Source organism: Hippichthys cyanospilos, chromosome 15 (assembly GCF_059441005.1).
Source record: "Hippichthys cyanospilos isolate Australia breed blue-spotted pipefish chromosome 15, RoL_Hcya_1.0, whole genome shotgun sequence".
Taxonomy (NCBI): domain Eukaryota; kingdom Metazoa; phylum Chordata; class Actinopteri; order Syngnathiformes; family Syngnathidae; genus Hippichthys; species Hippichthys cyanospilos.
The window spans coordinates 6,848,709-6,920,797 of record NC_142383.1 but is presented as its reverse complement, the minus strand read 5'-3'; the positions used below and the strand labels follow the sequence as shown (position 1 = coordinate 6,920,797).

The 72,089-nt window shown below is 38.2% G+C and overlaps 3 protein-coding genes across 3 annotated transcripts in view; 1 reads left to right on the top strand and 2 right to left on the bottom strand.

The window, feature by feature from the left end:
• The window catches only part of fyb1b (FYN binding protein 1 b), a 10,560-nt gene extending 2,907 nt beyond the window's left edge, over nt 1-7,653 (bottom strand). Inside the window, exons 1-12 of the mRNA XM_088435268.1 lie at nt 7,526-7,653; nt 4,998-5,937; nt 3,812-3,917; nt 3,639-3,721; nt 3,300-3,322; nt 2,492-2,544; nt 2,303-2,414; nt 2,078-2,237; nt 1,696-1,813; nt 316-344; nt 155-230; nt 1-76 (exon numbers count right to left, since the gene is read on the bottom strand). The exon at nt 1-76 is cut by the window's left edge and continues 11 nt beyond it. Of these exons, the coding sequence (XP_088291394.1) occupies nt 1-76; nt 155-230; nt 316-344; nt 1,696-1,813; nt 2,078-2,237; nt 2,303-2,414; nt 2,492-2,544; nt 3,300-3,322; nt 3,639-3,721; nt 3,812-3,917; nt 4,998-5,937; nt 7,526-7,528 (1,779 nt within the window). The 5' untranslated portion in view covers nt 7,529-7,653. The remainder of the gene's footprint in view (nt 77-154; nt 231-315; nt 345-1,695; nt 1,814-2,077; nt 2,238-2,302; nt 2,415-2,491; nt 2,545-3,299; nt 3,323-3,638; nt 3,722-3,811; nt 3,918-4,997; nt 5,938-7,525) is intronic.
• Nucleotides 7,654-9,447: 1,794 nt separating this feature from the next.
• On the bottom strand, nt 9,448-17,512 carry ccdc80l2 (coiled-coil domain containing 80 like 2). Its single transcript, XM_088435425.1, has 12 exons — nt 17,013-17,512; nt 16,516-16,604; nt 16,263-16,433; nt 15,504-15,655; nt 15,082-15,393; nt 13,517-13,730; nt 13,283-13,439; nt 12,435-12,571; nt 12,046-12,197; nt 11,794-11,897; nt 10,093-10,173; nt 9,448-9,918 (listed from the first exon to the last, which is right to left on the bottom strand). Exons 1-12 carry the CDS (start codon nt 17,287-17,289, stop codon nt 9,608-9,610), a joined length of 2,157 nt encoding a protein of 718 aa, XP_088291551.1. The 5' UTR covers nt 17,290-17,512; the 3' UTR covers nt 9,448-9,607.
• A 2,844-nt stretch (nt 17,513-20,356) lies between these two features.
• Nucleotides 20,357-62,305, top strand: nnt (nicotinamide nucleotide transhydrogenase). The gene is made up of 22 exons (XM_088435692.1): nt 20,357-20,409; nt 22,327-22,531; nt 24,458-24,687; nt 26,434-26,651; nt 26,897-26,984; nt 28,913-29,001; nt 29,098-29,285; nt 29,433-29,566; nt 29,657-29,848; nt 32,092-32,245; nt 33,354-33,515; nt 35,167-35,277; nt 40,822-40,967; nt 41,146-41,341; nt 41,788-42,021; nt 44,354-44,514; nt 46,722-46,901; nt 47,915-48,074; nt 54,836-54,917; nt 56,654-56,772; nt 58,116-58,231; nt 60,044-62,305. Exons 2-22 carry the CDS (start codon nt 22,378-22,380, stop codon nt 60,185-60,187), a joined length of 3,258 nt encoding a protein of 1,085 aa, XP_088291818.1. The 5' UTR covers nt 20,357-20,409; nt 22,327-22,377; the 3' UTR covers nt 60,188-62,305.
• The last annotated feature ends 9,784 nt before the right edge of the window (nt 62,306-72,089 follow it).

Genomic DNA, 72,089 nt, shown 5'->3' with positions numbered 1-72,089 from the left:
GACTGGACGTCTGTTGCGCTCAAAAATCTTCAGGAGGCCAAGCGACTTTGTAACAGACAACCTGGGTTGGAGGTGACTAAACAGCCAAATACATATACAGTATATTTTTTTAACAATTTCTTATTTCATACCATAATTGTTTGGCACTACCCACCTCACATCCAAATCTGTATCAATGACATCATTATATAGTTCGTCATCCTCATCTGGGGGAGGCGGTAAAAACACTGCTGGAAAAGAAACACATGGAAACAAATGTCTCACTTCTGCAGTAATGACATGAGACATTACAATCACTGTAAACTGTATACTGACCCATGTTACCTCCTTGTCCACTGGTTCCACTGTGAAGAGAAAACAGGTGGGAGGATTACATCAAGAAGAAATACTAACTATCTTACAAATAAAGAAATATAATCCTAATACAAAAATGGTTGAAAGCTACTTACCTTATCTATCTAAATAAAGAAATATAATCCTAAAAGCTTGGCAGAAAGCTACACACTCTATCTATCTATCTATCTATCTATCTATCTATCTATCTATCTATCTATCTATCTATCTATCTATCTATCTATCTATCTATCTATCTATCTATCTATCTATCTATCTATCTATCTATCTATCTATCTATCTATCTATCTATCTATCTATCTATCTATTAGTGCTTTTAAATAATTATCAAAATATTCCCATATATAACCTGAACATTTTCTAAAATTAATTACACTCAATTACATTTTCAACAACTATTTGAAAGCAAAATTTATAATATTAACTTGCGTAAAATTTGGGAATTAGTATATTAGCATCCACAATAACACACCGATAGAATATCAGCAGGAATGATGCATGTTTTGATTTACTTTTTAGTCTGATATATTAAGAGACTTGATCAGGTCAAACTGTTGAAATGAGGGACAATAGTCACCAACAGTGGGTATAATGACCATGACTTGGTTTTTTTTGCCTTTTAGGGGCCTTCAACGTGACAGGATGCATTTATGCATTGACTTCAACAGTGGTGAAATTATAAAAAGATTCCAAAAACACTATTAGATGCCCCCAAAATGATTGAGCAGTGAAGTTAAAAAAAAAATTAAAAAATCTTCCTGTTTTTGCCATGATCATGCATTTTTTTTTATTAAAGACTCTAACTGACCTTTGAAGAGCTTGAGAAAGACTCTTTACTTTAACAACAATATATTACTATGTAATTTGTTGTTTAAAATGTTATATTTATATGTGAATTATGAATGGTGTGATTTGGCCGTGGCATTTGTGCTATTACAGCAACGTCTCCCTCACACATTTGGAGCTATTAGCTCACTTAGAGCGAGCGAGAGGAGACACATACACACACCGTTCAGGCTGAAGTCACATGTTAAAAATTCTTCTTAGTATCAGATTTAGTACCACATACCCAAGTGGCCTGGGTCACATTTGAATAAATCATATCGGTGTCTTTCACACTACCATCAAAAGATCAGATACAGGTCGGGTAGGAGCAAAAAAAGTTGGAATTTGGTCACTTCAGGCTGCCGGCTGAACCTAACCTTGCTTATCTCATTAGCAGGAAAGTGCCTGTCCTTGGCTGAAATAGTGTGAGAATGATGTGGATGAAAATGACCCAAAAATTGTCCAAATAATGCACAAGGGTTAAGAGACATAAACAGTGTGAAAGTCACTTGGCACCTGCTGTCTGATGCCACGTCCACGTCATCGTAGATGTCACACACTGAGTCCTGCTGAGCTTGATGAGTCTTCAGAGTGTTGAAGTCAATCTCCACTAAGGTCGTCTTTACATAGCCAACTGACAAAAGACAATTTTAAAATACCTATCAGAGTTGGATTTTCTTTTAAAAATATTTCAATTTCAAATGATGAAATATTAAGGGCATAACGTGAAGCTCTTCAAGAAAATTTGAATTCTTACGACAAAAAAACTTTCCTTCCGAAAAGATCCCAATTTCACTTTTTTTATTCAAAAGAAAAACAAGTTTGAATTTATTTGAAAAATTAGTTATGCTTTTAATTTAGGGTAATCTCGTGATTATAAAAAAAAAGATGAACTTACTGGCCCCATCCTGTTTTCGTCCCAGCCATTTCCCCTCTGGGTTGCCTTGGACTCGAATTATTTCCAGACAGTCGCCTCGCTTCAGCGCTAGTTCTGTCTTGCTGCCTTTGCTGTCCATACGAGCTTTGCCTTTATGGATGACTTCCACGGGGCCCACGAGCTGACATGCAAAATAATAACCGAGTTGAGATTTTCTGCAAAAAAATTCAAAGGGTTGTGTTTTACCTTGAATTTCTTTCTGGCTTCTTGTTCTTTCTTCTCTCGCCCCTTTTGCTCTTTCCTCTCGGCCTCAAGTTGCTGTTTCTCTTCTTTTTCTTTTCTCTTCTCCTGTTCGTCCCTTTTGACGAGTGGACATAAGCACATAGGTGCAAAGATCTCTGACTTGTTTATTCTAAATCTAAAATATTCTCTTACCATGCGTCATCAAGAGGCTCATACATATCACCGCTGTCGTCGTCCTCTTCTTCCTGGCCAATGTGGACACAAACAACAACCGAACCTTGAATCAGGTTTTTAGTTTAGTTTAACCTAGACTTTACATGTTCAGGATTTTTATGGGTGATCACTATGGTCAATTGGCGATCCAATCAATAAAATGGGGCAGTATGTGTTGTAAAAACTTATTTACTGTATATATTTATGGTGTTCATAGAGCATCTAAACACATTTATATAATATTTTTAAAATAAAGCCTTTGGGGACAGTCCCAATTACCAATCCGCAAGTTTAAAAATAATGCTAAATATTTATTAAATGTATTTTGGAATTGATCAAATCAATGATTTTTGCCAACGGTTTAACAATCTTTACCATGCCCAAAACTGATAGAGATGCACGTTAAAAACAACAATGAGCTCAAGAAGATATTCAAGAACTGTACTTAAATGAATACTGTAAATAGTTAATTGCAATTGAATTACTTTAAAGCACAAAGTAAATACTACAAATGAGGAACTGATACTATAGCAAACCCTCCTATAACTCTCTAAAATAATCACTAGTGCAAAAAAGGGCATAATGTTGCGGCTCAAAACCTTCATAGTCACAAAATCTAATTTGTGGAACCGATTAATGACATCATCAATTGCTCAGCAAATTATGACATTACAGATCAGCGATTTAGCGTAAAATGACGAATATAGTCTGATCACTTTCAAGTCCATTAGATTTACGTGAAGTCTACCTTAAGCACAATGCACATGTTGAATTAGGAATGAGTTACCTTTGGCTTCAAGCTTGGATGATCTAGAGGGAGGCAAAACCACGATTTTAGGTTTGAAAATCACCTCAGAGTCAAAAATTACATGCATATAAAGTTGTTTAAAACATTCTAGTATGTAATCAAAAGGTTTTCCAGCAGTGTTCACAGTCATGAATCCATTGTAATTATTATGGGAAGAAATTTCACATTTGTTTGCATACGCCAACCCAATTTACTAGTTTGTCTAACCCACATAACATTGAGTTCTAAACCTGTTCTCGTTTGACTTATTTGCACCAAAATAATGCCAGCTTTACTTTGCATCCTAAGACATTTAAAACTATCCAGTGTTGACCACACCTGTCAATGGCGGTAGAGGAGGAGGGATGGGAGAGCTGCTCTTCATGGCATCAACATCATCATAGGATTCTTCCCGGTGCACGCTGCAAAGCAAAAGTGTGATATGATTGCAAGAAGAGTGTGTGTGTTGAGGTGAGTGTGTTAATTTGTAGGTGTTTGTGAGTCAACATTACATGGATCCCAAAGGTCGCGGAGGTAGACTCGGAACTGCAGCTTGTGGTGGCTGAGGTCGAGTTGTCTGGTTGCCGTGGTTACCAGAGGCCGATGGAATTGGGGGCACTGTATTTTGGAAAATGTTACTTTCTGTAACAAAATAATGATGTACTCTTATGTATGTTGATTCATTAACAGACGGGAAACGTTTTCTACAAGAAAAAGAAGAAGCTGAAGAATTCAAAGAACAGACAGTTGTTGACCTCACAGTAGCTACCATGCAACTCCTCTCGTAATTTACTCATGCATTATTGCTGAAGCATAAAGTGTAAGTTTTTTAAGGTCACTATTACATGTGTAATTACCATATAATGATATAGTATGTGTGAGCTAAATGGCAGTTGCGAGACTATTTAATAAACAATAAACAATGAGTAGTTGCATCTACTTACTCAAACCTAAAATGATACTGATCCTTGATGCTGGTAACTTGTTATTGTATGAAAAAAGATTATAAAACATTTCTGTTTAAAGCTGGTGTATGAATTAATCGTCATGAGAAATAAGAACATAGCAGCATTTCATCTTAACCATAAATGATTAAAGTAAATACACTCTTGAAATATGACAGGGAAAAAACATACAGATTAAGGTGTGAGAGCACTAGCCCTTATCTATCTATAAGCAGCACTGTTCTCAATCGAAACTCTCCCTGCTTCCTTTTACATAACTTCCCCACACAGCAACATGAATTGGGGGGGTAGAAACAAGAGAAAAAAATGGAGAGTGAGCTACTGGACAAATAAAGGAAGATAATATGTGACTTTCATTTAAACCTTTGAATGACTGACTATAAAGTCGCTCATTCATATATTTATATTTATTTATACAGTATATATAAAATCCAATAAGCCTTGAGCACTTAGGATGTTGTCTTCAGTGGTAAAATACACTTGTACATAAAAATAATGAGGGTGTCTAATCATTATCAAAAATATTACCGTTTTATGACTGACAATGACTGTGTTGCTTAAGTGTTGCGTAAGATAAGTTAACTCTTTTACAAGTACAATTCATAAATTATGGAGACATTTTGACCCAGAAGGAGATCATTTCTATTTCCTTTCATGTTTTTACAAGAAGAAATATTTTATGGATCCAAACAAAAAAGTTCACCCACTTCTATAAGCAAATGTTCCAACTCACCATTCAAACTCCCAGCAGCTCTTCTGAAGTCATTCAGGTCTACTTTAAGTGGTCTTTTAGGTTTAGTTGGAGGAGGGCCCAAAAGGAACGTGTTTGGGAGAGGGTTGCGTTTTGGCTCTGAAGCGGAATCATTATTTGTGTTGTTGCTCTGAAGTGAGGCGCTGGGGGGAATTCTCAAGCTGGGTTTTTTACTGGCCGGGGGTTTTGGCGGAGGTATGGCAGGATTGGCACTGAGAGGCACTTTGGTGTCTGCCTCCACTTGAAGGTCTGACTCAGGCTTGTTTATTTGCTTGTTGAAAGTCTCTTGGGCTGCCGAGAAGTTTGAAGGAGGTGAAGGTTTGTCCGTGTTGGACTCACTCTGCTTCCGTAACTTGACAACGCTGCTGTTGGGTTTTCGGTGCAAAGGTGGCACTTTCGGTGGCGTGGGGTCGCTAGGCAGGACTCCGCCGCGCTCTTCTTTAGCGCAACTCGGTTTGGATCCTGCCGGAGGCGGTTTAGGGCCGGGGGGTTTGAGGTTTGAATGTGTTGTGCTGAAAGGAGGCTTGGGGGGGGGCTTGAGGACAGGACTTTTGAGCTCAGGAGACTTAGCTTCCGGTGGCCTCAGAGGTGTCTGCCCTCTTTCAAATAAAGGTTTTTTATTTATATTCTCATCCAGGGTGTTGTTAAATCTGCTCGCCAGAGCTTTAGTTTTGTTTGCTCCGGGTACCTCAGTGTCATTTTTAGTTGTGCTTTTAAGGTAGGTAGAGGGTTTGGGAGGTAAATGTACAGTGCCGCCCGAGAGACTCTCCAAGACTGGTTTCTTGGATGGTATGGTGGGACCAGTTGAGAGAGTGGCGTTGAGGGGTGGCTTGGGTCTTGGTGATGGCGAGGAGCTGTCATCGGAGCTTCCAGCATTGCTTTGAAAACGAGCCATGATGGCTTTTACATCGGCCTTGTTTTCCTGGAACCGATGGAAACAGGAATGGAAGTGGAGTTTATTAGCATGCAAAAAATGATAAAACTGCAGGTTAAATCCCCAAAAGTCATACAACTTGGAGTTGCAGTCATCTACAGTCTTCATTTTGTGTAGCGCCTAGTATGTTTTAGGGGTTTCCATAGTTTTGTCGTTGAGGCACATGGGCTGTTGACTCAGAGACAACCTTACACAGTACAAGGAAGTGCAGATAAGAGTAAAAAGCTGCTGCTGTTGCTGTGGCAACAATATCATTGCAAACTGCTGCACTAAGTCACAACTTAATAAATAATTGATTTACCTTTTAGGATGCATGAAAAAAAGGTTGCCTGAAGAAAGTAATAGAATACCAGTAGAAAAATTGGCGTTTTGTTTTGTTTTTGTAGAAGCCCAACAAAATGCAAAAATGCAAATGATTGATTTGAATTGTTAATTATTGTTGTTTTTATCATTCATTTCAAAATATATGAAGCAAAAAAGTATCAGTCAAGCTAAGAATCTGGAACGAAACGCATGATATGATGACAGTAGGATTAGAAAAAAAGAAAATGAATAAACACCTTACTCCTAACAAAGACCTGGCACACTGCAGTCGTGCTAATGGGCTTCTACTGTAATTTGCGCTATACCTAAAAGTAATTTCTAAGTCAGTTTTGCCTTCTTATAACGCAATCAACAGCTCACAGAAACACCTTTCATGGCTGTCAATATCTTTGTCAATTTATTCTTTGCATAGTTTGCATGGATTGACCTTTCACATGGTTTTGTGGTTATTGTAACATTCTACCTTGATTATTGTATAAACTATGAATACTTTTGTTTGTATTTTTAACTAATTTGAAACAAACAAACAAATCTAACGAGCATATGTAAAGCTGAAATTTACTAATGGACAACATGAGAGAACTTGACAAGTCAATGAAAGCTCAAAATTAGGAAATGTGACCATGACAAGCTGAGAGATAAAAATCTCTCGAAAAATACCCTCCATCACGTGTGTTTCACAACCAGAAAAAAAAAACGCTAATATTACCCAATATGTGTTGCTCCACAAAGTTGCAAATGCCTCTTGGACTAATGCAACACACTTTAACACCAATTAGAGCCTTGGAAGGACAATGCATTAATATTCGTTTGTTTGTTTGTTTGTTTGTTTTTTCGTATATCTACACAACGACAGAATGCACATTAAGAAGGAAGATTATGGTCACTATGCTCTTCGGTCAAATCCTCATATTGGTTAGTTTATGATCTAGCTATAAAATGTAGCTCTGCATGCTATAAAGACATCAAAGCCAGGTTCTGTGGTCAAAACAAAGAGGAAATAAACCTTTCCAGTTTGATGAGAGGTAGTGGCCAAAGTTGCACAAGCAAGATACACAAAAGTGAAACAAAGTGGCTGAATTGTCATATCCAGTGGAATCATCTCACTGACCCTAAACATTCATAAATGCTCTGATAAAGTTGACTAATAACGCTTTTGTCAATCGTGAGTAAAGAGTATAAAATGCAACTGATGTGACAATGGAAATAAGTTCCACTATCCTGGTTGTTTCATATTTTTTTGTCTACTTACCATGTTGAGGGCAACAGACCTGCTGGCCTCTGCTGTGTCTGATGAAGCAGCTTCAGCGTGTGTGTGTATTATTGTGAGTCTATCTGTACCTATAGCTAAAAGAGACAGCCTACAAAAGGTTAGTGGACGCCAGAGTGATAAGGCATTGAGTGTGAACTTTCAGTGGGTTATTTGTCGACTACTTCCTCTCTCGCTGTGCGTGTGCATGTGTGTCACACGCTCTGTTATCTCAATGTGCTGATCTCATGGATTTGAATCCCTCCCAATGCTTGTGTGAATTTCCTCCAACTATAGCAGGTTTATCTAAATGTTGTCCACAGGTGTGAGGGTGAAAATGGGAATGGCTGAAGACCAATCCAGGGTGTACACACCTGATGCACAAAATCAATAGGCTCTGGATGGATGAAAAGGTAACATTTCACGAGAGCATTTTGTATTTACATGTGCTATTTTCATCTGTTCCATTACTAAATTTAATAATGAATTATGAGCCTGTATTTCATCTTTGTATTGCCAAATTCCTTCTTGGTGTGAGAGTTCCGCTTGTAAAAACATTCTGACTGGTCAAAGTTTAACATCCTTCACATTCTACTCGACTAATATTGTTATTAGCGAGAACAGATGTAGTTCCAATATCAACATTGAGCAGGGATGTGAACTTACTATCATATCACACATGTAGCTTTGATGGGTTCCTCATTATTTCCAAAAGAAAAGCGATCACTATTTTGGTGTTATCCTTAGTAGAAATACTCTGTTCAGAGCATCAAAACCTTAAAGAATCTCTTTAAAAACATGTTTTTCCTCTATCCAAATGTTCAAATTTTGAAAGCCATATTGATGTATTAAAAGAAGTATTGGTAAATGAAAATGATAGATTCAAAATGTGTCTTCTAATTATGCAGTTTGAGCAAATTGGATAATATATTTGTGGAAGGGCCATTTTGGATTATGTGGAACACTTTTACCGAGGCTGCCACGATGAAAGATTGGTTTGCACGTCCACCTCACACTTCAGAGGCTGCTTCACTCTGTGGCTCGCTTCACTCTGTCTTTACCATAACATGTCCCATGCTCCCCTAATAGTCTTAACATGGTACGGGGATTAATAGTGTGTTAAAATACAACTTTTTCATCACTTTGAGTGCCAGACGTCAACAAGAACCCTTCAGAGGAGCCTCACTGATGTTAGTTGCAGATTCTCCTTTGAAAAAAAGTCTGTCATCAAAAGAGTTGCTCTATCTCAGTAGGCAGCCATTTTTCCACTTGTTGTTGACAAAAAGAATATCAGAGTTCACCTGCTTTCTGAGTTTGGTTGGGTGACACTTGCAAGCTGAGTTTTGAGGTCATTACCTCAGCTCTGAGTAATTACCGTATGACATTTTTAGTCCACAGCAAGTGGAGAAATGGCAACCCACTGAGATAAATGAAAACAGGTGAATCTTTCATGCTTAATTAATATTTCATAACACCGTTTAGGCATATGGGGAGCATACTATATATTGTAAAATATACATTTTGGGTATGACTTCGCTTTTACATAAGGTTACTGGTATACTGCAATCTATATCTCAAGTGAAATTGTAGCTTAAAACAACAAGACAAGGAATAAAAGCAGGTCACCAAGTCAGTCTAGCTGTATCTTGCCAAAACACAGTGGAAGGGTCTTTATTGGAATGTGTGTTAAAAATTTCTCAACAGGGTATAATATTATCTTTAATATTCCGAAGTAAATAAAGAGTAAGACTTTTTTGTTTTTTTAAATCATTTAAGACTGTTAATGTGATCATCAGGTACTGCTGTTTTGGTTAGCAACAGTGTCAAAATTCACTCATTAGTTCACGCTCAAATGTTGCGATATTGCTGAACCTCGTTGATTAAAATGTTGTGTTTTAGCTGATGTAAAATGGGAGGCATTTCTTTGAGCATAGTGTTTATTAGTCTAAGGTTTATGACACACAAAATTCTAATAATTGTGGAAATACAGTAACATGTTCTTACCACAAAGTGGGCATTCATTTGGGAACATTTGGGAAACATCTTTGGTTTTCTTTTGTATCTAATGTGTGCTCCAAAGAATGTTCAGTGTGAGCCGTGATGCTCTGCCGCATAACCATGATAACGTTCCTCCTCGCCTCCTTCTCTCCCGTGCATCTCCGGACAGTGGATACCCAGCTGCCTCTGCAGCTTTTCCTCCTCCATACGCAGTTCCATAGAGTCGACCAGGTCGTAGATGTTTTCCAGAGACCACATAGGCGAGGGGAACCACGCTTTGACGTCGCCATCTTTGCCCACCACCAGCATGCTGAAGTAGTCCTTGCTGATCTTCAGCTGGTCACGCAGGTTGTTGACCGTTAAGCGGGACAATGGCTCCACTTCACTCTGACTGCGACCTGATAGGATGGTGACACAGAGGACAGAAAATGGCAAACTTCTACAGTAGATGAGAACTTGACCAATAATTTTGAGACAAATTTGGTCATTTGTGATCTTTATTCCACACGCATCCACAGCAAGCCAAAAAGAAAGAAATGTGATGACAACTGTAAAACAGGAAATGAAGTCACCATTGAGAGGAAACAGCTCAACAGTCCCTGAGGCTTTGTCGCCAACACCGGTAAGTTTCAACATGGCAAAATGACGAATACCTGAGAGAAGCAAACATAGTTCAGGCATAAACAAAAGAAGATAGTCACCCAAAGACAGTAACTTTATCTATCCATTTTCTGCTGTGCTTGGTTGCAGGTAAAAACACTTGTCTACGGAGCTTCTTCCTAAATTCTAAAAACATGCATGTTAGATACTGTGAGGATATCAACAAAGGAAGTTCCAGAACTATTTGGGAAGATATATTCCACAGCCACAAATAAAGCACCTCTGATCAGAACAGTTTGGTCTGATAAGGCACACTCTTTTTCTTTGATCAAAGACATGTTGACTCGGTTTTGTGTTTTGTCTCTAATCTTTCACATTGATAAATCTGACACAAACAGAGTCAAAATGTCTCTGCTGTCAATAGCCATTGATGGCAGTGTAGTGAATGAGTTAAATTTTGTCGTACGTGACTAGCGGTGCTTACAATTTATTTAAAATTGTAAAATCTTCTCCTACCAAAATAACATAAACATGCTTTTAACTGTTTCACTGCCAGCCCAGTTAAAAAGGATCTTGGACATCTATAGCTGTCAATTGTAGTGAATGAATTTTGGAGGCAAAATGAAACTAAATGTACATATGTAAATACATAAATATATGACACTTAGGACAATTCAACACAGCATAAAATACCAGTCAAAAGTTTGGAAACATATTTGGAAATTTCTGCAAATAGCTGTGCTTATTGAAACCACACCTTATAATCAGGTGTGTATTATAGTAAAAAAAATAGAAATAAAAAAAAATGCATGAAAATAAATGTGATTTGATTATTTTTTTTAAAAATGATTAAATATTGATAGCAATAATTCTTAACGTATCTGACTTACTTCGGCATTAATCTTTAATTCAGGAATTCTTTTCAAACATGAGAAAGCAATTTCATGTTTGAAAAAAATCCTGATTAAGCAATCTCATGTTTAACAAAAATTCCTGAATTAAAGATTAATATGTAAGTCAGTTACATTAAGAAGAAACATTGATACCATTATTTACTAAATAAAAAAAAAAAATCATCAAATCAAATTTATTTTCATACATATTTAAGACACACCTGATTATAAGGTGCGGTTTCAAACAGCAGCTCTATTTTGAGAAATTTCCATATTTAGAGCACACTTGGTTGGTTACTGCACGTTAAGGGAAACAAATCAGTACAGGAAATGAATCAAACTTGATTCAATTTTAAGTTAACATCCATACATAAGGCACACACGATTATAGGGCGCATTGCCGAGTTTGGAGAAAATTAACAAATTTTATGTATGCCTTAAGGTCCCTAAAATACAGTGATTTAGATTATTTAAAAGAGGCATATTTTGCCCACATTACAGGTTTGCATGTCAGTATTTTCTAAGTCATTTTTATGATGTGGATGAAGCTTTATGAACTGGAATGACTTTCATGTCACAGCTGTGTGTGAGATTTTAGGAATTTAAAGTTGTTTTCCCAACTTTTGAATGACCCCTGCGTTTTGATATAGTCTTGCGTTTTGAACATATACCTGAAAGTTTCACATTGTAGTACTATTATCTATGTAAAGGCAGAATTTTGGATGTTACCGTTTGGTACGATTAATGTTGTGGCTTTTGAGTGTGAGGTGTGTCACTGACCAAGGTGGCATCCTTGTCCATTGAGAGCAGACAGCTGCTGTTGAAATGAATAGTCATCCTCAGCTGAAGCAGAGATGATCAGCAGTCTCCTCTTAGACATGAACCTATAACGAAAATGAGATTAATTTCGGGTAATTTGTCGTCACTATAAGCAGGGTACGCATGGATAAAAAATCAGATAACCATGATGTGTCTGAAATTTAAGATGTTAAAATTGGATGGATGTGTGGTTGCATGTGTATTCTGCTTCACCTCAGCAGGGAATTCTCATCTTTGGATTGTTGCTTGTCAGCTCCACATGCTGGAGGACTTTTTCTTTCTTTTTCTTTCTCGGAGCGTCTTGACGCAAAGTTGTCAATGTAGTCGAATATGGCGAAGCTAGAAGGAGGAGCCTCAAACACTCTCTAAAGGATGAAACAGGATGAAACAATTTGAACCCCATAACCTAATGGGTGCATTAATCGGTTTTGTAAAATGCACCATTAAAACTACTGAGGTGGAATAAAAATAATAATATCACAATCCAAAGTTGGGTTAAATTGTCCCAAGTCTGTCATTTTTTAAAATATTTTTTTGCTCAGCAGTTTTAAGAACGTAAAAATTTGCTCTAATTCAAAATTTAATGTTGACTATTGCATTACATTGGGCCCGATGTCGTAGTCGGTGAGGGTCATGGAAAAAAGGTCAGGTGAAGACAAACCAAACTGGGATCGCAACAGTGAGATCAGGCCTGAATCAGACAGCTTCTCTGGTAGCTCACTGAATGGAGGCTCTGACTCTATAATTAAAAAAAAAAAAAAAAAAGACATAATGCAATTAGTGACTGGACTGTTAGGTACACATGTAATATCTATAAATTGTTTTGGTTTTTTTTGCAGGAAAAAAAAAACTGACTGCATTTCCAACCAATAGTAAATAAACATTGACATATGAATTTGGGTCAGCTTAGTTGTCTTAATCTTTGTTAGTCAGTCTCATTAGGTTGGGAGAATCTCGTACTTCATCCACTATATTCATTTAATATTTTGTATGCTTTACAAAACCACCTATAACCAGCAACCAAAACCATCAACGGAAACTGAACCATCGACGTCAATTGATGTTTTAGTTTTTTTTATTTTTTATTTAATTTTTATTTTTTCAGGGGACAGGCAGAGAAAAGGTTTGAACAGCAGAGAAAAGGTTTAACAAGCTTTGATTTAAGCATTAAGATGGGAAAATAAAAAACTCTAACTATGCTCAGTCAGAATGCCCAAATTAGGCTGGTAGGTTCTTGCTCTTGTTTATTTTTTTTAATGGCTGGCATTAATCAAGCTCAGAAAATTGAGCTTGTAATTTTCAAATTGGCCAGTTAGAATGGACACAAGTGCGCGATTGCTCGTAAAATGTCTCACTAACCATGAGTGTAATGCTCATGCAATGGGAAACACATTTTCCTGTAGTTTTATCAGTAATAAATATGAAAAAAAAAGTGTTAAGTGTTTCCTACCGAGTTGGTGGTGCTGCAATAATAGGGTGGCGTCATTGCCTTTGCCCACGGCGGTTGCCACGGTGACCTTCCTGATGGCCAGCTCACAATGCTGCTTCTCATTCTCGGTGCTCTGCTGCATGTAAAGCGTTGCGTCTCGGCTAGGGGTTGATATCAGCTTCAATCATGAAAACACACGTCACTATAATCAAAGATCATAAGCTGCACAATACATGCTGCTTATTGGATTCTTACCATCAACCTTCTTTTTCCCTTTAAATGACCCAGAAAGTCTTTCAAGGCAGTTTTGTCCTTCTCGCTTGCTTCTTTTTTAGACTTCTTGCCTCTTCCTTTCCCTTTCTTTCCCTTTTTCCCCTTTCCCTTATTTTCCGAGTTGTCTTTTTCATCATTTGCGTTTTTACTCTCTTCATCGGATTTTTTGGCCCCTCCATCCAACGTAGTGTCAGACCTGCAAAACAATAGAATGAGACTTAAAGAGCAGATATCATGGAAAAGTGGACTTGCTTATGTACAAATGTAGCTATGATTATGATTAGATTTGACAATGACGGCTTCACGGAGAAGCGAAATGGAGGGAAAAAAGTATGTATTGTAGCATCTAAGATTATAGAAAATGTATTATTATGATACAAGAATACAAACTTATTAATGGGTAAGTTTCCAATCTTAAAGGGGTAATTTGCTTATTTAGCCATTTTCAGCAGTAAAAAGTCAATATTTTGTAAATGTCTGTAATTGATTAGAAGACTAAAGAACTATTCATGTAAAATCTTACATTTAATAACACCTTTGTCACTTGTTGTAGACTATAAATGATGAAGGCTCAGATTATGACCAATTACAGTCGTGAGTGAGTCGTGAGTGGTCGTTATCCAAACGGTTAGTACAGGTGATGTAATTTTCAGTCAACAATAAGTGGAAAAATTGGTGTTTAAAGGGAGTATTTGTATAAAGAAATGAATAAAATAGGTATCAAATTACTGGAATATATAATAATCATAGAGAATATGAATGTTTTACTGCTGAAAACTTCTAAATAATTAGACTATTCTTTTAAACTGCCTACACAAATCAAGACAACTCATACAAAATGAATGTCAAAGTTAAAAATGTACATGGGAAGTGGGTGTTGTGGTATCATTTGCTATTGTCATATTTTTATCTCAACTGTCATTTTCTCAACTGTCATTTTCATTCCCCTTATATGTTATAATTTGTGTAATTATCACATTTGTCATGTAGGTCCCTGTATTTACTGCTGTGACTGGTGATGACTGGTTTATTTCTTTCTTGATGTATCAGTTGCTATGCAGATGTTATAATTCTCTATTTTGCTTTATAATCGCATATAGGATTGCAGTCTGGCAGTATTTAAAGTCTGGGTTCTAAATCAGAACACGTCAGAACACGTCAGAACGTCAAACTCTCAAGCTGTCAAGTTTCTTTCTGGGTCTGGTTTTACGAGTCTAGTTTCCAAATGTAATTTATGAGTCTTGTTTCTGAGTCTAATTTCCAAATGTATGTTTATGAGTCTAGTCCGAGTTTGGGACCAGAGTCTAGCTTTCTGAAACAAATTTTCTTGGTCTAGTTTCCAATGCCCGATGTGGTTAGGTTGGAATTTTTAGACTTTTTACTTTTCCTCTTATTTGTCTTGTCTGATTCTGGGTTAAAATTCTGCTCCTTGTGTGACAGTGGGCATAAACAAATAAACAAATCAAGGCTCATTAAAACAAAGTTTCTTTCTGTTGAACATTCTTGTATTTGAGAGTAACACGAAAGCTAATCTGAAATGAAATCACCTTTCTTTCTTCACTTCCTCTTTTCCTGTTGACACATCAGGAGTATTCTCCTTTTCCTCTTCCTGTTTGCCACCATCACTGCCACTGCTGGACTCTTTTGTCCTCTCAGCTGGTACCTTCCAAATAACAAACCTAGACTTGCCGTTCAGTATGTCCTGGACCTTGCTCTTTAGAGCCGCCTTTTTATCCATTGGGGGCTTTCTTTGTAGTGGCACCACGGACGTCCGGTTGCTTTGTCGCTGAGAACTCAGAATGATCCTCTTCTTTGTCTTTTTCTTTTTCACCAAAACCTTCCTTTTAGTGCTTTTACACCTGGGAAATTGTGAAACAGTGTTATCAAATTAGTTGAGCTAATTATGTGACCTATATTTGGTACGATGCTTTATATGAGTACAAAGCAGGACAAAGTGTTAAAGCAGAACCTCAAATCGGATCCTTTTCTGGTTATTTTCTCCAACTTCCTCATTGGGAACTGATCAATGACCTCCAAGACTGCCTCTATTTGAACTGGATAGGGGAACCGCTCACTGACTCTCAGGTTTTTTCGCATCACCAACATGTTGAATGATTGCTCCTGAATTCAATAAGAATATATAATTTGCATTAGATGTGTTTTTAACTTAAATGAAATCACTGACACATCATGTTCTACCAAAACTACCTCGTCTAACTTATTTCTCTCTCATTATTCAGATTTCAGACTCATCGCTAGAGCTGATGCTCTTTTAACACCAGGGCCTTCATGAATAAGCTATTTTTAAATAACTTCTCCATTTCTTTTGACATCTATGAAACCGACTCTGCCCCTAACATAACATATAATCAATCTAGTTTTGTCCGAATGATCATGTTGACCAACTCCCTAGCTTTTACTTTAGTAGTTCCAAGAAGTCCACTTTAATTTGTGGGCTTTGTGCTTCTCATAAATCACTTAGTAATACATATTCATACCATACAATTTTAATTTAATTTTCAATTTTAAGAATTTACAACTAAAACCTCTGTACAATATGCGTATATAAGTAAAGTCGACTGTATACCACTGGAAATTACAACCATGCTAATATTCTCTCACAATAAAATCGCACAATTTTTCATAGAGCTCTTAAATTTGCTCTCATTGGTCTCCTTGAACTTGTCAGTGTTCCAAAAATAATTGTAGCTCTAGGTAGCGTGTTTACCTGCGTGAGTTCAAGATAATGGAGCAGCTTGGTGACAGTATCAGGGTCAAGTGTCTCTACTGTGGCTTCGCCTTGTATGGTCGTCTTGTGAATCCTCCCTTCCATCATAGCGTTTTGGATGATGGTGACAATGAAAGTGTCTCTTTCAGCCAGGCGGCAGTTTAGTGATTTCTGGAGGAGACCAAAAACGTCTAAGCAGGTGTTGGGGTGGTAAAATGCTCAAAGCCCATTTCTGTCTTCTGACTAGAATTACCTGATCCATGTCTTCCAGCTGTTTCTCCATCATCCGTAGGTAGTGGTCACTGTACGAGGAGGCTGTTATTACCCACAATCGATGTTTGCCTGCAGGCAAATAATTAAACAAACAAACAAACAAAAAAAGAATTGATGGAGACACACATGCACATAAAACATTTTGAAATGTGTGTAGGAGAACAGTGCTTCTTATCACACACCCATCTTCAACACTGAAAATCCTTTTTTTTTCAATGTTTGCATTATTGGAGTCAATTTTGATCAATTGATGCACCAAAGAATATCACAGTAACTGGAGCAAAGGCAGCAGCCAATCGGTGGGATCCCAAATTCTTCCTCATAGCTCAAATATATAAATATATACATCATTTTATATATTATATTAATATGAAATACATATTTCATTCACTCGTAACATGTGTTTTACAAATAGAGCATGACTTGGCAACAGACAAAACATGCATCTACTTCCATCAATGAATTTATTTTGCTCGCCTGCAAAGTCAGAGAGAAAATCCAATTCAGGAGTGAGGCTGAATGACGATCCTTCCCTCTCTCTGTCGTGCCCATATTGTCTGTTTTCATCCAGGCCCAGACCCAGCACCATTCCTGAGGGGAGGTCTGAATAGTCTCCCCAGTCCTTAACATTGGGGTCCATTTGAGTCTTGGACTTGCCGAAAGTGACTTTCTGTCGTGCTGCCAAAGAGCTTAGGTGATTGAAACTCCACAGGGCAGCAACAAAAAGCCAATGTGTGCAAAAGCAGCAAAACATCCTCGCTGGTTAGTCAGCTGCCTCATAAAATCCTCAACAATACATCTGGTTGCTCAAAGCGTTGCTAGAAAAAGCTGCGAAACATCACGTTTATACAAGCACAACTTGATTTAAATTCAGGTCACCAACAGACAAATACTGCAGTCCTCGACAAGGCAAAAGTACAAAACAAAACTTTAAGTGAGACCCTCAAGTTGGTAGACAGTGAGAACTGAGACGTTCCTCTCGCTTTCTCCACACACACTCCTGGTTTGCATTAGTGCACAGCCTTGTTAACATGGCTGGAATTTTCTTCAAAGTCTTCTTTGCCTGACGCACAAGCACACACCCACCCACAACCTTGACCACCTTCACATGTCGACCAAGTTTAAAGCAATTTACAAAACAATAGTATATTGTTGAATAACAGAGGTAGACCTCAATTTGCCAGAATACATTTGCCTATATGATTCTATTTATAATTATTTCTGTCAAGGGAAAACAACGAAATATTTGAGGGATCAAGATTTGTTATTGATCTAGTTAATCAAGTTTTTTTTTTATTTAGATATTTTGTATTATTGTAGCATATCAAAATATTGATGTGCAACGGCACAGTGGCTACAGTCTTTTATTTTTTTTCAACAGACACAGTTGCCAATACCTTCTGCTCTATTTGACACTAGTCTCAAATATTGGGTGCAACCTGTTTTTTTAGCCATCAGGAGAATGATGCTGTTTTCATTTGAAATTTTCCAGCCATCCACAACAGGAGTCCATAAGTCTTTTTGCAATGGTAGAAAGCAAAAAGTTAGAGATTAAAATTTGGATTCAAGCCATTCAAAAAAGCACTTTAACTTTGTCTGTAATCACTTGATCACAATTAATCTGTTAATATGACACCCACATATATAATACAGTTTATAAAAAGAAAATGTAATATGTTGCAATAATCCGACCACATGAATAATGTGTACCTTTGACACGCAAACATTTTCGTGTTTCAAATATTTTTAAAAATGTTGTACTAAATATCAATTCCTGATTTGGTAAATATTTGGAAGTAATAAAACAATATCTATACACATAATTATTGTTGAGGGATAAGATGTATAGAGGATTGAAAGATGACAGATGATTATTGTTGATATTAAGATAAAACAGAATTTTTATGCCATTTACAAAAACAATTATACTGGATTTCAAAAAATAACTTAATTTAAGGCAAGAGTGAAAGTATAAGGCTTTGCCAGCCAAGTGTAGATTTCACTATTTTTATACTTTGTCAAATTCAGGCTTTAATCTAGAATTATGACATATAAGGGAATGGGAAAAAAAACTGCACACTTTTGACAGCACCTGCGGGTGCATATGGGTTGAGCACAGTAAAATAATCAGCTTTTACCTTGCAGCTGTTTTCTGCAGAAGTGCCTATTAATTTCATGATACACTTCACCTCTAACATTTTTGCACATCAGCTTGATGTGAGCGAGTCATAAATAAACTGCCAGGACTGTACATGGGTGTGAGGGTATGTAGAAAAGGGTCAAGCAGTTCAATGTCGAGTTTCACTGATTTTTGCCATACTTTCCGATGTGAGCAATGCAGGAAGGACAATTTGCAGAACATTTGATGAATTTCATCAATATTTGAATGAACTGAGTTGGAATTTTTTTCAGTGATCTTGATGATGATGAAATAAAATGAAATGAAAAAAAAATTATACATGATGGCAGATATACAGGAAAGAGTGTAGTAATGTGCATTTTGATTTCTTTCAAGAAAATATTTAAATAGAATATATTGAATTTTAACATTGTGACATGATGCAGCAGTTGTGTATGATTGAAAAGCAAAGTGAGAGTGGATGTGTGGAAAAAAAAAATCACTGTCTAAAGCTATTGCAGATGGACATGGGAAGAAATGTTCAAACGCGAAACAGACATGGTTACAATACATTCCTCTCTCTGAGCTGCATAAGCAAGTCCAGATGAATGGTGGTGGGGAAGTGCATTTCTGCTCACTGTGACCTCTATATTGTGAGCCCATGAAATACATTGAATTTGTGTTGAAAATCAACATCCACAAATTCTACAGAGTAATCGTACACACCTTTTTATAGTTCCAGTGTGCATATTTGGTACCCTGTAACTAACCTGGAAAAGAATGCTCACATATGGATTAGATCTTTCTTTCTTTCTTTCTTTCTTTCTTTCTTTCTTTCTTTCTTTCTTTCTTTCTTTCTTTCTTTCTTTCTTTCTTTCTTTCTTTCTTTCTTTTTTGACAGAAACAAGTCAGGTTAAATTTCTAAACCCTGCATGCAAATGTCTCAGGGAATGTTTGGTGCCACCAGCAAGTATTAAAATGCAAACAACAATGTTCGGTTACCATAATGCTGTAATGACTTCATCCTGTCAAATTAAACGCCCTATGGTCATGTAAGGAATGGTGAAAGACATGAGAGCAATCTCATTGTATGATAGCAGCTCCATAAATTATTTCATTTGGAAATGTTTCATACATTGCAACTTGTTATCATGTATCAAGCCTTCTTAAAAACAAGAAAATAACGAGCCTGAATCTGTTTTGAAATGTTACGATGCACCTGTAAACCTTATTTGTATAAATTACAGTATAAGATATTCATAATTATATTACTGCAACCAATGCATAATACACATCACTCAGTGTCATTCGTATTGCATCCAGCGATGGCTTTAAATGGTAAAACAGTGCCTTTTAGTGGAAGCGCGGCTAAATGCATATTTTTATATTTCCATTTTGAGAGTAATCGTAAATGATTTAAAATGGTCCTCATTGGTACAATTTTTTATTCGAGAAAATATGCAAGGATATTGCAAAAACAGGAACCAAAGGGATACGTTTATTTTCAATTTACAAAACGATGCAAAGGTTATGTTTGACGATTTGAACAAACATAAAAATATAAAGTAAACTAATATATGTAGAAATAGCATTTGCATAGAGATAAATAAGCAAGTGTGTGAATATTTAAACGAATCCTTTCATCCTCAGATTCCTCAAACGCTCCAATAATATTCCAGCCGGCTGACATCTTCCGGGTCGACTTAAAGTTCAACGGTGCTGTATCCACAAAAAAGACATCAGACCCCTGCAAAGGTCAGTTGAATTAAATGACGTCAATCTTCGTTCCCTTTGATCACTTTCCAACGTGCATTAGTGACGTAGTGCACCGAGGAGTGCGTGTGTGCCTTTCAATTTTTGGGTATATTTCATGCGTCGCCATCATGTGAGAGGCAGATGTGCGTTTGTCAGCTGCTAGCATGCTAGCTACTGCTAGCTAGTTCCCACGTCCACGCCGGCGAGAGGACACAATAAAATGAATAAAAAAAAAAAAACAAAGCACTAATATCGCTGCGGCTTCCCTGCGCCTACTCCGTTGTATATTTTAGTAGAAACACTTATTTTCCATTCTGGACTTTACCAACTCGATCCGTCGGAATGACTGTCTATTGGGCTTTTGGAAATCTTTGAATGAAACTCGACAAAATTTATATGTGTAAAAATGTATTTGTTGAAGCGTCCACCCTTCAATTGTCTGGGCTGTAAAAAGACACGGAGTCTGAACCTGCACTTCTAATGCGTGATGTTTTCAGCACAAGTAACTTTGACAAACCGGTGAATTGCTGGATCCGTTGGTGACGTGGTCGTTTCATTATTTTGTAACGACAACGAAAAGAATGATGGACTTAAACGCAGCACGTTCTGACTGGCAGTTTAACCCTTTCTTTCTTTCTTTCTTTCGTTCTTTCTTTCTTTCTTTCTTTCTTTCTTTCTTTCTTTCTTTCTTTCTTTATCACTGATCAAACTAGTATTTAACTTTTTATTTAATATGTATTAGTGCTACTCTACTTTGATCTATCGATCTCTATAATTGATCAAACTAGTATTTGGGATGCCTTTTCATTCATGGTCTGTCTTTTCATTCAAGTCACCAATGGGCACATCATAAAGTGACAATCTTACTCTGGCTCTTAGTCAGGAAATTAAAGATACAAGCCCCCCTCCCCCCCAAAAAAACAAAACAAAACAAAAAAACTAATGAATCTAGTAAATTAAGCTCAGCAAAACATTGCTTTTCACTTGTAGTGTATGTGACATATGATAATTATCACATTTTGTTTTATGTTACTGTTTCTGAAAAGAATGACTTCAGCAGTGATTCAAGTGTGCCTGAATCAATTCAGTGTGAGTATTTTCCCAGTGGAAGTGATTGCTGTCTAGTCCCAATTGCACACATTGAACATACATGCTGTTGGATGCGTACTGTATGCTCCTTAGTAGACATGATTGCTTATTGCAGTCCAATGCAGAGGAAGACCACACACTAGGCATTGTGGTGCATGATAAGTCATTCTTAAGATTTGTTTTTTTGGAAAATTTGGATTGTTAAATTTAACACTGAAAAGTTAAGATTTTGCTTTTTGTTTAATGTCAAGCTGTAGAGAGAACTTTTTAATAGTGTTTTTATCAGAGGCTTAGTTGTATTTATTTATTATAGGGTGACGAAGGTTTAATTATTGTTGGGAGGCCGATTATGACAAGTGTGAAGGGCAGACCGACAATTAGCTGACAGAGCAACAGAGGGACAATTCCAAATTTTGGTTTGAACAGAAGTGGAGGTTTGCTGTAAGGGAGGTGGGGTCACTGACGACTGACGGGACAGTAATAAAATGGAAAATGCTCAACTGTAGTCATTTTCAGATTCTAGAATGCTCTACTTATTGTAAATGTTTTGAACTGTTGGTTGAGAAAATACCTGGATTATTTAGTGCCGTTAATCATTGAATGATTATTTTACAGTATGTTACAGAAAGACATTAATATGCTCCGTTAGCTTCTTTCCAAACGTGAGATCATGGGCTGTGCCGCGCCTATTGCTAAGTCAACTGTGGGCCAGCATTGTCGTCTCCTCAAATAGTGGCTTGGGTGAAATGCCTTTTTTTTTTTTTTTTTTTTTAACAAAACAAAACATGTCTAATATCTTTTTGCTCACCCACCATCTTTCCTTTCCAGGAGGAGTGCTGCCTGCCCTGCTGAGCTCCTGCTGCTGTGTGCACGTGCACCATGGCCAGCCTCCTACGTGTGATTGCGGCTGGCTGCTCGGCCCCTGTTCTCAGCGGGGCTCCCTGTTTAAAACTGCACAGTACACCAACTATCAAAAAAATATGCATACGATTTTTCAGGACCAATCATGCCCTCGGAAGATGTGCCAATTCAGGTAGAGTAAATCTCCACAGAAGTACAGAGCTCATTAGTAGTAAAGAATGATTTTGAAAATAATCTAATTGCTTCTCCCCCATATATTGCGATTGTGATTGTGTCATTTTCATACAGATTACATTGGCTCTGAAGTGCAAATCACAAAAACAAATAACAGTAGTGCATTTTTACTATTGGATGGAAACCTTTCGGCTCAGCATGCTATTGGCTCGTGCAAAGCAGACCTTCACATTATAGAAGTTCTTGGACACGTAGCAGGCAATTGCATAACACCCCCACCGCCCCCATACATCTGACAGAGTGCCAACAGTCATTCAACTGGGAAATTGTGCTGCCATTTATTGTCTTTTCATGGTACTATAACCACAACCAAATTCCACTTGCAAACTAGCAGTCAGTGACAAATCGAACTGCTCATGATTACATGGGAGCTGCTCCATCTGTCGACGTGTTTCTTCTGATTATACCTTTGATGCACCGTAGGGTAAATACCAGGCTTAATCTTTTGTTAACCTTTGCAAGGACATTTTTGTGACTGTTTAGTGGTTGAGTTGTAGGATTACACACATTATTCTAATTGGCACAGAACTTTATTCATGGAGTTATTTTGTGTTCAGGGAGGCTATGCTAAATTTTGTTGTCATACTTAAAGATTTACTTACATAATGAATATTTTGTATATACTTTATGTCTATCAAGGAAATTGTGTAGAATATTGTGTGTTGGAACAAGTATAACTTGTTTAATTTCTATATATTAGCCCTATCAAAATGTATGTTGCCAATGCATGGTTTAGATTACGGCATTGCAAGTCTTCTTTTTTTTAATATCCTTTTTTTTTTTTTACCCTTAATTAGCCTTAATTGTACGTTTGGTTTGTTTATTACGACTATTTCAATAAATTAATACAGTCGTGTATTTAATATACTTCTTGACTTTTACTGGACATTTACTACTTCAGAGGTTCCTAAACCTTTTTTCCCCCCAGAAGGCCATATAAGGAAAAAGAAAATCAAAGGATGCAAGGGCCAATTCTTTTTTTTTTTTTTTTTTTTTTTTTTTTACTTAATTCATCAAGCACACCAAAAATCAAGTGATTACATATTGTTTATTTGTTATAATGGTTACACAGTTTTCTATAAGGCAAATAGTTTCTCTTAGGCAACTAGTTATAGTAATAGATTTTGCAGTGTCCAGACACTGGACCACCCCACCACAAAATATCAGCACCTGTGCTGTACAGCAACTGAATCCCAACTCTACAGAAGCAATCTGACAACAGATTTTTTGAGCTGTTACTTGGAATCATTGGCCTGACACAGCAGAAAACCTATCTTGCTTGTAAAAAATAATTGTTATTCGCCACAGAAAAGCTCTCTCTCAAACAAACAAAAAATGTCGAAAAGGTCATTTTTAGTATATGTTGGTGGCCGCTTAAAAAAAGGATTGTGGGCCATCAATGCCCCTGAGCCTTAGTCTGGACACCGCTGCACTATGGGCTAGATGGAAAGGCAAAATACAAAAAGCAAGTCAAGTCATTTTTTTTTTGTTTCTAATGTTGCTGAAGTAGAGGACAGGTCAGCACTGCAGGAGGAAGGACAGCTTGTGTTTATGTCCAGATGAGGAAACAGGAGAAAGTGACGCAGTGGAATTTTCCATGAAAGTCAGCACAGTGTCTTGAAATCATTTTTGTATCTTTTATTTTTAGTACCGATTGAATGCTTAAGACAAGATTCTGAGCTATTGGTTTTATTGTTAGCCAAGAAATGGTGTCACATGCACTATATGTTTATTCTTTTTTGTCAAGGTGCATGGTTAAAATAAAATAAACAAAATGTGTATAATACGTGGAATCAATAGAGGCAGTCATTCAAAAACGTTAGCTAAGCTAATGTCTTTATTGTCTGCCCTTTTACCCATTCAGGAATCCCATACAAGCAACTCACAGTTGGTGTCCCAAAAGAAATTTTCCAAAATGAGCGACGTGTGGCGCTGTCTCCTGCTGGTGTCCAAGCTCTTATCAAACAAGGCTTCAATGTTGTCGTGGAGGCCGGCGCAGGAGAGTCTTCAAAATTCCAAGATGAGCAGTATGCCCAGGCTGGAGCTACAATAAAAGACCTAAAAGATGTATTTGCATCTGATCTATTGGTCAAGGTAAGTAATGTGCAATGTCAAATCTTCTAAATTTTTATTTTTTAAGCTAATAATTGACTAAGTTTGAACCTAAGTTGGAGTGGCTATACAGTAAAGCCTTATTTATCTTCTAGACATATGACTTTTTAAACACCAACAAAAATGGTAACAAAAATGGTTGAATGTAAGTTGGAGTAGATATAAAATAAATACCTGTTCTTCATCTTCAATACATATTAATTCTTAGACACCAACAAAAATGCTAACCGTTTAGCAATCCCGATAAGCATTGGTGTTCTAGAGATTACCGTAACCTTTTAAATGGGCAATGTGTAATATTTAGACAGCTATTTTTTAAAGACCCACTGTACGTTTTAACAATTTGTAAATAAATGTGTTCTATCAAATCAACATTTTTATAAATAATTATAGGTCTAGTAATCGCTATTTATATTACATGGCCGCTCAGATGGAGGCCATCATGCTTCTTTCAGTTATAAAAAGCAAGGGAGGAAAACTATCGCCAACATAATTCAAATCACATTTTGGATGTCAGCGAGATTCTGGTATGAATGCCAATCACAAATAAATACAGCAAAAAGAAGAAATACAAGGTTTTGATGCCAATCATAAATAAAAGGAGAAGGAAGAGATGAGTTCACGACAGTTAATGATGATCGGTTTGGGAGTTAGGATTTCTAGTTATTTTATGCATTTTAATTCAACTACTTTACACAAACGTAAACGCCAGCAAAGACAGAGTAATACAACAATAAGTTACCTTCTTTGTTCTACACAATGCGGTTTTGGACAAACATTAACTCCCATTTATTTTATACAACATACATAATGTCATATGTACATTACATGTAATAGTGTCCTGAAAATCAATTACAGACAATGCTTAAACAAAATCCCATGAGTTAATTTGACATTTGAACTGCCTATAATATACTATAAGGTCCTCTTCTTTCTCAATTCTTCTTAATAAGCAGACTGGGCACATTTTGTGTTTGACTGCTCATTACTGGCTAAAATTTGAACAGCGCGAACCATTCCATCAAAGATTGTTGGTGACAGGTTATGTTCTTGAATAATACACCCCAAGTGATTTTGGGGGTATGTCCTTTGTTTTGAACAGCTTCATGTGCTAATATTGTCGTTAATGAAAACCTGCTTACTACTTAATCAGTGTTTAAGCACACTAATAGCCTCAGCCAGGAGGCCACTAGGTGGTGCCCCAAGACAAACAATGGAGTTGTGTGTCAGCCACGTTTTTTTTTTTGCTTCCCTGAAGTAGTCTTTACTCTACTTTGATGAACCGGTATACTTTTTCCACTTTGAAATAGTTCAACAACATATATATTTTCAAAAATTATCCCCAAATTGTGATTGCTCATGGTTTTTGGGAATTTTTCTCCCTTTCCACCATTGCAAAACTGTACATCTGTAAGAAAGGTCCATGTGGGGAGAAAAAAAAAAAATGTAGCGGAGATATGATTCCAGCAAAACCTTTGAGGCGGATATTTTTAGTTGACTGATTTTTAAAGTAGACTTAACCAATTCGGTTGACTTTTTATACTAGTCCTAGATTATTTGTGCTGTACTTTATCCATATTGACTCAGTGACAGCATCTCTCAATTTTCAAATGGAATTTTACTGGGGACAATACATTCCAGTTTAAGATATTTAGCTTGCCATCTTTGACCCCCAAGAAAGGATTAGGGGTAAATAAGTCTCATCCGTTACATAAAATGTGTTTCCAGGTCCGTGCTCCTGTTTTCAATCCTGACTTGGGCAAACATGAGGTGGAGCTGATGAAGGATGCGGCCACTTTAATTAGCTTCATCTACCCTGCTCAAAACCCCGAATTGATGGACATGCTGTCCCAGAAGAAAGCCACCGTTCTGGCTATGGACCAGGTGCCCAGAGTCACTATTGCCCAGGGTTATGATGCCCTCAGCTCCATGGCAAACATTGCAGGGTGTGTACTGTATAACTGACTAGTTTCGCTTGTTTGAACATGATCTGAGGAACAATTTTTAACGAACAAGAATTAGTCTGATTAGATAACTATACTGCTTTTGCCTAACTGCATCGAACATGTAAACAGCATTATTATTTTTTTTAATTTCTTCATATGTTTGAGTTTCTGTAAATAAATTACATCCAATCAAATTAAATGGTTTAATGGCCAAAGTAAATGGATTTCATTCCCCTTTTCTTCAGGTACAAGGCTGTTGTGCTGGCTGCGAACAGCTTTGGGCGCTTTTTCACAGGACAAATCACTGCAGCCGGGAAGGTGCCACCTGCTAAGGTTTGTGTTTTATTTTTTTATATTGTATTCTCTGCTTTCATTTACTGTTTAAAGAAATATAATCAGTTGAGACTGCGGTATCATTTATAATTGTGCCCTGCCTCACAAAACATTTATCACAGATACAAACAGGACATATGTTTTGACATAAAGAACTAGAGAATTTGTGAAAGCAGTAACAATTACAAACTTAGGAGATATCCAATATATATATGTTATCCTTAAAAAAGAAAAGAGATGTTAATGGAACAAAATCTTTTATCATTCTTTCTTTTAATCATTATTTTACAACCATATCAACTGAAGTAGACCAGTGAGGTCTGGTTAAGCACTGTCAGGCAGCGTGTGTACCTGCATAAATACAGAGAGGGCCCACCAGAATTCACATACAAATGTGAATGATGTCGGCTGACTGAACCCATAAATGTAAAGCAAACAGGTAGTGAAGATATTAAATGGCATCTGTCACACATTATAAACTTTTTTTGAGTTTTCCCCCATGTTAAATTTGAAAATTCCTCAGCAAAAACACCCCCAAAGTGATATTTTTCTCTTGAATAGAATAGAATAGACTTCCTTTGTCTAGCTGGTATACAAGGTAATTGTCTCCAGTTGCTACATATTAAATCAATATCAGCAATAAACAGAATAAATGTCATAGAATAAAAATTATAGTTTCACAGAGTGCAATTGTTTTTTGGAACGTTCTTGTTTTGTTGTGATTCATATCATTAGTAGCTCTGGGGAAAAACTTGTCTGTTGTCTGTTTTTGACTATTTTGTGACCAAAGGGCAACATCTATTTATCCATTTCTGAGCATTCCTACTCATTGTTGCTTAAAACCATTCCGGCCTGATTTGAGAAAATGACTGGGTCTCACTTTGTCACTTATTGAGTACCACCTCTGTATCACTCTGAGTAAATATTCGCCCACATTTACCCAGCAGTTAGTGGTGCACTGACATGGTGTCATGAAAGGGGCGTGAGCACCAATGAGTGGCAGTGTTTAGCGAGCCTGCTGCCAAACTTGTGGGTTAAAATGTATTCATCAGAATGACTCATATTTCATCACAAATTGAATCTACATTTGCCAAAGATAATACGTGACCTGCTTTGATAAAAGGGTCGGCAGATAAAGTTTTTCCTAAACGACACATATAGAAGTGTGGACAAAAACGGTGATTTTCCGATTTTTCAGATCCTCTGTTTATTGATCTCTTTCATTATTGAGTCTGTTTCCTGTGTAATGTATTCATAAATATAAGCAAGTTTTACACGGCGCTCTGAAAAGATCACGATTAGGCCTACCCCTGTCCCATAACGCATGCAATTTATATTTGGAGTGATTTGTAATGAGAATATGTGTGATGGTGTGTTCCTTTTGAATCATGTTGAGAGCAAAAAAAAAAAATGTTGAAGCATCAAAACATTTATTTTCTTTTTGTGACTAATTGCGATATAGATATAATACCCTTGATTAAAATATCTATAAACTCTCTGGTAACAGGCCACACCAAATGGCAAATAATCTTGTGACAAAATTCTAAAATCAAACCTCCCATTGGGATAATATGACCTCATAAAAAACACACCCACACTCAGGGCAATAAGAAATCTTTGGCAGTTGATGAAATGTAAGCATAATGGAATATTCATCAGAAGTATAATGGGATATTCAAAATGTTTTGGGGTTGAAGCCATTTACTATTTTTGCTCTATTTCATTAGTTGAGGGATTAGTTGAGAACTTCTTACGCTGTTAAAGCCTTTAAATCTCGAATGAAGCCTTTAACCGCTATTGGTATTACATTTTTAGTGCCCTTTCAATACTTTCTGAAAGTTTGAGGTACAGGTATATCTTTTACCTAAAGTACAGGTGTTCTTTGTGTTTTTTTGTTCTTTTGTATTTTATATCTTGCATGTCATTAGGTGCTAATCATCGGAGGTGGTGTCGCTGGACTAGCAGCAGCCGGAAGCGCGAGAGCCATGGGAGCCATAGTTCGAGGCTTTGACACCAGGTTCTGTTTCATACGTCTTTGACACACACACACACACACACACACGGAGAAACATAGACAAGCTTTTTGATTGCCCATCATCGTTTTCTCTCGCAGGGCTGATGCTTTGGACCAGTTCAAGTCGTTGGGTGCTGAGCCCCTGGAGGTAGACTTCAAGGAGTCTGGAGAGGGCCAAGGAGGCTATGCTAAAGTGATGTCAAAAGAGTTCATTGAGGCTGAGATGAAGCTGTTTGCCAAACAGTGTCAAGAGGTGGACATCATCATCAGCACCGCGCTCATTCCTGGTATATGAAAAAAAAAGTTAGATGTAGTATACAGTATCTATTCAGGGAATCTTTCTTAGTCAGGAGTCACCAACATCCCTCACTTCACACTCTTGATCACAATGTGACCACAAATGCCAAAAGGGCTCACTAGTTTTGACATTTCAGGTAAACGGGCTCCCATCCTTATTACCAAGCCAATGATAGAGAGCATGAAAGATGGATCAGTGGTAGTGGACCTTGCTGCTGAGGCCGGAGGAAACATCGAGACCACGGTGCCCGGCGAGCTGTCTGTATACAATGTGCGTACCCCAGAGCACATCAGTTTTTACAATTTCTTTGTTTAAAAAATAAGAAAAAAATCTCAAGTGTGCTTGGTTTTATTTTCATAGGGTGTAACCCATATTGGGTACACAGACCTGCCCAGCCGCTTACCCACGCAGTCAAGCACGCTGTACTCCAACAACATCACCAAACTGTTACGTGCCATCAGTCCAGACAAGGATAACTTTTACCTTGATGTAAAGGAAGCGTTTGACTTTGGGACCATGGATCATGTTGTCAGGGGCTCGATTGTCATGCAGGTATGAAATGTACACGGTTCATCAATTTGTCATCGGTATGATAACAGACATAACCATTAAATGCTGTTCTGCTAAATGGCAAAAGTTGAAAACACCTTGGTGACGCCAATTGTTGCAATAAAGAAAAACAAATAGAATACCATTAATTGCTTTTGTTTTAAACTAAATATTCCCAGATTTCATATGATGAAATCTGTAAGTAAATTGAGATAATTTTTGTTATTTCATTATGTGTCCTTTTTTTCCTTAGTGTGCTGAGTGATTTTTCTGAGGGAAAAATTAGAGAATTTTCATTAAAGTTTTGAAGCTAATAATTAACACATACAACCTGTGTTTTCCTATCATAGTCACTAGGTGTCACTCTCACAACATGTTACTGTTTGTGACTATCAGACTTTACCCCCTAAAAATAACTCTTGTTGTTCACAATAATATTTTGTCTGATTTTATGATTATTTTAAAGCAATTTTTAGTACTCTCATGCAAATGTACACGAGCACGGTACCTTAGTGGTTAGTGACTACTCCAAACATTCTGGCTTCACCCAATTTTAGAAAACCAAGCGTTTTAAGTTCACCAAGGACTATGAAGGAGTGCTTTAAGTCAGGGGTCACCAACCTTTTTGAAATAAAGAACTACTTCTTTGCTATGACTTAATTTGAAGGTCTTCCAATTTGATACACGCTTTTGAAATAACACAATTGCTCAAAATATCCTGTAATATTATTTATAATTAAGACACTATCAAAATCAATTATCCTAATGATTATTCTATTGAAGTGACCATTGAAGTGAAAAATCCCCTATGATGCCCCCCATATTTTAATCGATAATCTACTATGTTGAATATGAGGTATTTTTTCTTTATCTAATGTTGAACGTGAGTTGAAGTGAGTGGATATAATTACACATTTATCATCTTCTATAATTTCATATGCACATTCAGCCATCCATTTTCTAGCACCACTTATCCTCACTAGGTTCGCTGGTGCCTATCCCAGCTGTCTTTGCGCAGTAGGTGGGGAATACCCTGAACCAGCCAATCGCAGGGCACACAGAAACGACACACAAATTCCCAAACACACCTAAGGGCACTTTGGAGTGTCCAATACACCTACCATACATGTTTTTGGATTGTGGGAGGAAGCCGGAGTGCCCGGAGAGAGCCCACGCAGGCTCAGGAAGAAAATGCAAACACCACATTGGAAGGAGGGAGCGAGCTGTAATTGAATTCGGTACTCTGAACTGTGAGGTGGACCTCCATATTACACTTTATATTTACATAATAGTGTATTTAAAACCACTTGCATACAATGCTTTAATACTATTCGATTAGTAAACTTCAGAGTGAAGCTGCCTGTGGCTACTAAGAGGTCAATAAGTTTCTGTTCTTTTTGATCTTCTTATTCTTTTTGACAAGCAGACATGCACGTTTTGCACTTGACTGCCCCTTAATGGTTACAATTTTAACCAGGCCAATCATGTTAAGCTATTTCTTAAAATATATAGGAAAACATAAATGTCAATTTGTAACACTTATTTTCTTATTTTCTTTGTCTGTGTTCACATTTTTAAATAAGTACTTCTACTGCGTTACTAAAAAATTACCATGTCCATGTACTAAAGGAAGAGGGGATAACTTCACCCTATACTGTGCACAGCGGCCAGTATTGTAGTCTTTCAGCCGCTGTGCCCAGTAAAGGGTTAATGTTATCATATCGGGGCTCTAGCACATTTAAGATTTTTATTTCAAACTATTATTAAGCCTTTTTTTTAGTTACACTACTAAAGCAGCAGAAAGTGTAAATTCAAACTGATACTTGACCTCTTCTTCATTACCACACATGGCAAAGCTGATGCATACCATCTTGTTTCCAACCAAGCTTTGTCATCCATTCTCATCATATTGTTGGGAAGCTTCTTGTGCTTTAATCAGTTTTGGGATGGGGTCTATTTATTTTGTTCCTGTAAATGAATGATCTGCGGTAGACTACTTTATCTTTATTTATTTACTGAACATGTTGCACATCTTATAAATGATGCAATTAAAACTGATATTACTTAGTGTTTATTTGTTGATTTTCGGCTGATGTTACTTCAGTGGAAAGCAAAATATCAGGTCATTGCTTAATAAATGTTTTTTAGCAGTAATTAGTCTCATTCTTACCCTGGGCTTTTCCTTTCCTTTCTGTTTGTCCTCACTTTTCTTTTGTGCCGTATCTTGTGTATGTTTGCGTTTTCAGAATGGAAAGCTCCTTTTCCCGGCACCTCAGCCCAACAACATGCCCACAGCCGCTCCACCAAAGCCTAAGTCTGTCAAAGAGCTGGAGGCTGAGAAGACAGCCCAAATTTCCCCCTTCAGGGCGACGCTCACTTCTGCTAGCGCGTACACTGGCGGTCAGTATACTGAACATATCATTCGAGTGTGAGGGAAGGCCAGCAACATGTTCTTCCCTCTGGACTTAATTTTGTTTTAATTGTCCTCATTGGGCTCATGGGTCAGCTTTAGGGAGGTCAGCCTCTGCTACATGGTACCGGTTAATCATTAGCTCCTTTAGGTCAGCGCTGGAATGTGCACATGAGGTGCGAAGTGTCACAGCCAGATTAAAGCGAACGCTTGCACGCTTTCACCCCAAAACGGGCACTCTCTTAGTGTCAGGAAGTGGGCAGTATAAAAGTGGTGTTGCGCCAAATGTTTGTTTGAAGTGACACCGCCGCCACGGCTCCCCGCGGTGCCACACCGGCCACTCTGTAAGTGCTGCACATGCACTTAATTTCACATCACACATTGTTGACTGCCACCGTCGTTAAGCGCTCCTTAAGTGTGCGCCAATGACTCGCCAGTTGCTGCTTACCTGCTCATTAGAGTGGACTTGTAATTGAATCATTTAGGATCGTAAACTTCCGCGCTTTTAGGGGGTATAGGAGGTCTGAGAGTTCCTCACATGCCAACAGGAAATGAGAAAAACATGCATATGCCAACGTGGGAAATATACTTAAATTGCTTTATTCAGTTCGATGGATTGGACTAAAACAGAGATGCGTTAACATTTTTGCCACAAGATCTACTTTTCAAGATGAAAACCTCACGCAGTCGCCTTTATTTTATTTTATTTAAACTACGGGCCGTCAAAACAGTTGAGCACCACAAGTAAGAAGAATGCACGATAATCGGCCTTAGCAATATTAGCTCATTCCTTCAATGGACAGCGGCTCCAAAACGTCTACAACACAATCTACAAAACCATGCATGGTATCCTTACAATGGATTAATCAACATAGCGCACCCCAAATACTGTAATTATAATAATAATATAATAATTATATTTATTCTAAGGTCGAAATTCATAGTGGTCTTGGTTGTTGGGGGATCTGCTTCAATTGATTAAATTAATTCATTTTTGATTATGCCACTAATATGAAAGTATTTTATAAATATATATTTAAGGATCTTTGTTAATTTGTCAATGTCATTTTTAATGTTTGTTTCCCTGCTTTGTTTCAGGCTTGGCAACACTGTTGGGATTGGGTCTGGCGGCTCCCAACGCCGCCTTCACGCAGATGGTCACCACATTCGGATTGGCGGGCATCGTGGGATACCACACCGTGTGGGGCGTCACCCCAGCACTCCATTCGCCCCTCATGTCCGTGACTAATGCCATCTCAGGTTGGTCATGTGCAGGATTGTTTATTTCTATTCTATTCTATTCTATTCTATTCTATTCTATTCTATTCTATTCTATTCTATTCTATTCTATTTATTTATATCTATTTATTTATTTCCATCACATGAGGATCAAATGTGAATTGCCCTGATCTCAACTTCCATGTGCTTCTCAACAAACATGAGGGAATTTTTATTTATGGAAAAGACAAAACATAGTATATCTCTGCTCCTTCATGTCCCCATTGTTGACTGCTGCTTAACACAACAGGGACCAAAGGTCGGGGAGGTAAGTGCATGTGTGTGTTCTCATCACTTTGATCACAGCGACGACCCATGCTGAGGTAGGAAGTAACATACCAGCGGTGATCTTTGGGGGTCAGGGTGGTCTCTTGCTCATTTAGTCGCGCACGCACCCCGCTTGCCCAGACATCAGAGTGAGGCCGCGGAGCCTCGGTGGGAACAAACGTGGACACTTTTCACATCCTTTGAAACATTTTTATTGGCCTCACTGCCTGTGCTGCTTTTATGTTTACATTTTAGCTTGTCTTATATGCTCCTCGTGGACTTTGTTTTTTTTTTGTCTCCTTGTGTTTTTTTTTATTTTATTTTTTATACAGTATATATTTAAATAAGAGTATTTTTAGTTTCATCCTAGGAAGCAAAATACAACAACATCTTTAGTAAACATAAACTATGGCCTGATCTGTTGAGATTTGCACACCCTAAAATAAAACAGGATATTTTATATAAATATATAATGTGGGTCAATACTTGATGTATTCAGTAAAGCCCAGCTGATTATGGACCTTCAAAAATCAACCCCCCAAAAAAGAAAAAATGTCCAAATGGCCAATATTTGCCCTACATTCTAACTTTTTACCTTTACATACACCACATGCTTACCATCAGCAAATTGTATTATTAATCATAGTCAGTTCATTCTGGATTTTATTTTCCCCACCTCCCTCTGTTTTTCTTATTATACCTCACCTTTACGTCCTACCTCCCACCTTTGTCCACTTTCTTTTTGGTCTTTTTTTTTTTTTTTTACTGCTGTTTTGCATGGTGCTGAGTCATTGGCTGTCTGCAGTTACAGGAAAAACCCTCTGGAATATGTTGTTCCGGGCATCATAAATACAATAACCGACAGTCCTCCGGGAAATAAATTGGATGGTTTGGTTGAGACATACAGTATTTTTGTAGACTTGTATAAAAAGTAGGTCAGACACTTTCTAAAACAGCTAACTTTTCATAGGACACCTTTCATACGCATAACTTTAACTTCATTGATTGAATCATTATGTTTGCAGCCCATTGTTGATAGTGCAAGATTCAGAACTTAGCACAGAAATCAACTCTCTACATAAGTCAAGTTAGTTTACATCACGCGTCTATAAAGTATAATGGTTGTGAACGGAATGTATATTAATGGCTTTTGTTATTGAGGTTTCTTGAACTGAAGCCACATATATATTCTCCAAAACATGGAAAGCAAAGTATTGAAGAATCAAAATATTGCGTTTGTCTAGCTGCTGATTGTGACTGTTGTTCGGCTGTTGTTGTGTTTCATTTTCCAGACATCTTCACCCAAGTTTTAAACTCCATGTAAAAGAATGGTTGGTCTAATCTTCCAAACGTCTGCTCTGTGTAGGTCTTACGGCCGTGGGTGGTCTGTCCCTGATGGGAGGTGGCTACGCCCCAACAAGCACTGCAGAGACACTGGCTGTGCTCGCCGCCTTCATCTCCTCAGTTAACATAGCTGGTGAGTCCTTTCCTGCTCCATCAGTGAGCATGCACATGCATACACACCTTAACTTGGACTTCATGGCTTTTCAGGTCAAACGGCAAAATTTCTTGATATCATCACCCTGCTTATCACTGATAGTCGTACAGTATTCCTCAGGGGCTGAGCAGTTTGTTATTTTCACACCTTTTTCAGTAAGTCACAATAAAATGCGTTACAGCTTGGGGCAAAATGTTGACCAAGTCAGGGTAGTCGACTTTAAAAATTAGTGGAAAGCTACACCGGAATCTTGTTAGCGCCACCGTTTTGTACACGGACCTTTACTGTAGACTTAAGCACAGTTGTAGTGGTAGCAAGGGAGAAAGTCTCCCCCCTAAATACTTGGAATACCACAAGTTGGTATCAACCCAGTAAAAGAAAGAGGGGCAAAATAAAGAAAATGTGGAAAATGCATAGCACAGCAATACCTAAGAACACGTATGCAAAGACTATCTTGACATACGGCTCTATTGCTGGTCTTGGTGTACCACCTAAGTTGCTGAATGGCTGATGCTTTTTGTGTGCTTAAATACTAGAGGTGGGCAACTTATATTTTTTTTGCAGGTCCGCCATTTTTTTGCGTGCAGGAAATTGTAATCTCGGCGGTCCGTCAGACAACAGCCGTCCTTTTGGCAATTTTTGCTGTTACACACCCCCCCCTCCAAAATTCCATTGTTAACCCCCACATCGCACATTTTTCGTCGTCAACCCCCTCGCCCCCTTTCTCACTTCCATAGTCCCAAAACACTTTAGTAAACACCCGCCCAAACCAACTTTTTATTTGAATGTTTCTACTTGCACTCAAAATCAACCCGATTTCTGTAACTATACTGTTGCGCAACATATTACAGTAAGAAAAGTTGAGCAAGAAGACAATTTAAAGCAAGTCTTTGAACCCTAAGGTGCAATAAACCATCTTATTGGTTAAGTTGCATCTGTTTGTAGTTATGACGAAAGTGCAATTAGCAATAATGTCCACTAGAATGCATAGTCATGCTTTGCATGATATTCATAATGGTTGTACCTTCTCAATTTTAACTGCTTTAGCAACCATTATAAATGACAGTTCCATTCATATTTGTCCAAATTTGTCTAAATTTCATCTGTCACATACACTACAAGTAAAACAGCAGGCTTTTATTGAAGACATTATCAGCACATAGAGCTTCCCAAAATGAAGGAGAGTACTTCTCAAAAAGCATTATGATGGTAATATCCAAGAATATAGCCTGTCACTACAAAAAAATCTATAGTGGTTCTGATTAAAGTATTCAAATTGTTAACAGTAGGAAGTAGTCAAACACGAAATGTGCCTGATCTTCTCAAGCTTGTCAAGAATAAGAAGTAAAACAAGAACAGAAAGTTATTGACCTCAGTGTTGCTTTTAGGCACATCCACTCTCAGGTTTACTCATGGAATATTGTTCAAACATGACTTTAAGGACACTATTACCTGTATAATGTACATATAACATTAAAACATATGGATGGACTTTGTTCCTCACTGTGCTTACATAGGCACAAAACTGGATTGTCATGAGACAGACACATGGAGGGAAGCCATAGGCAAACACCGACAAAGTGTGATTGACATGGATTCCCAGCGAGATGTTTAAATTCTCAACACATTCGCCACAGCTGTCACAGCACTGATGAAAAGCCTAGTACGGCATAGTCAATCAGGGCGCATCCAACTAAAACTGACAAGAGCACGTAGAAGGACAGAACACAGCTTGGAAGAGATCCATAGTGGAATGTCAATCACCTCTTTTAAAGCTAAGCCATGTGTATATTTACTTGCAATCCACGCTGTGGCATACCTGTACCTCTACCCTTAATGCTGACTAGAGTGAGAGAGAGAGGTGCCTTTGTACTGTAAGTGCACTGTGCAGTGTGTATGTGAATAAACACATGTGCCTCACTGCGCTGATACAGACTCTGAGCTCAGCTTGGCAGGCAACCTTCATTTGAGTCGGCCGAGACAACAAGCGTCCTCCAAAGCTGCTCAGCATCTGCGCTTGATCTGTTATTCTGAGCTTTGACAGAACAAATGTGAGGAACGCCATCAGAATGTGACAGGTGGGGAGGAAACATACTGACATGTTCGCTCATGGACTCAGCAGCTCAGTCTCCCCACGCCCCATTACTGAGACCGCGATGGACTGTGAAACAAGTTAGAAAGCTTCAAATACGGGGTTAAAAAACAAAATGTAAACATGTAAAATTTGTAAACAAAATGTAAATTTAGTTTATGGTAAAGGTTTAGTAAGGTTTATGGTAAACCAATTGCACAGCCAACCACTTGTCAGTTATGCAGTCATTTTACAATACGGCACGAGTCGCTGCTACCATGAGGGAAAGCCATATAAAGCATTCAAATGAACTCTGACATTTCAAACTCCAAAAAGAGCTCTGATGCATTAACCAATAAAAACTATTGTAATAATAATACTATTTGTTTTTTGTCATATTATTTAATTATAACAAAAACCCTCTGGTTTAAGACTAACCCGCAAAAAAATTGAAAAACGTTCCTCAAGTTAAGTCAATGATTCACAAAACTGATCAATGTTAGATACTTCCCTCAATGTCTCGTGAGATGAAAACTTAATTGAAAGCTAACGTGGCTGAAAGCTAGCACGGCAGCATTAAATTAAACGTCTGTCAATCCCCTTTCCCGCTCCCCTTCTGCTCCATGCACAATTGTCATGACTACTTAAAACACAGCCTTTGAGATTACAAAATCTTGATTTTTCAAATTGTGATTATAATGTGGGTGCAATTAATCATTCAGCCCTATATTAGCACCTGGGATGACTTTTAAGTCCGTTTTCACATTATCAAGAATTATTTGCTAGACTTCTTAGTGTGTTTGAGACCATTTGAATTTGAATGGTTTCAAAACTTTTGACTGGTATTGTATAACCAGGAAACCTCATAGGTTAAGTGATCCCGCCTTAAGAAATACTGAACTTTACGGCGGAAAGATACGAAAGGCATACTACATTGCCAAACCTGAACAGAGCTGTACTGCTTGGTAGAAAGTGAGTTTTACATCTATTAGGATGAGTGGAAGGGGATAAAAACAAATTGTGTGGTTTATGACAGAGAAAGTAATTCTTGTCATTTGTCACAAGTTTTCAAACAGAAATACATATGATCTCACATTACTGACTAGACATGTCATCGTAAACGGGCTTCACTGATCAGAAACATACCATAGCAAACCGAACAAAACTGCAAAGCACTGAACAGTGGAAATGTGTTTTCATTTACGAAAGGATGGTTCGCTTGCTTTGAGAACCCCTCCGCCCCCCAATGGTCTTGTTTGTAGAGTGAGTTTGGAGATTTTCAAAATCTGACCGCAGATCTTTGGCCTCTGAGGCTTCATGCTATTTTGACTTGAACAAGTTTAGCCTGTTAAATACAGAAAGGCTTTTTTTCCACTAAATTTCTCCATGGTTGACAATATACATCTCAAAGCGGTTTACCGCATAAGCCGCAAACCTCAGGGAACAGCAAAACTTTAATTCCATGGAAATTGATGAAGCACAAGATTTGGCTACATTGCTTCTTGTCGGTTGGATTTGTGAATCTGTTTTGAACAATCCATCTCATGGGGGACCTTCTTGTTCCTGCAGGCATGTATTGTGGGCAACTTTGACAACACATGGTCATTAGCTATAACTCAGGTTTTATGATCAGAAAAATGTAATTGGGTAACAAATACAAGTAAAATCAGGCTTAAAATTTGAAATGTCAGGCACTGTTTTGAATAATGTTTTAATCTTCTTAAACTTTTTGGTGCAAAAGATTTTTTGTTCATTAAATTTTCAGTTTTAGCATCACTCTTTCAAAATTTCATGTTTGAAAATGATTGGTGCAATTGTGCTATTTGCCACCTAATAGGTCAAATTTAAGCCTCAAAAGACTAAAAACAAGTAAAGTTTCCTTGTTTTTCAATGATTCCTGTGTTTTTCTGTTTAGATTCACAAACCACACTGTAGAATACTGAACTAGTATAGTACTGAAACCCAATAGAACCTCTCTGTCACCTTTTGGGTTTTTTAAGTTCACAATGGCAGGCTAAGATTGAGTTTGACACCCAATGTCGAATCAGAATCATCTTTATTGGCAAAGTCCAACACAGAATCACGCACGAGGAATTTTGACTTTTTTTTTTTTTTTTTTTTTTTTTTTTTAAGGAGGCTGACAAAAATTCAGTCGAACTCGAGTCCTCCAGAGTCTCAGTCTTAAGTGAAGCTTCAATTAGCCGAATTAGCACTTCTTCAAGGCTACAATTTTTATAGCATCGAGACTGTCTGCTACCACTTGTTTTTCTTTGAAATCTTTACACTGACATAAACAAGGCATCATTACATTCCTGGCGTCAGTTATTGGGCTGGCCGCAGGTCTCTTGTCAATAGTTTTAAAACGCCGGCTGTCTAAAATGAGTTTTTATGGCAATCAGGTGTTTGCAATGTTTGCCCTACAGCTCAATGCCACATTGTCTTTGCTTTTATCTAATCACATGGTTTCATGTGCGACACCAGCACAAGCTTCAGGTTGATTCCCGATTCCTGATTCTAATATTATGTACAATTATTGAGTCCATTACTTGGCTAAACACGATTAACGTCACACACACAAGGATTTGTAATCTTAAATATTAGCCTTGTTTAGAATTCCTATTAGTTGGCCCCAACTGTAAGGTGAAATAAGTCCTCAAGTAATTTAAGAACCTCAGTTCAATTCAAAAGATTGCTTTAAGGTATTTTCTTCTTGCCCTGGATATTGGCTTCGGAGTGTACACATCAGAAAAAATGTCAAGGCAAGCGTAGAAGCAATTGTTATTTTTATGAATGGCAGCAAAACACGCCTGAAATGCGGTGAAAAGACCAATTAGAAATGTCACTTTAGTTAGAAAAAATTATATATGGACATGAATACTTTTGTACACTTTTATTTTGAAGTTGTTCCCACCCATTAGTTTTTTGCAACACAACATTTTGACTACGAGTTTTTCTACAGCAATTCTTGCTCTCAACTCTTGATAAAAAGAACTCAACATTGTTCTGAATTAATATAAACTAAAAAAATGAGTTATTTACACTAAAATTGATGTTGATAATACAGCACCTGTTGCCAATATTTACTAATGGCTCGGGCGCCGTTGTAGCTGTGTCTAACATAAATCAGCCAAATGTATAGTTGCTTCTTTTTAATTAATTAAGTGGGATTGTATTAATTAGTCTTCTGTGTTGATAATTATTTTTCACCAAGCAAACAAATATATATTATTATTTTTATTCGAAGACGTGATTGAAATTTTCTATATGATATTCGAATACCAAAGATACTTGATAGCTGCATCGCTAGACCCAAATGTTTTCTGAGCAAATCCCTTTTGAACACACCTTATTATTTTTTAGCGATTTCTGGCATAACTGACGTTCTTTGCCAAATTAGGCCTGATTATCATTATGCATTTACCCCACGTAAATTAATACTTTATCTGCCTAAGGTGGTTTCCTGGTGACTCAGAAGATGTTGGACATGTTCAAGCGTCCCAGCGATCCCCCGGAGTACAACTACCTCTATATGCTTCCGGCTGGAGTGTTTGTGGGCGGATACGCTGCAGCGCTGCAGTCAGGATACAACATTGAGCAGGTGGGGAATTTTGATCTGGTAACGTGCCTATATAATATGCTGTATCCATTTTAAGAGTCAATCAAAATTGTCCACTGGTATATAAAGGTTTGATCATTTTTTTGATATGATCTTTGTTTGTCCAGATGTTGAGCAATCCTTTTTTTTTAAGTATTATACATCTTCTTCTTCTCACCAGATGATGTACTTGGGCTCCGGAATGTGCTGTGTAGGCGCCCTGGCTGGCCTCTCCAACCAGTCTACAGCGCGCCTGGGCAATGCCTTGGGCATTATGGGGGTGGCCGGGGGCATCGCCGCCACTTTGGGCGCGCTCAAGCCGACCCCCGAGCTCCTGGCGCAGATGAGCGCCGCGATGGCCGTTGGCGGCACCGCTGGTGAGTTTGAATTTGTACTTACGTGATGTGCCACGTAGTTTTTGTTGTTTGAACGTGCAGTGTGTGTGTGTTCGTGTTTGTTGTGTTCATGCAGTGTGGGCTTGGATAGATTAAGAAACAGGTGTGTGGCATGCGGATGAGTTTTGTGATGTGTGCATCAAACAGAATGTGCCTCATTTGCCGCCAGCCGCAGCTTCTCAGAAACTCTCTCACTTACAATAGACAGTTTGATCATTCATTTAAATGCTAATTGCACAAGTAACAAAGCCAAAGTCCAGACTAAACAGTCCACATCATGCGCACATACATAAACATGCAAAGTCGCCAAATAGGCCATGAGCAACACACAGTTCTCCTGAAAAGCCTGCTTCCCAGCAACTTGTGTTAGTGAAATTTGCATGTTCTTGCATCTGTGTGTTTTTAATCATCTGTTTTCCCCCTTGCAGGTCTGACCATTGCTAAGAGAATCCAGATCACCGACCTGCCCCAACTGGTGGCTGCCTTCCACAGCCTGGTGGGTTTGGCGGCTGTGCTGACCTGTGTAGCCGAATACATGGTGGAGTACCCTCACTTCGCCACAGACCCCGCAGCCAATCTCACCAAAATCGTGGCCTACCTTGGCACGTTCATTGGCGGGGTCACTTTCAGCGGCTCTTTGGTGGCTTATGGCAAACTGCAAGGTTTGAAAACTTCACAGTTAGATACCACCATCTGATTTGACCTCTAAAATTGCACATCCAAATGTTGTTGGCTAAAAATGATAGGAACCATTACTCGAAATTAGCAGGTCCATGTAGTCCAATAATGACTCTTCATCATGCTGTTCCAAAGCCAACTCTAATAGAACTACAAATGTAATTGACCCATTCATGGACACCTGTTCGTATTGGAGAACATTGAACACTGGAACATTGAACAGCTGAACATTTGCATTGACATTTTAAAGCAATTAACCAATTCACTGCTATGTCAAAAATCCACGTATCGGCCAGGCAGCAAAGATTTAACTGGCTTTGTTAAAATTCATATTTTCATTCTTAACTCCATGTATGTTACTTCTACCAAGTTGTCAATCATGCTTCAATTAAAAAACAGGTTTTAATGGTGCATTTCCAGTTTTAAAACCTACCGAGACTTTAGGTATAGCGAGTGTAGTTACTCTATTCATTGCTAGGGCTACCGGATGTACCATTGTAATAGATAGAAAGGAGTACACTATAGAGATATTGCACAATTTATCATACGCTACACAGAATACTCAATTGTTGTTTTGAAATTTGTAGAGGAGCATATTTTGCAGCACAGAAGCTGACACAAGCCTCAAACATTCACCAACAGAGGTTGCTAACACATTGTGAAGAAACTATGAAATCCCTTTTCACTTGGCTTCACTGATGTCACAGCTTCGGAAATACTCAAGAGATTCTTAAAAGGTTCAGATGTGTATTTAGTGATTAAACTGCTGTATAATGCTATCTAATCAGTTGATACAGATGCAATGACAGATATGCTTTGTAAAGGGATTCTAAAAAAATACTTTTCGATCTCAGTAAATAGGTTCATCTGTAAATGTTATAATGCATTTTAGGTTCATTCATACTGCAAAATTTAAAACGAAAGCCAGCAAAGTCTTCAAAATTTTCATTGTGTGTTTTATTCAATAGTTCAAATTAAAAAGGTTGGAAACTTCAACATGTTGAAAATAGTCGCAATGCATGGTAGACATGACAATTGCCTGCTCTCAATCCAACAATTTTCCACCTGTCTGTGATGGGAGATTCATCGTCCATAACATTTGCCTTCCTTATGAGGAGCCTATCACAGCGTGAAATTGCTGAAACAAGGACTAGTTTAGCTAAAACACTTTAAAAAAAAAAAAAAAAAAAAAAAAAAAAAAAAAAACGTACCTAGCAATGTACATAGTAAATTGATTTTGAGAACTCTGTGCCTCACAATCAGGACTTTTTCACTCTTTTCAAATTCAAACATTGATTGATTATACTTCAAAGTAGGTGGGACTCTTTGACAGTCTCACAATTCAGCTCTAATTTTTGCATCTACAGTTCAATCAATTTTCAATTCAAAACGATTTGCTACAAAAATGATTCAAGTTGATTCAGTGAGAAAAGCTTCTGCTTCAATTTATAGGCGTGCAAAGAATCATCATACTACTTCAGTCTGCTTTGCAGGAAAGAAAACCAAATGGAGACAGTGTCATTCCTTTTACTCTATTGTTTAATTCATATAGTTAAAGTTGCAAAAATATTTACTAGCAGTCTGTGCTGGAACAGAAAATTAAAATCACAAATAAACAAACAGTGGACAAAATACGTGGCAACCTAAGGCTCAGATTTAAACTTTGTATTGGTAAAATGCACACACAAGGCTAAAGCTTCTTGGACAAGAAAAGTGAATGTCATGTATGTTGCACTCCAAACATCAGAAGTCACAGAAACCTAATATAAAGATAGTTAAGCGATATGTATAAACGATTATATAAAGTGAGTTAAGCTCACTCATGTCTGCCTGTGTTGTAGCTGTATACACTATTTGCAATATTTACAGCAAATGTCACGCTCAAGTTTAAAATGCCCTGAACCGAATTTTTCTGTTTGTGTAGGATTAAATTTTCATCCTGTTTAATTTGTGTTTATGGAGTGAACTAATTAGGTCTGAAATATTTGCTGCCAAATAGTAAAAGCCATTCACTTCATTCAAGATGTCAACACATTGCCTCTTTTAACTGGATGGCAGCCTGAGCAAATATCACACGATTGCCAAATTCTTGATTTACAGAAAACGATAATCAAAATGATTAATTATTGCAATCCCTGGATCAAATCGTTTAGCTTGTTGGGACTATTCACCGCCCACTTTAAATGAATGTGTGTGTTCATGTACCACTTGATGCCAATGTAAATTAGTTATCAGTATGGTACTGCCCAAAATTAGTAGTGTGAATCCATCCGCAGTGGTGACATTTCCACATTTTTTTTTTCCTCCCTCACACAGGTATGCTGAACAGCGCCCCCCTGATCCTCCCTGCCCGCCACGCCCTAAACGCCTCTCTGATGGCTGGCAGCATCGGCGGGATGATCCCCTACATGCTGGACCCAAGCTACGTCACAGGCATCACCTGCCTCGGCTCAGTCTCCGCTCTGTCTGCAATCATGGTACGGCTTGCGTGTGTATGTTTTTGGAGCACGGCCACGTGCGCACAACGAAGCATTCATTTCTGCGGCGACGTTTCATCAGGCGCAGAACGAAACCTGTTAATGCTGACGGACGCCGTATATAAGAATGTTGATTTCTTATTTCCATCAGGAAGGGGGCGAAGGCTGGCAAGTCAATAAGCGAACTGTTGCACTGGCATCGGTAGCTGCCCAAAGATCTGTTAATAGTCTGGCAACCATCATGGCAAAAAAGACTCCATTTTGTGCAATTGCCAGCTCCCTGCTTGCACTTGACTTTGATTATATTGGACTTCACCACTATAGTCACACTTGACCTTTTGAAAATTTCACCTTAGACGTATTTACCTTACCTTACCTTAGACCAGTGCTTCTCAATGATATTTTGCCAAGCCCCCCGAAGGATAGAGACCCCCCCCCCAATACACACACACACACACACTCGACACGCTGAAAAAACCTGTAGGCTATCCTTTTTAACGTAGAAAAATCAACTTTTTTTTACAGCGTTTAGATAGGTTACAGCTTAGTCTAAAACAGAAAACAGTTACCAAGTGCATCCAAGTACCTGAAACTAAAAAAAAGATCACAAAAAGATACACTTTTTCCTGGGGTCATCTTTTAGACACCAACAATATTTGCCTTTGCTAACTGGTTAGCAATCGTGCTTATCATTAGCATGCTAGTGGTTAACATTTAAGAACAACAAACACTAAGTGCCATTTAGTTCACAAATACGTAATTCCATATATGTACACTACATGTGTCCCTAAAGTCTCTTAAAGATAAATGCTTTAACAATATTCTATGAGTAAACTTGATGGTGGAGCTGCCTGTTAACTGCTATAATGTCAATATTGAACTGTTCTTCATCTTCTTGACGTGCAAACTGGGTACATTTTGTGCTTGACTGCCCTCTACTGGGTAAAACATCTAAAACAATGTGTCTTTAATGAAAGGCCACAAACTGCTAAATCAGTATTTTTAAGCAGACATAAAGCAAACCTCCTGCTGTTCTAATTCTGCTGCTACTGCTTCTACCTTTAGGCAACTAGACAAACTAGGCACATTGTGTGCTTGACTGCACTCGACTGGTTAAATCTGGAAGTGTTTTGAAGCACACAAAAGGCATCAGCTATTCGGTCATTAAGTGGTGCACCAAAACAAGCAATGGAGCTCTATGTCAAGATGATATTTGTTTGGGTTTTGTTTTTTCTCCGAAGTATGCCTTTTCCACTTTGCAAAAATCTAACATTACTTTGTATTTGTCACTGTATTTAATTGTTATAGCCTCTGTTTTTGCAAGTGTTTCTCCCTTGCCACCATTTTAACGCAGCGCAAATTTAGAAGAAAGATCTGTGTAGAAAATTGTGGCGCAAACATATTATTTTTAGTCAATTTATTTTTGAAGTCGACTTACCGGATTTGGTCAACCTTTCCCTCAGACCTACCTTTCTAGAGTTTTACATCCTTGAGATAAACTCAATTCACTTCCATTGACTGCTATATAGATATGAAAGACCTACTGTATATTTCAAGTGATGACAGAGAAAACAGTTAAATTTTACAAGCAGAATATTAAAAACCTTTTTGACTACTAGAGTTTGTTTTTTGCTGTCATATAACTCACTAACATTTCTTGCGAACTGAAGTAATGATAACATATTGACCTATCATATTAAGCAACCACCACTTTTGGGTGGCTTTCAAATGCTCATTGTTTGAACATGTTTCAGTTTTCATTTCCCCAGCTACCTTAAAATTTATCATAATTAGCAGAGAAAGCCAACTAACAAGGCGAAACATATTTCAGTTAAAAAAAAAAAACATGTTCTAATGGCAGATTAGGAAATCAGTTCTCAGCCAATCCACACATCTGCACTTAGCCCCAATGGATGAATCATAGCCTACGTAGTGTGTTTTACTGGATATTCTATCAGTTGGATGTGTGTGGATCCTAAATACCTTGTTTCCAATCAGGGTCTCGTCTTCTCATGTATCATCTTCAGTAACAGGAAGACCACAGATGATGATAAACAAGCTGTTGCTTTTTGTTTTCAAAGCTTATTTGCTTTTTCTTTTAAGGGTGATCCAAGCATAGCACTCTTTGGTTTCAGTGCATGACATCCTTGTTTTTTTTTTTTTCAAGTGTCGTGTGGGCTAACATACCCTTCTCTGTTTTTCTCCAGGGAGTAACCTTAACAGCGGCCATCGGGGGTGCCGACATGCCAGTGGTGATCACTGTGCTGAACAGCTACTCAGGATGGGCCTTGTGCGCCGAGGGCTTTCTACTCAACAACAATCTCCTGACCATTGTTGGGGCCCTCATCGGATCATCCGGGGCCATTTTGTCATACATTATGTGTGTTGTAAGTAGGCAATGAAAGACCTGGTGGTGCGCTTTTCAGTTGCTACAAGACACAATCAGAAACAGAAGTGCATTTTTTTCAAACTGCTTGTAAATTTGACATTGTCCTTACTTTGTCCTCTACTATGCCCATATGACAAAACATTGGAAGCAGAACTTCATACACTATGAATATAGACACGTAGACATGTGACAGAAAAAAAGCCAGAGTCCCACTATTGTATGAACTTCAGTAAGCGATCAGCATCTGATGCTAATCTGCGTGTCCAGTTAAGATCATTCCATCTCTGCTTACCTTTTAGCTTGACATGATAGCAGAGGCTTGATACTTGTTTGACAGCTAGACTCCGGCCATGATATAGGTTGTTGGTTACATATCACTGAGGTGAAGACAACAATCTCTCGCTCAAGGACACTTTGGCACATGTCAGAATGCATATTTACATTTCTCCAGCATCTTGTTGCCGTGTTCAAGTTCAAGAGTTTTATTGTCATATTTATTGCATTATACCACATAATGAAATTCTTATTCCATTCACTCCTGAGTAGCAGACTACATTCCATGTTTGAGCAATAAATAAATAGCAATAAGAATAGCAATAAATAGCAATAAAACAACAAAAGAAACAATGGTGCTAATAATATGGCGCAAATGTTATGTAGTGCAAAATATTACTTATACATTCCTCTACTGTTTCAAAGCTCAAATGCTTACCAATGAGTCTGCTTGGTGTTATCTGCAAAGCAAACGCAATTATGAACAATCCTCTGTTTAGACCGATGTGCCAATTTTGCAGATCGCTCTATAGCAAATGACTACTTGTTGAACATGGTGAAATTGTTGTTTCTCTTGTGTCCACCAGGAGGAACTCTAACGTTACCATTGTGGTTAGATTGTTGACAAGTTAAACCTCAGGCATCACCATGTGTGCTTTGCAAGACATTGCCCTAACTATAAATGAAGATGACGCAGAATGAGAAAAGAATAATAATGAAAGCAACTTTTTCAATCAGGCCATGAACCGCTCACTTGCAAACGTGATCCTGGGAGGCTACGGCACATCTTCCACCGGTACTGGGAAGCCCATGGAGATCACAGGAACCCACACTGAGGTCAACGTGGATCAGACTGTGGACATGATTAAAGAGGCCCAGAGCATTATCATCACTCCAGGTAACATATACGCACACACGCACACAGCCCTTGTATGCAAGTAGAAAAACATGGTACTTTGACACCCCCGTCCATTTCAAGACTTGCAAAGTGTGTGTTCTGTTTATGTAACCTTTTCTTGACCCATGTTACATCACCATTTTGCTAGGCTAATTGACAAGGCCCCCCCCCCCCCCCCCCATGCACACTTACACTGACAGGAACACACATTCTTGGGCCCTTGTGTGGTCATATCTGGTAAATAGACATTGAGAAATGCACTTTGCAGTCTCATTTCATTCAAACTGCTACCAATGCAAATTGAATATATCTTACATCTGAGTCTTTCAAGTTGTGTTACTACTACTTTATATTACTACTAGCGATGAGTTTCGGGTCTTAAAAGTGCATTGCGATATTTTGCGATAGAGCAAGTACATTTTGCAATATGCATTGCGATATATTGGGCAATGTTTGGTAAAAAAAAATCTATTTCATGTAAATTGAAGTGACTGAAAAAAGAAGGAAATTATTAAAATAGACAAATTCTATTTATTCCTTTAAGAAGTCACACATTATTGACATCTCTGAGCACACATTAAACATTATTTTTCCAAAAAAAAGCATGTCACATTTTTTTCATTTCAAGCTTGCGCTTGATTGTGTTAATATGTCCGTAAAAGTCAAAGTTAAAGTTAATATGTCCGTGTAAAAGTCTTTCAGATGGCACTCATGTGGCAGGAATACACAGGTAGCATTTTGCCACAAGTTCCAGCACAGTGAAAGTGCTCTTCAACCGTAAATGAAACTGATCTGTGACATCACTTGTGTTTGTGAACAAAAATATGAGAAAAACCAGGGTTGACATTAGCCGTCATTTTTATTACATTTGGAAACAACACAGCAATCTCCCTGTCTCTGTCCCAGCCCGCAAGAACTTCCTCTCCTGCCGCGCATGCGCCTCCTCCACACTCCCTCTCTCGCTCACTCGCTCGACCAATCTCTCACTCTCCAGTCACACCATACGAACAACACTATCCTAACATTTAATTTGGTGTTTTTGAAGTGTTTGGAATGATTTATTTGTAAAACACGATTCATAATATGACAAAAATGATGATACAAAAGCCACCCCGGAGCAGATATGAAAAACGAAATATTACAAAAATAAAGCATTTCAAAACCGATACGCAATATATTGGAAAATTAATGTTGTATTGCGTCACTTCATAGTGCAATGTATCGATATTATCGCCCAGCCCTAATTACAACTATTTGCAATACTGTAATGTTATGGTACTTCATTACTAACTATATTTATTAAAAGGTAGCTATAAATTGATTCAGAAGACTTTTTAAAAGTAACTTTTCCAACCCTGTTTATATAGCATAATGCAGGAGTGTCTAAACTCAGGTGTCCACGAGGGCCAGAGTCTTGCATGTTTTTCGGATTTCTTTCTACGACACACCTGATTCAAATGATCAGGATTATAATCAGGATTTTGCTTATCTCTTGATGATCTGATCATTTGAAATAAGTGTGTCACGGAAAGAGACCTAGAAAACATGCACAATACCCACCCTCGAGGGCAGAATTTGGACACCCATGGCATATTGTGACCGGAGATGCTGTATTTTAACCGTCTTTTTTTTTTTCCTTCAAAAGCCCTCAAATTTATGTGTTTCAATATGAAATATTCATAATGTTTCTTCCCGGGGACTATTCCCTGAACCTCCCTTGAGGGGTCAGGTATGGCTGACCTTTTGCACACCTGACCTGTTTTCATACCCGTCATCATGACGGCGGATCCCTTTAATATTGACAATCACTATTGTTGAGCACACCCTGCTCCCTTCTCTCCTGCATTTGGGTCTACTAATCCCCACAAAAATGTTGGAACCTGACAAGAGTTGTCTTTTTTTCTTTTTTTTTTTGCTCTAAACCATTCTTAGCACTTGAAGCAATGGATATTTAAACACTAACAGTGCAGCAACACATTTCGACACTTTAACAATGCTCACAAACATGCTCTTCTTTATGTGTTATTTATGCCTATTTTATGCTGCATCCAGGTGGCTAAGATATATATACACTCCAGAAGAACCACAATGGCAATTTGCATAGAAGCATACAATCGTGATCCATTAATTGTTTATGTAGAGTAAGCTGCAAATAACCCTAGCCACAGAACGACTTAAACTTATATTTATATATATGTGGCGTGTTTTTGTTACTAATGGATAACAGCAGCAATCATATCAGACAGCATCGCTAAAAAGGGGCCAAAATAAAGCCTGGGTTGGACAGAGTGGTGGAAAATGGTTTTGGTTTGTTTTTCTCCATTGTTTTAACAAATTAAAAATTTTTAGAAGTCAACTAGTCAAAATATGAGAATTTAGAATAATCACAACAAACACTGTCAAAGATACTTCACAACACTGCCACGATTGCTTTGAGGTCAGTGAAGCTACCACACATTTTATTTCCAAAGAGTGCTTCCATTTTTAATCCATCCTTTCAATTTCACTTTAACTATTTGAGACCAATGTAGCTATCTGTCACCTCTTCTGATTGACATCAGGAGAAAACATTAGGAATTTCCTCAATAAACATGATTTGCATGCTTTGTCTGGTCCACCTCCTTTCAGGTTTATTTTTCTTCAAAATGTGGAATGTTGGAAGCAGAGAGAGAACAACTGCGCTGAATAATTTACTTTTTGTTTTTCTTTCTGGTGATGGAAACTCAACTATTTACCGATAACAGGCGTATCCAAGCAAGAGGGTTTCTGATTAGTTTTTGCAACAAGGATCATAAATGCCATTAGACCAGTCGGCATGTGGCAGCATGGTTAGGATTTCATAGATTGTCAAAACATGAAGAGTTTCAAAATGCCACATTGCTGTCCCTTCTAAATGCATGCAAAAGGGGGGCCAAGAGGTACACCCTGTCGGTGTCAAATTTCGCCCATGTCAGGCTCATTTACTGCCATTCAAAACTGGCAATATTGTCAATTTTGGACATATTGAAAACCCGATGTTTTATCATGCATGTCCACTGATTTTTGCATTAATCCTTTCAATGGCAACTTGCGAATGAGGCACAAAAGAATTTTTTGTGTTGACATCCCAAAACCACTAGGTGGTGCTAGCGGTCTATTCATGACACTTGCAAGCCTTTCAATGAGGTGTATTTTTTTATTTTTGTTCATTGAAAAACCAATTCCATCTAGTTACTTATTAGTTACTACATCTAGTTACTTCTATAGAAGCCTAGTTATTTTATCAAGTATTGCTGATAAGTAACTAGATGGACTGGATTTTTTGTAAAGAAATAAATGTTCGATGTAATTTCATCCCCATCATTTTTTCTGATATGTTGGCTTTTATAGATTGACAGGAAATGCTTATCACCTAGACATTTGCCCCTATTAACTTTCGATGCATTGACATTTTTTTTCTGTTTTAGTTTGTATTGTCTGTGCGTTTGAATGCACCGCGTGCATAAGATACATATTTAGCAGCTAGTGAAATGCCGGATACTCTTGCTATATCATACAATGATAGCGTAATTGATTTGAAGTTTCTTTAGCATACTTAATCAGTGATTGAATGCAATTTTTTTTCTTGATTAGTGTGTGTAGCTCTGTGATTTGGCAGCTACTTGTAGCTAGCCTATTCGCTGCCATAGCGATGAAGGCCAACTTAAAAATAAAAGCCTTCCATGGCTATTGCATTGTCCTCCATGTATTCTTTGGTGTGTTTAGTCTGAAGCTAAAATAGTAGTCCTAGGAAAGAAGTGGAAGCTCTTTTCTTGATTCGCTGACATGCGTTGAAGCTTTAATTGTCTTTCAGATGAAAACCAAAATTATATTTACTCTGCTATTTTTGGCCAAATGTTGGTTGCCACCCTAAGTAACAGTATAAGTAAATACTGATAAGCTTCTGCCCCGAATATTTCAAACACAATTGGCTTAGCTAACCTAGCTGTTAATTTATATACTCACGTTTCAGTCCTCAGTAATGCCATTATGCTTCACCACATCCAGAGAGTACACGTTCGACCCCTTGCGCTAACATCTAAGGTTTATTGCGGATTTGACAATGTGCAACCACTGGCAGTGGAACTCTTTTGAAGCTGGCAAGGTTACGGGTTCCTTTTTTTTTCTTTCTTTCTTTTTAAGTGTACCTGCTTAATCCCTCAAACTCGCAGCACGCTTTGCTCTCACAACCGCATTAGCACATTCTGCGGGATCGTAAAACGCAGTCACAGCGGGTAGTCTGTGAGCGGTTGAGGGTTAGGAGGGTCAGCGGCAGGACTGCACTTCAAAAATGGTCCTGTGGTGTTAGCTAAAACAGCCTGATCAGGCAGGGATTTTGTATTCCTCATTACCTTGCCAGCCTTGCTGCTGCTGTCAACCGGTCCCATACTATTATTGTTAATGATATTGATATTGAAAATGAGACTACTCGTGTTAGTTGACAACATTGATTCAGGTCATCTTGCATAACGTACCTTTTTCTAACATTGTGGATACCTCGTTTTGCTAATTAAGTATGTAAATTTCAGAAACGGCTCTATGCTTTTTTTGACTGATTTAACCAGAACAACTCAAAATCAAAATACAGTATTAGTGAAGACATGGCTATACAAATTATTAACTGCTCAATCTATTCAGAACCAACCAGTCCATTGAGTACTGGAGTGTTATGATGACGATTCAATAGAAAACGAGTAAGACTAGAGTAAGACAAGAAAAGTTTTTGTATTTTCTAATCCCCTTGAACATTTACTCAACTATAATATCCGTCAATGATTCCTTTTTGTTTTCCTCGATTTTACATTGTGTTTTTAGTGTTCAATAAACCAACCAAAATAAAACAGACAAAAAAAAAATTGATACAACTCTTGTGTTCAATTCTTCTACTGCTAGTATTTGGAACAAAGTAAATCTGTAAAGTTAGATTTTTTTGTTTGTTTGTTTGTTTGTTTGTTTTCCCCCAGTTTAATGCTCAAACTAGAGCTGTCCACCAATTCCCTTAAAAAAAGTAAAAACATAGTTGACATTGATGGTACTCATTAGTGTTTTTGCTGACTTTTTTTAATTTTATTTTTTTGTGTCAACAGCGTTAACTCCAGCAATGCTATTGTTTCATCTTCATAAAAAGTGATGTGGGCCTATATTTTTTTTCACAAAATAAGCATACATTAAAGGGCCAAGAGCATGGTATTTTTTCACTTTCCACAGTTAAACATATGCACATAAATCACTGTAGATTTGGCACATTGGTGATTTAATTCCATATTAATTACCGTATGAGTTTTGGCTGCCTGGTCCCCTTCATGAGGTCGTTCAATGCCGGCCGGCCACGAAACATCCATCCATCCATCATCTTGACCGCTCATCCTCACGAGGCTCGCGGGTGATGGAGACTATTCCAACAGCGTGAATAACGGGGCCAAAAACAGGCGATTTACTGACATTAAAATGCAAAACAGCGTCAATATACTGCTTTCACTAACACCTGTTCCTCCTTTCAAATCATTCTCGTGGGAACCCAGTCAGTACTAACTATGATTTTTCTCGTGGGTGAATTATTTACTACTGACGTTATTTGTTCGGCTGTGTGCTCCCAAACACACATTTTTGCCACTTTGGCATTTTCTACGGCAACACATAACTTATAAATGAAACGTTGCCGTTTACTTGGTTGACTCGGTGCAAAATGATGCCTCCTCAACTCTACAGCCAAAATGAAACTCAAAGACACGGTAAAGTTTGATGCATAGTTACTCTTCTGTGGGCCTCGGCTGCCCTTTATCACGGATTCTGCTCATTACCTTTGTGGACAAAATTTGTAGGCGCAGCCGAAGAGTTAGGCGTGTCTGGTTTGTGGGTGCCAGCTTTGCATTTCTGCTATTTGCGAATAATGTGGTGCTGTTGGCTTCTTCAGGCCATGACCTCCAAATATAACTGGAGAAGATCAGCACTGCCAAATCTGAGACCATGGTCCTCAGTCAGAAAAGGGCGGAGTTTCCTCTCCGGGTCAGGCATGAGGTCCTGTCCCAAGTGGAGGAGTTCAAGTATGTTGGAGTTATGGTCACGAGTGAGAGTAGGATGGAACAGGCATATTGGTGCAGCATCTGACCTGATGCGGACTCTGTACCCATCTGTCGTGTTAAAGAAACAGCTGAATTGAAAGACGAAGCTCTCTATTTACTGGTCAATCTACGCTCCTGCCCTCACCTATGGTCACGAGCTGGGGTGTCCGGGCTCTCCTTTAGAGAAACGGTCATGTAAGTCAAAGCTCAATTATCTGGGAGGGGCTTAGTGTCAAGCCTCTATTTCTCCCCGTTGAGAGGATCCAGTTGAAGTAGCTCGGGCATCTGGTTTGGATGTCTCCCGGACACCTCCCTGGTGAGATGTTCCGAGCATGTCCCACCTGGATGAGGCCTCTGGGAGGACTGAGGACACACTGGAGAGTCTATGTCCCTCCTCTAAGAGTCTAATCCTCCCGGAGGAGCTGGACGAAGTGGCTAGGGAGAGGGAAGTCTGGGCAGATGGTACGGGGGTGTATGTGAGGGACAAAATGTTTCTGTCATAAGTCACATTTTTCTGCTTGAATCAAGCTGGTGTGAGTGCAGGATTGCATCAACGATGGAAAATAACATTTCAGAGGTGTTCAGGTTGAGAAATCACCTTTGTAACTTGGTTCAAAGCTCCAAAAAGTTAACTTTTCATGATAGGGCCCCTCTAATATTTTTTTCCAACCTTTCTTGTAGGTTATGGTCTTTGTGCTGCAAAGGCGCAATACCCCATCGCAGAGTTGGTGAAGAATCTCAAAGATGCTGGCAAGGACGTCCGGTAAGTTCCACATAACGAACCCCACCCTGGCTATTCTTCTCCAAGTCAACATTCTTCACTTGTAACGGCCCTGCTGTGTTTATTGGCTCCTCACATGCACCACCCCTGTTGTGACCAGCAATATAAAGTCGATTAGAATAAAACGTTGAACAAACAAGCTAATGTTTGTAGTAATTGTTTACTGAAGTGGATGATGGAACCCTGGGGCACGCGATAATTTTGAATGAATTCCAGTAGGACTTCTGCGTTCATGTGCTGCAAATGATATCACACAGAAAACTGCATCAACTTGTGTCATGGATGGATGTAGTTGACCATTGATGTCGGGGCAAAAACAAAGGGCCAACACAAGAAGGATAGATGTGGAAAGGCCAAGCGGAAGCCTGCGTAATTGTCCCGCCTCTGTTGTTTGATGGTGGCGGTGGCAGCTGCTGTTTCCAAGCTACTTGCAGCATTTGTACTTGATTAGAGGAAAAGTGGTCAGAGTTCAAGAGAACCTTTCTATACTTTGATCTATATTCTAATTCTTAATGACTCTAATCCCTATTAATCTTACATTCCTGGGGTCCTGTCATCGTAATAAGCAATATTATGTTTGCACTCGCTTCCCTTGCATTGACTGTTTCCAAAGTGTCGTTTTCAATCCCCAGCCGCCGCCGCCGTTAATATCTCCCAGATGCTGTGGCCCGCCAGCACTTTGCTCCTGCGTATAATCACCAAACTAATACCAGTTAATCCATTACACAATACGGCTGCTTTATTCTCATTTCCTTAAACCAGCACATGCACAGTAGCGGAAATAATTATTTGATCCTGTTCTGAATTTGTAAATTGTTCATTTAGGATGCTTTCTCTTTGACCAAACCTTTTCCTTTTTTTTTTTTTAATTTTTTATTTTTGTATGCCATTCCAGTCTTGTGCAGTACTGCAATTCTGTTCCCAACAACTTTCTGACAGCTCTTTAGCGTTGGCCGCAGTGAAATTCAGATTGTAGTGTAAGAAATGTATTCCAATGACGAGTTGAGATTTAGAGTTCTAAAAATGTGTTGAATTTCCAAAACTGTGAGCCACATGGGCAGCAGCCAATCAAAGAGAGCCAGAATTCTGTCCTGAGTTGAAGGTGATCAAATACACAATTCGCAACATTTTATAACTCTTATATTGAATTTTTTTAAACACATTTTTCACTGTGGTAGTTCTCAGAAAGCATGAACATGAGTGCCCAAAATGAATGTGTACAATGGGTAAAAGCAATACATGCTTTCGACTAGGGTTGTCCAAACTTTCTGCAGAGGAACAGATTTGAGTGAGGTAAAAATGATGAATTTAGCGGTTCTCTTTGTCTGATACTTCTTTTTTTTTTATATGGAACATCTATTAATTTAAACATTTAAACATTTTTGCAAACAGGTCAGCAACAACAGCACAAATCTCCGGCCGGTTATATATTTTTCCTCTGCTTTTATACAAGCATTATTGTAATTAGTCAAATCTAGTGATTGGTTTTAAAGGGGAGAAATATTGAATCCAATTGAGGTGACATTTGCAACTGAACGGTCAACTACGGACACCCAAAAAATTGTTGACAATAGTCTCATTGATTTCTTTGTAGCGGAACAACTGTCCAAATTCAGCCCAAAACTTATTTTTTTTCCTCAATAGTTTTGTTGCCTTTGTTAAAAGTTATGTCTTATGTTGATGGTGTTTAAAAATAGTCATCACATGTGTTATTGCAGGTTTGGTATCCACCCCGTTGCAGGCCGTATGCCTGGTCAGCTGAACGTGCTGTTGGCCGAAGCTGGTGTCCCTTATGACATTGTCCTTGAGATGGAGGAAATTAATGAAGACTTCCCTGGTAAGACAAGCTAAGCTGGATCTTCCTAGAGCAGAACTTTATACTATTTAACTATTGGATGTATGCATCATAATTAGAGATAGACACATTATCGGCTGGGCCAATTATTGGGGCCGATATATGCATATAGGCATCTACTTTTTTTTTTTTTTAATTAATCTTATGGCTGATAAACCCAGTCATTATGCCTCTGATCCTGCACTTCTCTGATGTTCTGTAATAAAGCCTCAATCCAGCACTGTGATTCGTTAGTTTTGCAAGCGCCAGAGCCAATCAGTAGTGAGGCCATATATGGCAGTGGTCCCACATACACACTAGCAGATTTTTCTATCACAGTGAGGACACCTCATTGACATAATGCATTTCCCAGCCCCTAGCGCTAACCATCACAAAAGATTGCCTAACCCTTACACTAACCATCACCAAAATCCATTTGACACCTATCCTGTAAAAGCAAGTCTCGACCCTAAAAAGTGGTCTGGACTTGTGGGGTCCATCAACGGGCCCCACGAGTGCAAGAGGTCCTCCCAAAGTCAGTAAAACCCAGGATTTGGTCTCTACCATGTAGCAAAAACAAAGAGCACACACACAGGCGCAGATGTGCACGTTACAAAGTTTAGAAAAGAAAGAAATTTAAAGAGACTACTGAACTTTTAACCACCAAAAGCACATTGAATTACCTTATGTATTAAGTGTGCTATATAAATAAAGTAGCACTGCCTGGACTTGAATGCCCCACCCGCCTTCTAGGCTAATCTACTCTTGTAAACAGTGGGGACCTAAGCAGCATGCAGGCGAACACCCAGCTAACTGCTAATTTGTGATGTCATCACAGTCATTTTCACTTAAAAAAAAATCTTTCTGTCAACACTGATTGATCACTGACAGAGGTTGAGTAAAATCAAGTTAGTGGTTTGCAGGGAAGCCTGTTGAGAGAACGGTGAGAGGAAAGTGATCTTGTGTATGTGTGTGTGTGCATGCATGCGTGTTTTTTTTTTTTTGTTTGGTTTGTTTTGTTTTTTTGTGGTGTTGCCACGGGAGATGTTTTCTTTGCTGATTGAGATTACAAGCAATTTGGATGATGTTAAATGTTAGGATTTGTTTATTCAAAAAAAATCCACATTACTGGAATAAATATTTCATTATTCCTTGAAACAAAATGGGCTGTAAATATCAGTTATCGGCCTCTTTGATCACCGAAAAAGCACATCGGTCGATCTCTAATCGTAATGATTTAACACGTCATCGAAAATTGCTTTTTTCCATTATCATACACTTTTGGTGCGACAGTTAATATAGGCTTCGTATTTTATTTAATGAATGAAACTTGTGCGTCCAATCAGAGACCGACCTGGTCTTGGTGATCGGCGCCAATGACACAGTCAACTCGGCCGCCCAGGAAGACCCCAATTCCATCATCGCTGGCATGCCCGTGCTGGAGGTCTGGAAGGCCAAGCAGGTGAGACGCATCTGGCACACGCCGCTCCGTCGTAACATTCACGTCCGCTGGCCCAAAATAGATAAAAGACAAACAGACAAGTGGATGTCGCAAGAAACATATACAACGCCAGGTGCAATCCCATCCTGATCCTATTAGAAGGAGACAGTGTCCTTGTGGGATGGCACTGCTCCGAGATCTGGGATTGATATTTTTTGCCCAACAGCAGCCTTTCCAAAACATCCTGCTGGAGAAAAAAAAAAAAAAACCCTCAAAAGATAGCCTTATTGAATTAACATGAATTATGATACTAATTATTATATCCACCTGAGAATCAGCCTTTTGATATGTGTCCACTGTAATGGACATGTGTTTTTGGTTTACGGTATATCTTTTGAGTCTTTTGAGCAACCTTACTGAGTCCTTATGTGCTCGTAATGGCATTTAACTTTGCTGTCTTGCTGAGACAGAATGGACACAATAGTGGACACGAATGATAAGGCTGGGTGTCAGGAGGAGAGTTAAAAAAAAAAAAAAAAAAAATCTATTTACTTCCTTTGGCAGCCGAACAATCAAACTTTGAGGAGAGTCACCCGCACGTAGACAGATGTAGATGGATGTTTATGTAGTTTTACTTTAAAAAATTGCTTGACGCCTCATTGGAGGAAAAAAAGATCAATGCAAGTTCAAACACCATATTAGATACAGTATTAGTTGTACATATATACATCCCCATCTCACTGTAAATTTGACCTTCAAAGATCCTCGCAGATACTAGATACCTGAGTAAGATTTTTTTTTTCTCTCTTAGAAGACTATAAGAAAAATGCCGGAAAGAGTTTGTTTAATTTTATTTTACTGGAAAGTACCACATCAAATGATCAAAGAGAGTTATTACAGCAGTTTTGGGAGAAAAAATATCCTATGATAATATTACAATTTTAAGTACAAGCCTTGTGGAACATATTTTTATTTTTGCGTCTACGTAACTACTTGAATATGAAATCACTTGACAGCATTGGGTGTGTGTAAAAACTAAAAATAAAATAGTGTCCTTCATGGCCAATGCTGTTTGATATTTATTGTATGAACAAATTATTTTGTCAATGGAATCAATTTGAAAGTCTCACACACATATTACATCTCTGTCTGTATTTTAAGTAAATGATTTCTGCAGTCACATGATCAGTCTGCATATGTTGCTATTTTTTATGTTTGTCTCTTTGACCATTTGTTTGCAAAAAATTGAGTTCAGTATTCACAGAAAGAAAGAAAAAACTCAGTTATAAAGTGAGGACCGCCTTCACCACAGAGAAATACAAGGAAAGCACCCACACAAATGGAGTAATAAGACCTTGCAGTGTTTAGGGAAATGTTTTTAAACAAGTCTGCAACGTGAAGCTTGAGTAAGCCATTTCGGAGAATAAACCTCCTTAACTTTTCCGCTCAAAACAGCGACAAAGTGTTTTTTGGCACAGGGGGAGTTAAATGATCACTTAAAGTGAAACGGGGGAAAGGAATTCTTGCAGCAGATGTTAGCAAGCCCTTGAGCTGAAAGGGCTTTGGAATTTACATTACAGAACAGCCTTATCTTAAGACTTGCTCGTAACTCAAATCACTTGTTTCTCACACCACTGTCACCAGAATAGTTTTCACAATTACACAAAAAGTAGGAGCAACCATCAAAAAAAAAAAAAAAAGACAGCTGTACTTTGAGAGGTCCTGTTTGTTTGATGTTTCCTGTCGCCGTTTCATCACCATCGACAGAAGCTGATCATTGGAAAACTTGGGATTTGACTAAACTTCCTGATGTGACGTTTTCCACTCCCGTAGGTGGTTGTGATGAAGCGCTCGCTGGGCGTGGGATACGCCGCCGTGGACAACCCCATCTTCTATAAGCCCAACACGGCCATGTTGCTGGGCGACGCCAAGAAGACGTGCGACGCCCTGCAAGCCAAGGTCCGCGAAGCTCAGTGAGGGGCGCTCCGCCATTCCCCTTGAATCCTCTCAAAGTCCAAAAAGGGAAAGACAGCGAGGTCCAGCGACATTGCATCATCTTTACGCCATTCCCATCAACACTTTACAATAAGACAAATGGCTGCGTTTATCGTACACGTAACATTTGTGCAGTTACATGATGTGTTTTTTTTTGTTTGTTTTTTTTAGCATTTTAGATGAAGGAGGGGTCTTCCATTTCCCTTGTGGAGATCCATATAGATATAATTACATGTTAGATGTGTAAAATTCGACTTTTAGGAAATAGATATTGAAGAACTAGTCTTTTTACTTAAAGAAAATGACAATTCAGAAAATACAGCATGTTTTTGTTTTTGTTTTCCCAACACTCCTGTTGTAATGGATTAAATGGCTGAAATGCTTCTACTCGTTCAATCTCAAAGACAGATTTTCATCTTTTTTAGAGTCCAGATATTCAATAAATGGATACTACTTGATCGCTTTTTCAAGTGCTTGGCCGAAGGAGGCTCTAAAAATGGCAGTATTATTGATCCGGTACTAAAGTGGACAATTACATTAGGTAATTGAGTACTTAGGGAAGTGAATCAGTTATATTACCGTTTAATTACAGATTAATTGACTACTTTAGTCCTTCATTCTCCTTTAGTCCTTCATCAGCCATTTTTAGACACTTTAGTCAAAGCGCAAAAAAAAACGTGAAAAAATGTCTTTGGGATTATTAAACGTGTTCGTGACTGGTGTGAAAAACAAGCAATATGATCAAACCAGATTTGTAAAGTACTTCTTTTGCAGTTTTATACTGTATTGAGAAATGTTTTAGAAGCCAGGTGCTTCTTGATTTGTAATTATTCCACAATCATAATGGACCTTAAAATACTGAATCTTTCTGAATCTACTGAAAAAGATGCATCTGCATAGTGCATAATCTGAAAAAAACAACAGAAAAAGCTATATTTATGCCTCATAAATGTAATTTCCTGATTTTTAATGGGCAGCAATGAGATCTTCCGTTCAGATATTTCACTGCACATGTTTAGATAACCTGTGTGTTTTTGACAGTGTATAATCTGGAGTTTGTGTAATTCCTATTTTCTTTTGAGGACATTAAAAGATTAATGCAATTTAATTGTCAATCATTAAAAGAATGATTGTTTAAACAGGCCCTATTGAAAGACTGGATTTATAATGCAAGTCCAAGTGAACAATTGCGATATGTTTAATTGATAGTTTGATTAAAATCTATCATACATTATAATTAAATTGTGAAAAATAAACAAGTATATTTAAGATTACACACAAAAGTGTTAAACTTAGAAATGAAATGCAACTGAGCTGTATTTGGGCAGTAATATCCCTTCTCCCCCAATACCACGTAGTGGGAATGTCACATTTTGAGAATCACTGTTCTTTGCAGTCCAAAAAAATCAGAATTGTCATCTTGAAGCAGTGTAAAGCCATCTTTATTCATATTTGTACCTTCATAATTAACATGGCATATTCTTGAGTAGAACTGTTTAGTTTACAGCGCCTGATGTTATTTTTCCTGGTGTGAAGAACAAGAAGAAAGGTCAGTTTATTTCATGTGTTTTGTAAATGTTGTATAAGATCTGCCGATGTGTACTACCCCCTTGGGACCTTTCCGCCATGTTGGACCACCGCTTCTCTCTACCTCTTCACACACACACACGACCAGTAGCTTTTTCCGTCTGACCAATCACACGTCATTTCTGTACTTGATTTACCTTGTAACCCTTCCTTCGTCTTTTGCGTGATGTTAAACCATCTGACCTCAGTTTTGCTGCAGTCTTGTTTGAGTTGTTGCTAATACATCGAGTACTTACAAGAGATCGCATCAGAACTTAAGGCGCTAATGCTGTCGGTGGAACAATTAAATCCATTTTTGCCCAAAATTTTGAAAACTGATCACTTTCCCGAGGCAATTTGCATTGTACATTCTCTGTCCCCCATGCGGAAAATATTTTTGTAAAATGACATTTGTGAAGCACAGGATTTGAAGCTTTGATTGCACCGTGGTAGGAAAATGTACTGTGAATGTTCTTTTCCGCTTTTGTTTATCATGGAGCATCATCCCTAATAAATAAACTTGTATTTACACTATGTACTGTAGCTTGTGTGATTGATTATTTTTTGGGTGGCTATTGGTCATGACTTCCTTCTGCAGGTACAGTAGCTTTCAATACAAGTCAGTTTCATTTAGTTTGTCTTCCACTCATTTTAATCCAAAATTACAATGTGTGCTAAGGATTGTGTCGTTCCTTCGATGCTGATGACTGAAAGGCGTTGAATAAAACCATTTAACAATTTTGACTTGCACTTATAACCTGCATTTGCTCCCCCTTACATTCAACTCTTTCCTCCCTATCTATCTTTATAGCTTGTCGAGCTTTGACAATGTTGTATCATATACATAAATATTTGTTACAATATTTTCATAATGTTATTGCTGTAGCCAATTGTTTAAGTATAATTTTGCTTACTATCTTAAAATTGGCAGTTTTGCCACCTAGTGGCCAATTTGTCTTCCAACCAGCATATGTTCGAGTGAGCCTGCAATTCCAACGAACTCACTGATAAGAAACAGATGCGCTGGCTCGAAGAAAATGGTCGACTGACGAATTTTCGTCAGCCGTCCCTGTAGACTAATTTTGTTTTATTTAAAATAATGGTTTGGAAAGACTATGACAAAGAGTCATCTACAAGCAAGTCCAGAAAATGTTTCATATCCGTGGGAGCGTGTTGGCATATTGTTCTCAAAGTTGCGAATTTTGTTGGCCTTTAGTGTTGGAAAGGAAATTAAGGTTACAGTTTTGTTAGCGTGGTTAATGCTTATGTGAAATTGTGTTTTTTACTCATGTGGACTGCATTTTTAGACAAATTAAATATTGGCATAATTGTGAAATGGATATTTTCCACGTGGGTTCAGGAACTCTTAAAAGTAATCATTGCTACATCTACAAATGAAAATAAATAAATAAAAATGACTCTCCTCTGAGATTGAAGCAAAGTGGAAAATTGTGCTGTAATTTGATGACTCCAGGTTTCGCAGTTGTTTTTGGACACCTTGGCTGATATGTCCTTTGCACCAAAAGTGAAAAGGACCTTTTTCAAATTATTAGCAGCACAAAGTTCAAAAGCCAATTGCGTAGTTATGCCAGTGGTAACTTGCACATTTGTGAAGACAACATAATGCAAAGGAAAATTCTGTTGGCACTGTTCTCCCACTGAAGAAGATATAATATTGTTCAGTGGAAAGGTTTTGAAATGCCTTGCATGTAATAATGTAATGCAAAGAAAAATGGAATGCATAGGCCAAGGGCTAGGGTTTGCATTAAAATATAATATAAATGATAAAATATCAATAAACTCTCTCGTCACAGGCCACACACCAAATCGCAAATCATTTAGTCACAAAATTCCTAAATCTTTCATGGTGGTCATATGACTATTTTCAACACACACACACACACACACACACACACACACACACACACACACACACACACGCACACAGGTAGCAACAAGAAAACTTTGGGAGATGATGCCCCAGGAAATTAGATTTAAGATTAAATCTAGACTGACGATTGAGGTTGAGGTTGCCTAACCTAAGGTTGAGGTTGCCTAAATTAATATAATTGTCAAACTTCGTCAGATTCTAAAAGGATAAAATCTTGAATTCTGTCCTAAGCTTCTCCTGGAAGTTATTTTTCAGTGTTCTTTCTCCAATTGTTAGGGCTGGGTGTTTTTGCTTAAAAATAAGATTTCAGAGCAAAATAAATAAAAGTTTTTTTTCTTTCTTTTTTTTTTTTTTCCAAAGGCTAATCATTGCAACTTGTATCAAGTAGGATACAAACAATAGTATTTGGATAAGGTGCTGCCAATTTCAATTCATACCAACGACAGTACACAATGCCACTGCGAAGGCATTCGATTCCTTTCTATTCTATGCAAGGAGACCTGAGGTTTGTGCGTGTTGCTGGGGGGGGACTAGGCAAGGAAGAGCAGAGAAGAGCTGTCCACTCACAGTTTAAACTCACAGTTTATGTTCTGTATAAGGTGCACCGGATTATAAGGCGCACTGTCAGCTTTTGATACAGAATATAGTGTATATCGCCCCGGCCTTGCTGTTCCTGAAGGTTTGAGGTCAAGATCTTTTTTCGAAGGTGCTGGTTCCTATGGAACTTTGAAAGATGCACGTTAACCGTATTTTTCCCAAAACTAGGATTTTCAACAATTTGCAATCAAGACATGTTTAGATTTTATTCTTAGCATCATTTATACGCAAACATGAAACTAACCAAGTTTCTGTGCAATTGTGCCCAGTTGAAACAAAGCACCACTTGGAGATGCGTTGTGCTTAATGGTTAGGTGGCCACCTCTGTAACCGTTCTAATTGTGTATGCGTGAGTGTGAGTGACACAAAGGGCTTGCATGAGTGAGCCATGGGGGTTGCGTTACTACCTAAAATGTAAATACAAGTTTGTGTGACATATTCACCTCTAAGCGCCACTTGATTTGCCATTCATCATTGGAGAGCCATCTGGGGGCGCTCGGGTTAGGCCGGGTGCCCACAGAGATGAAACGATAGGATGATGAGTGCATGCGTGTGCCATGAGGGTGGCTTCATCCTGTAACAAGTAGCACTCAGACAGGCTCTTATCTCTTCTGTGGCTACGCAACATCTGAAGGGAGCTGTCACTCGCCACATTGGGGCTAAGATGCAGGTGATAGCGATTTAAAGATTTTTGCCAAAAAGCTTATGGCTATAAGATTGTGTAGGGCTCTAGCCGGTGTCAATAATAAGGCTTCGCAGTGTCATAAACAAGTAAGGTGACAGCCTCTTGTTCCCTGTTCTGCCACTATTTACCCTCAAGTCTGATGGATTGCCCGCATGCCTCTGCCACAATAAGCCTCCATCCGCCACTTTTTGCCCTGCGGCTTTGCGTGCACTTTGATGAGGATGCAAATTTTTTGTGGGGAGTGTTTTGGTAGGGGATAAGTGTTTGATCAAAATTCTATATAGCTATTTTGTCTTCATGTTAGCCTATTAAGATGTACCATGTATTCTGTATTCAAGGTGAGTCTTAAAGTGACAGCTTTAGTGTAAAAAGGTGACTGTTAAAAGTGTAAAAAGCTCATTCCCATCATCAACTATTCACATTGCCAATGTGTGGCCTTACGATTATCGTTTTATCCCATAGCCTCCTGTACCCCCAGCAATCACCTGAATGCCTCGAAATTCTCTAAATACACGACAGTATTACCATATATATGATGATAAAGCAGTTGAAACCCCACCAATTTCAAACATTTCCACGAGATGGATCACAAAAATGTCAAGAAAATGTTATGCGTCATTCAAGAATCCAATTTTAAAGTGGTGATATCTCTCAAAATAGTACACTTATTGTCCTTGTGTGTGCAGATTTTGGTAGACATGGTCAGGATATATACAGATACAGTCATTTACAAGTCTACTTTAAAACAGAAGATCAGGGCCTCCTGCTCCCTTCCCAAATTTAGCGTGCAACTCCTGGGTCCCAAAGCCTGTGGGGCTTTGATGATCCATAACTCGAAAAAAATTGATTTAGGAGCCTCCATCTTTGTATTCTTTGTATTCCAATGTAATATTGTTAAAACACAGAGACACACACATATGAAAACATACACATATTTACAAAGTAAAACAACCACGTAAATGCTAAATTAATGCTAACATACAGTACAATGGAAATCTTCATAGGTAAATACTCTATTGTGACTCTTTAGATAAGTGTTGTAGATAGACCATATATATGCAGTCCTAATATTTAGGGTTTTAGATGGAGTACTTAGACTTAGTTCACAAGAAGCACAGAAAAACACCACGGCGAATGTTTGACACGTTTAAAACAAAAGCAGAAAAGGCAAGACTAGACAACCCGGCCTCATTTACACATGCTCTATTTATACATGTTATCGCCATGTGGACATGAAGTAATCCTTGTTGAAAGGTACGTAGATGAAATTGTGTTTTGGGTGGGATTTGCTGACAAGGAATGCCTCCTCCTTAGATCATGTAGATTAGTGGTGTGTTTCTGAGTGTGCCATAATCAAGACCGAGGATGAAACGTCTCAAGTGTTTTTGTTTTTTTAAATCGGGGAGGGGGGCATCTGTTTCACATGTCTTCTAACAAATGGTCAGTGTAAACGGGCTATAAGCTGTATCTGCTACTTTAATGACTTGCAGTGAGGCCATGTGACAGCCACACGTCCCCCGGGGGTAATTGTAGTAAACATCTGCAACTATGCTTTAAAGTAATGAAGTCAACAAAAGATGTATCGTGCTATCTGTCACGCCAGGGGAAGGTAGGGCGGGTGAGAGTCTTGGATTTGTTTTGCTCTGGCTTGAACGCATGCACTCTCTGTTATTTGTTGTGCTATGTGAACGACGACAAGAATAGTGGCCAGCATATCAACTTATAAGATAAATCATTTGAGAAGGAATTTAAATGTTTACTGTCACATTCATGTCATACCGGAACTAAAACTACATTCTGCTTCTGTGTGGATGAATCATGGGAAATGAAGTCAAAGCTTAGAAAGTGGAGGTTTTTTTTTTGTTCTGTTGGCACATTCCCAATGTGGGAGAGCGAGTTATATTGTGCCAATTGGTTTTCAGCTTTACGAAGAAGGTTTTGCCAAAAACAAGAAAAAAAAACAAAAAAAAGTGCTGATTTATAGCTACGCGGAGAAGCAAAAGTCCTCAGTTAAGCGCAACTCAAGCTATGCTGTTTCAACTTTACAACGGTGGGCTACTGGAGACAAAATGGCGGATTAGACTCAGGCGTTGTAGAGTGTCGGTATTGTGCACCGTAATCTTCTTGGTATCCTTGCGGTTTTTACCCTGCTTTTCAATATCATGGCCCCCCTGAAAAGCAAAATCTGGTCCAGCCAAGAGGAAAGCCATTAGGATGGAAACGAAGCTGAATATCATGAAAAAGGCAGGCAAAAGACGAGACGCTGATGTGCATTTGATCATTTAGACATTTAGAGAGTATTTAGGGGAATTGAACGGTGAATTGTTTTGCGCAAAAAAATCGGGTTGCGTCGCCAGCATGGGAAAGGAACTCATTTGTAACCAGGGGACTGCCTGTACTGTATTCACTCATTTAGTTGTTCAATGACCACTCATACAGTAGGACATCTCAGTTGTTGATTGAAATATTAGTTTAATGCACCAAATGGCAATGGCTGTGAGCAGATGGCAAGGGGTATGCGAAAGCAATTTATTTGTTTGACAAACCAAAATCAGAACAGCCACATGCCAACTCAAGTTTCAGGTAATGGGAGAACAAATTTCACTACGGTCACTATATTGAGTAGTTGTTAAATTTGTTATGAATCGTTCCTGTTGAGAATGAATTGCATATTTCCTTTTCAATGAACTTTTGGCATTTTTATTTTTGGAAATCTGGTCACCCTGGTCACTCTGCAAGGGCAGCAACAAAGTCTTGATGGAAGATGGAAAGATTATTTACTATATATAAAAACTATGATCAAAAGGGTGTCTATCAAATTTACATTCTGCTGACTTTTTTGTTGTTTACTTTGTCTCTGTTGGCCATTAATAGGACCTTCCTTGCTTGCTTAATTCAATGAAAGGCAAACAAAGGAAGTTCCATGAAAGCCGTTGTTGCTAAAAATGTGTTGGGAGCATTTTCAAACCCAGTCAGTCATGAAATTCTAAGCACATATTTTGAAGCTGATGCCTGAAAAGAGAGGACACAGTATGGAGCTTGTCCTAAAAGCTCCCACAATCAGGCCTCGAGGATACATTGCACTTTCCGAAAGACATTTGCACTATGACAGCGAGAGATAAATGTCAAAGCAACCTGGCCAGCGAACAACACAAATGACCTTTTTACTGTTCAATTTCATCGCTGCTGAGGGCCTGTTAATGTAAACATTGCGGCAGTGAGTCTTTTAAGCTGCTTTTATTGTCCAGCTGCTTCTAACCTCTGGATGTAAATTGTTGAGAGATGTGATGGAAGGAGGAGAGATGAATGAAAAGAAGAGGGACTGCTTAATGTAGGGCTAAGAGGCGACGGGTTGAAATGTGTCGCTATGGGCCTTTTAGTGTATAATGTGTCTCTAAAACAGAGGCAACGCACAGTTTTAGGGAAACAAAATGTTTATTGAAACATCTTCCAGGACCACTTAGCAAGAGTTTGTTATTATCCTTCGGGCACTGGAGATGAGAAAAACGCATTTTGAGTAAAGAAAGGGCGAGACAACTTATTTTGCAAACAATGTTTTTCAGCTCAAGACAGATGTATACCTGCTCGCCCAGGACCACAGTTGGTACTTTCAATTCCATCATTACTCCATCGTAACCTTCAAATTGTTGAGCTAGGCACAGTAAGACATACAGTTCAACTATTGAAAAATCTATAACCTGCACTTGGTGAAGAATTTCACTTGTGAAGCCCTTAGAGACTCTTGTTGTGATTGACATGCCTTGATTTGACATGAAGGCTCACTACGTTTCATTTAATGGTCCACAGGGTCCAACAGGATTTAGATTCTTTCACATTAACCTGCTTAAAGACACATAGTGACTAATAAATCACCTCTCGGATCCAACAATTTGAAGGTCCGTAGGATTGAACAAGTTGCGTAATAGTATTCAATTTGATCTAGCTGGGTAAATGGCCCCTAGTACCCAACCATTTCGAAAAAAAATATTTTAGGGATCTGTAGGAACCAACAGGTAGTGAGTTTGTTGTAGGATTCAACTGGTTAAAGCCGCTGTAATTGGTAACTGCCTAAAAGATCAATGAGATAGATTTGGTAAAGGGTCCATGGGCTGAAATGAATAGCCGGTTAGAACAGATGAAATTCTCCAGTGGGTGTATTTTAGGGTCTGTAGAAACCATGCTCAAGGTTATCAAGGATCCCTTCGAATCTTTCCACTTTAGGAGTCTGTTATTCAACTGGTTCGATTGTTTTTTTTTTTTGTTTTGTTTTGTTAATTTTTTTAAGTTAAGTCCCAACAATTTATTGGGTACAGGTAATGGGGGAACCATTGATCCTTTCATCTTAGGGTATCTGTGTGAACCAATTTTTGTCCATAGGTTCATACTAAAAATACTATGCTAAGTCTACATATGATATATGAGCCATTCCATTGTTCTTTCCTTTTTTTTAATTCATTTATTTTATTTTATTTGGAGGGTGGGTGTAGTTGGTTAAATGTTCTGGGAGATCCATTAAATGGTATATAGAATCCAACTGGTTTTAATACACGTAGGACCCAACCAATAAAATTGTTCATGGCCTCTAAAAGGTGAAACAGTTCCCCAAATCAGTTAAATTTCTGTGAAATCCAGTAGTTTAAAAGGTAACCTTAAACCTAACCCTTTAAAAAGAACCACTAACAACCACAAGAAAGATGAATACTAATCTTGAACATAATGAGGTTGATATACTCTTCAGGGTAGCCATGTTAATACTATTAACTCTTTTTTTTTATCATGGGCCACATTGTCATTATAGTTTCTATCGGAGGGCCTTTATGATTGTGAAGTCAAAAAAATTTATAAAAATAATGTATGATTGTCATTCATATACACATTTTGAAATCAAGAGGCCACTAAAAACTGTTCAAACGTGAGATTGATAATGAAACAAATGTAAAAGTTGATGACAACTTGAAAATATGTGTTAGCCAGACACTTGAAGTCACAATTAGCATTTGGGGGCCACATAAAATGAGTTTGACACCTGTGGTTTATAGGGTCTGCAGGATTCAACCAGTTACAAATTTCCCATGATCCTCTTTCAGTTTAGGTATCTATGTGCACCAACTATTGTCCATAGGCTCATACTATTGAAAGTCTTCATATGATCCATTCCATTCTACTTTTTTTTTCTTTTTCAAATTGAACGCGCTAAATGCTTTGTGAGATCCATTTAATGGTATAAAGAAACCAACTGGTTAAAAAGAACACAGGATTCAGGATCCAAAACAGTCTCTCAGATCAGTCAAATTTCTTTGGGATTCAAAAGATTAAAGCGTAACCCTAAACCTAACCCCTTAAAAGGAACCACTAACAACCACAAGAAAGATGAATGTCAACCTTGAACATAACAATGTTGACGTACTCTTACAGCAATACTCATTCAGCCGTACTGTTTGAACTGAAACGTACAGTAAGTTAGAGTGTTAGTGGCCCACTAGTCCGTGTGTGGGGCCCAATCGAAGTCCCCCAGCGAAAGCATTGTGTTGTACCACCTCGGGGTTAATGGGGTAAACCAGTCTTGGCCGAAAGCCCATTACCACACAAAACTACTGCAACCACCACACCATAGAGAACAGCTCGTTCTCTGTTGCAATAAAAACCTCTGTGTTCAATTAAACAAGGGGAAAAAATGTAGTCTTAACTTTAATAGCTTTTGTGTCGGGAAATGAAAGGAAGTTATGGAAAGGATGTTACCAGGCCGTCAATGGGAGTCGGGTATCAGCCGGATGACCTCTTTGGTGTCAAGGGGGCCTCATCAGCGTCGCACAAAAGAGCTGAGTGACAATGAAAGAGGCAATGAAAGAGAGATGGAGTTTCAGAGCCCAGGCGGAAGAAAGGAAAACATCATATCTCTTCCACTGCTATTCTCCATCTGTCTCGCTCACTTTCTGTCTCTCGCTTAGTGTTTGTCAAACTACAAAGGCAGAAACACCTGAGCCGCCCATTTAGCCGGCGCTGTCATGGAGGGTGTGTGTGTGTGTGGGCAGGTGTATGTTAGTGTCTGTGTAGCTGCTTTAGTGTGAAACAGCAGCAGCCGATATACCCAGTCTTTGAACGCACCACAGCTGTATGGTGGTATATTCATGCCTTGTAGGCCATGTGGTGACATTTGATTAAACTTGTCAGGAAATCGTGTGTTCGGATGCTCATGTTTATTTTTCACTCACGAATACAGACAAGCCACAGACATGCGCTTTACAGTCAATGAAAGCCACATGCTTGAAAAAATATATAGTAGTACCAGTCAAAAGTTTGGAAACGCCATCACATTCCAATACTTCGTTGACACGTAATTTAAAATGCATAACTCAACGTTATCCCAGGTCATGAGGTATCATCCACATAAAGCTGACTGAGAAAATATAAAGATGTGCAAAGCTTTTATATGGGCAAGAGGGGCTTACTTTAGTTATTATACATTATATTCAGAAGGTTGGGATTTGCACAAGCAAGCCAGTGACCCCAGTAAGGATAAGTGGCTAAAGAAAATGGATGGATGAATATTATATTCTTTCATAATGTCAATGACATAAGTATTAATCCCAATATTTTTCGATGCATAGCCTTAGAATTTCTCTTTTCCCAATTAAATCCAATTATAATACCGGCAGAGCTGAAGCCTACCCTCATCATATTTGTTATTTCTTATAGTCACAAATCCTCAAACCATTATTTAAAACCCTACAACATAGCCCATAAAAACTAATTGCTCACTTTCGATTTCATAAAAATACATTGGAAGTGCACAAACAGTTACTACTCACACTGCCCGTGATTGTTAACACTAGTAGGTCCAGACATTGGTTCGGTCTGCTTGCTTCTTTCAATGAAAATAATGTGGTACAACTTTGGTTAACAAAAGCTACTTCAAGCAACTCCTCTGGCTGCTAGCACCCAACTGATTCGGTCTGCTTCCACCTTTCCACTCACCCCATTAATATATATATATATATATATATATATATATATATATATATATATATATATATATATATATATATATATATATATATATATATATATATATATATATATATATATATATATATATATATATAATCTTTATATATATATATATATATATATATATATATATATAT

Bases quoted from the DNA above. Each gene is read 5' to 3' on its own strand.
- nnt (XM_088435692.1), top strand. From the start codon at position 22,378: ATGGCCAGCCTCCTACGTGTGATTGCGGCTGGCTGCTCGGCCCCTGTT. The intron at 24,688-26,433 runs GTAAGTAATGTG...ATGTGTTTCCAG, and splicing joins CATCTGATCTATTGGTCAAG to GTCCGTGCTCCTGTTTTCAA. The intron at 26,985-28,912 runs GTTTGTGTTTTA...GCATGTCATTAG, and splicing joins GGAAGGTGCCACCTGCTAAG to GTGCTAATCATCGGAGGTGG.
- ccdc80l2 (XM_088435425.1), bottom strand. From the start codon at position 17,289: ATGTTTTGCTGCTTTTGCACACATTGGCTTTTTGTTGCTGCCCTGTGG. The intron at 16,605-17,012 runs GCGAGCAAAATA...ATTTGCCTGCAG, and splicing joins TTTTCTCTCTGACTTTGCAG to GCAAACATCGATTGTGGGTA. The intron at 9,919-10,092 runs GTGACTTCATTT...CCATCCTATCAG, and splicing joins TGAGCTGTTTCCTCTCAATG to GTCGCAGTCAGAGTGAAGTG.